Source organism: Brassica napus, chromosome A7, assembly GCF_020379485.1.
Source record: "Brassica napus cultivar Da-Ae chromosome A7, Da-Ae, whole genome shotgun sequence".
In the NCBI taxonomy this organism is placed as follows: domain Eukaryota; kingdom Viridiplantae; phylum Streptophyta; class Magnoliopsida; order Brassicales; family Brassicaceae; genus Brassica; species Brassica napus.
The window spans coordinates 1,721,770-1,792,685 of NC_063440.1; the positions used below are offsets into that span (position 1 = coordinate 1,721,770).

At 33.7% G+C, this 70,916-nt stretch overlaps 9 protein-coding genes, 3 long non-coding RNA genes and 2 pseudogenes across 15 annotated transcripts in view; 7 read left to right on the forward strand and 7 right to left on the reverse strand.

Moving 5' to 3' along the window:
- Positions 1-1,473: 1,473 nt before the first annotated feature.
- On the forward strand, positions 1,474-4,961 carry LOC106356164 (proline-rich receptor-like protein kinase PERK4). The gene is made up of 8 exons (XM_048737355.1): positions 1,474-2,704; positions 2,771-3,325; positions 3,414-3,500; positions 3,608-3,678; positions 3,765-3,841; positions 3,943-4,087; positions 4,194-4,355; positions 4,436-4,961. Exons 1-8 carry the CDS (start codon positions 2,212-2,214, stop codon positions 4,676-4,678), a joined length of 1,833 nt encoding a protein of 610 aa, XP_048593312.1. The 5' UTR covers positions 1,474-2,211; the 3' UTR covers positions 4,679-4,961.
- Positions 4,962-8,804: 3,843 nt separating this feature from the next.
- Positions 8,805-10,055, reverse strand: LOC106354989 (annotated as a pseudogene).
- A 276-nt stretch (positions 10,056-10,331) lies between these two features.
- Positions 10,332-10,904, forward strand: LOC106356165. Its single transcript, XR_001271995.3, has 2 exons — positions 10,332-10,428; positions 10,542-10,904. It is a non-coding gene; the product is annotated as an uncharacterized LOC106356165 (long non-coding RNA).
- A 9,047-nt stretch (positions 10,905-19,951) lies between these two features.
- On the reverse strand, positions 19,952-23,137 carry LOC125576738. Its single transcript, XM_048737359.1, has 2 exons — positions 21,232-23,137; positions 19,952-20,959 (listed from the first exon to the last, which is right to left on the reverse strand). The coding sequence occupies exons 1-2, from the start codon at positions 23,026-23,028 to the stop codon at positions 20,159-20,161; spliced, it is 2,598 nt and encodes an 865-aa protein (XP_048593316.1). The 5' UTR covers positions 23,029-23,137; the 3' UTR covers positions 19,952-20,158.
- A 4,929-nt stretch (positions 23,138-28,066) lies between these two features.
- Positions 28,067-29,203, reverse strand: LOC125576716. The gene has a single exon (XM_048737332.1). It carries the CDS (start codon positions 29,201-29,203, stop codon positions 28,067-28,069), a length of 1,137 nt encoding a protein of 378 aa, XP_048593289.1.
- Positions 29,204-35,032: 5,829 nt separating this feature from the next.
- Positions 35,033-38,292, forward strand: LOC125576722. Its single transcript, XR_007315156.1, has 3 exons — positions 35,033-36,904; positions 37,323-37,944; positions 38,028-38,292. It is a non-coding gene; the product is annotated as an uncharacterized LOC125576722 (long non-coding RNA).
- A 6,114-nt stretch (positions 38,293-44,406) lies between these two features.
- On the forward strand, positions 44,407-47,295 carry LOC125576727. Of its 2 annotated transcripts, XR_007315158.1 has the most exons (3): positions 45,935-46,180; positions 46,261-46,701; positions 46,980-47,295. It is a non-coding gene; the product is annotated as an uncharacterized LOC125576727 (long non-coding RNA). The 2 variants fall into 2 exon arrangements; XR_007315157.1 differs by having other exon boundaries at positions 44,407-46,180; positions 46,261-47,295.
- Positions 47,296-47,687: 392 nt separating this feature from the next.
- On the forward strand, positions 47,688-50,637 carry LOC106357717 (annotated as a pseudogene).
- Positions 50,638-51,156: 519 nt separating this feature from the next.
- Positions 51,157-53,182, reverse strand: LOC106356166 (elongator complex protein 5). 2 transcript variants are annotated; one of them, XM_013795975.3, is made up of 9 exons: positions 52,928-53,182; positions 52,757-52,849; positions 52,538-52,689; positions 52,423-52,469; positions 52,282-52,351; positions 51,966-52,192; positions 51,782-51,877; positions 51,620-51,695; positions 51,157-51,524 (listed from the first exon to the last, which is right to left on the reverse strand). In XM_013795975.3, the coding sequence occupies exons 1-9, from the start codon at positions 53,092-53,094 to the stop codon at positions 51,325-51,327; spliced, it is 1,128 nt and encodes a 375-aa protein (XP_013651429.2). In that variant the 5' UTR covers positions 53,095-53,182; the 3' UTR covers positions 51,157-51,324. The 2 variants fall into 2 exon arrangements, with proteins under 2 accessions (XP_013651429.2, XP_013651430.2); XM_013795976.3 differs by having other exon boundaries at positions 52,934-53,152.
- A 156-nt stretch (positions 53,183-53,338) lies between these two features.
- Positions 53,339-54,434, forward strand: LOC106357718 (60S ribosomal protein L6, mitochondrial-like). 2 transcript variants are annotated; one of them, XM_013797406.3, is made up of 2 exons: positions 53,339-53,507; positions 53,902-54,434. In XM_013797406.3, exon 2 carries the CDS (start codon positions 53,953-53,955, stop codon positions 54,259-54,261), a length of 309 nt encoding a protein of 102 aa, XP_013652860.1. In that variant the 5' UTR covers positions 53,339-53,507; positions 53,902-53,952; the 3' UTR covers positions 54,262-54,434. The 2 variants fall into 2 exon arrangements, with proteins under 2 accessions (XP_013652860.1, XP_013652861.1); XM_013797407.3 differs by having other exon boundaries at positions 53,906-54,434.
- LOC106357719 (ADP-ribosylation factor-like protein 2) lies at positions 54,398-55,865 on the reverse strand. The gene is made up of 5 exons (XM_048737348.1): positions 55,630-55,865; positions 55,427-55,537; positions 55,187-55,349; positions 54,996-55,076; positions 54,398-54,736 (listed from the first exon to the last, which is right to left on the reverse strand). Exons 1-5 carry the CDS (start codon positions 55,692-55,694, stop codon positions 54,599-54,601), a joined length of 558 nt encoding a protein of 185 aa, XP_048593305.1. The 5' UTR covers positions 55,695-55,865; the 3' UTR covers positions 54,398-54,598.
- Positions 55,866-63,914: 8,049 nt separating this feature from the next.
- LOC106354991 (uncharacterized mitochondrial protein AtMg00810-like) lies at positions 63,915-64,827 on the reverse strand. Its single transcript, XM_048737333.1, has 3 exons — positions 64,371-64,827; positions 64,203-64,324; positions 63,915-64,088 (listed from the first exon to the last, which is right to left on the reverse strand). Exons 1-3 carry the CDS (start codon positions 64,825-64,827, stop codon positions 63,915-63,917), a joined length of 753 nt encoding a protein of 250 aa, XP_048593290.1.
- A 5,004-nt stretch (positions 64,828-69,831) lies between these two features.
- LOC106356167 (GATA transcription factor 20-like) overlaps positions 69,832-70,916 on the forward strand; it is a 1,665-nt gene continuing 580 nt past the window's right edge. Inside the window, exon 1 of the mRNA XM_013795977.3 lies at positions 69,832-70,648. Within this exon, the coding sequence (XP_013651431.2) occupies positions 70,313-70,648 (336 nt within the window). The 5' untranslated portion in view covers positions 69,832-70,312. The remainder of the gene's footprint in view (positions 70,649-70,916) is intronic.
- Positions 70,871-70,916, reverse strand: part of LOC106356168 (late embryogenesis abundant protein At3g53040-like) — a 6,957-nt gene continuing 6,911 nt past the window's right edge. Inside the window, exon 4 of the mRNA XM_048737349.1 lies at positions 70,871-70,916. This exon is cut by the window's right edge and continues 358 nt beyond it. The gene's annotated coding sequence lies outside the window, so the exon portion shown is untranslated.

Consider the following 70,916-nt stretch of genomic DNA (forward strand, 5'->3'; position numbering starts at 1 on the left):
TCTGAAACGAGTTCGGATATTTGTACCAAAAATAATCTAATTACTCGATTCAGTCTGGATCTTTAGAATACAATTAGTTATACGGAGACACAACTAAAATATATAACACTAATCATGAAAACGAATATCAATATATAAAAACATAAAAATCAATACCTGCACAGGCGTCCGGATTAAACTCTAGTGAATATTATAAATAATTATACTTGATAAAATTTCAAATATTATGGTGGTTCTTATCGCATATGGTTCTTGGATATGGTGGTTGATGCTCGTGTGGTGGTTTTCATGAGGTCATGCGTGTAAGGCGATGGGGTGTGTGCTGTAGTGGAAACTCATTGGATGTAGTTTTGGGTCGTTGATGTGTTGGAGACGGTGGATCTGCTTTATTTCGAAGTTTTTCCAACATCTTCTCTTCCATCGTTGATCTTCTCTACTTCAACCTCCGCTTTCGCTAACATGGAGTAAGTTTTCTTTTTTTTTCTTTTTTTAAGGAGGGTCGGCCGAGCGAGCCAACCCTATGGGGGTTTCCAGAAATAATGTCGGCCATACGCAGTGGCGGAGCCAGAAATTTTTTATACCGGGGTCATAATTTTTTTTTTTCAAAAACATAATTTATAAACCATTAAAAACTACAAATTATAACTTTAATTTTTAATGTATTGTAATTATTTTAGTAGGATTATATATTTTGTGGGGTCAAATTATATATTTTAATGGGGTCAATAATTTTTTTCTTAAACAAAAACAAATATATTTAAAAAAATAGTGGGGTCAGCTGACCCCACTTCTCCTTCACTACCTCCGCCCCTGGCCATACGTCTTGATTGTGCCATACAGCACTCACCCTTTTAATCTTAGGCTGAGCGTGGTATAAATAGCCATCCGACGCTTTTTTAACATGGAGTAAGTTTGATCCTTTCTTCTTCTGTTTTGGTAGATTTCGTCGGTTTTCTTTTCTCAAATCTAATAATGGTAGTTTATTGGAGACTTTCTGTGCCGATACAGCAATTTCTTCATGCAACAGTCGCTTCTTTCCATTAGGGCTTGAGAAGATGGTATGTATCTGTTTGGTTAGTGTGGTGTTCTTCTTTTGAGATCTTCTTGTAGTGAAGATCTTTTTTCTGAAGATGACGGAGACGCGAGTTTTTTCTCCCTGTTAAGTTTTGGGTTTCTTTTGTGTGTTTAATCTGATTTTGGGTTACTAAATTTTTTGTTTTGGTTGTTGGGGTTTAGGTACGAGCTCAATTTTGTACTTTTATAAGGGTGATTATAAAATCCGAAAAATACAAAAAGTTATTAATAGCAAACAAAATTTCAAAGAAAAAGAATTTTAAATGTTACAGTTAATAAATATTTTATAGTATTGATCAAAAGCCACTTCATCATTGTCAATCACACACATGTATATATATATATATATATATATATATATATATATATCTATAAACATAAATAATTTCGAACTTGGGAAAGAAGCCACAAATTTTTATGTTTTAGATAGAAAATTCATTTAGTTTTGGAATTTGTTTTTAATAGTAAAGACTATTGTACATTTGATCAATTAGTTTAAAGTTGAAAGCAAAAAAAAGTTTAGTGTTTTAAAAATATTTTGAGCAAGAGCAAATGTAAGGGTTTCTCTATTTTCGGTAACTAAAATCACACACCAACTTTCTTAAAAAAATGCTTCTTTCTCGAGAGTTGTCAAAAAACCAAATGAAAAGATACGATGTGGATTAGATGGAACGGACCAGAACTAAATTGAGATCCTCTACGAACACGAAAAGTAAAAATAGTGCATGAGGTTACGTGGAATTAATATCACGGAGCCAAAATGAGAAAAAAAGACCAAAGCAACTAACTAACTAACTAACACAAAAACTGTCATTAAGACGGAGACTGAGAGAGAAGAGGCATGCTTGTCGGGATGAAGACAGAGCAAATCTCCATTTTTCTTACCAAAAACTCTCTATGTCTTTCTCTCTCCCCTTTCTATCTTCCTTTTAGGTACTAATGTCTTGCTAATTTTGTATTAAATCTCTCAAGTTTAGCATTCTTTTGTTTGTTGTTAGTTGTTAGATAACGAACATAATAAGACAGAAAACATGTCCAAATTTTCTCAATGTTTTGGTGTTTGTTTTTTTGAGACAATTCTAGTGATTAACGGAAAGAAGGCAGAGAGTTTTGATTTCTGAGGTTTCCTCTTCTCTGATGGCTTCTTCCCCTGAATCATCTCCTCCTCCGTCAAATTCAAGTTCAACCTCCTCCACTCCACCGTCTCCTCCTTCTCCTACTCAAGGAGACTCATCATCTCCACCTCCTGATTCCAGCTCGCCACCAGCTCCACAAGCTCCTTCTCCTCCCAGTTCTAGCAATAACTCTCCTCCTTCTCCGGCATCACAAGGCGGTGGAGGAAATGGCGGCGGAAATCAGTCTCCACCGTCACGTGGCTCCCCTCCTTCTAGGGGTGGAGATAATAGTGGCAGCAGATCGTCACAGTCTGGAAACAATGGGGGATCTCGCTCGGATAATTCTCCTTCTGGCGGAAGTGGTGGAGGAGGCGGAGGAGGAGGAAATAATACGAATACGGCGATCATAATAGGTGTACTAGTTGGAGCTGGACTACTGATGATCGTGCTTATTATTGTGTGTCTTAGACGCAAAAAGAAGAGAAAAGATTCCTTCTACCCTGAATCCATGAAAGGTAAAACCATTTATATATCTATATATATATATTTGTGCTTGTATTAAAAGTTTCGTATTGTCTCAGGAAATCAATATCAATACTATGGAAACAACAACAACAACAACAACAACAATTCTTCACAGAATTACCCAAATTGGCATCTAAATTCACAAGGCCAAAACCAACAACCTCCTAATAGTTGGGGAGGCGGTGGACCATCACTGCCTCCTCCTCAGCAGATGCCTACAAGTGGAGATGCTTCCTCCTTGTACTCGGGACCAGCACGCCCGGTTTTACCTCCTCCTCCGCCTACTCTAGCCCTTGGATTCAACAAAAGCACTTTTACTTACCAAGAGCTCGCAGCTGCAACAGGAGGTTTTGCGGATTCTAACCTTTTGGGACAGGGAGGTTTCGGCTATGTCCATAAAGGGGTGTTATCTAGTGGTAAAGAAGTCGCAGTTAAGAGCTTAAAATCGGGTAGCGGACAAGGAGAAAGAGAGTTTCAAGCTGAGGTTGATATCATTAGTCGTGTGCATCATCGATATCTTGTTTCTTTGGTTGGCTATTGCATAGCTGATGCACAAAGAATGTTGGTTTATGAATTTGTTCCTAATAATACTTTGGAGTATCATCTTCATGGTAAGACACTTTAGGTTACAACACAATGTTTTCTCTAGCGTCTATAGATTCAAGAAAGTTGTAAATTTTGTTGTTCTTGTTGTTGCAGGGAAGAATCTTCCAGTAATGGATTTCTCCACCAGGATGCGCATCGCCTTAGGTGCTGGGAAAGGACTTGCTTACCTTCATGAAGACTGTAAATTTCAACATTTCACCAAAAACCATTTTCTTAACCAATGTTAGAAAAAAGAGAAAGCTCTGTTTCTAACTAGTAATTTTTTTATGGCTGATATATTGCCGCAGGTCATCCTCGGATCATTCACCGTGACATCAAGTCTGCAAACATTCTCTTGGACTTTAACTTTGATGCAATGGTGATAAACTAGTGGCTGCATTCCTCTTTGATTTATGTATATACAAACATTGCTAAAGCTAATGACTTTATGCATTTGTCTTTTAGGTGGCTGATTTCGGATTAGCTAAGTTAACTTCTGATAACTATACTCATGTATCTACTCGTGTGATGGGAACTTTCGGGTAAGTTTACTTTTACTAGATAAAATCTTACTCGTCACTTAACAAACATAACCATTGTAGTGTGACCAATTTGCTTCTTTTTTTTGCACAAACATGTGTAGATATCTAGCTCCAGAGTATGCTTCAAGCGGTAAATTAACAGAGAAATCAGATGTTTTCTCGTACGGTGTCATGTTACTGGAACTAATCACTGGAAAACGACCGGTTGATAGTAGCGGCACCATGGATGACACTTTAGTGGATTGGGTATTTTTTTCATTTCCACTCTTTTTACTTATAAACAGTTAATTGTGTAAGATTTTTTTGCCTTTTTATTGTGGTTGGTAATGATTGCACTTAATCTAAAATATAGGCTCGTCCTATCATGGCTCGTGCACTAGAAGATGGAAACTTTAATGAGCTTGCCGATGCAAGGCTTGAAGGCAACTACAACCCTCAAGAAATGGCTCGAATGGTTACTTGTGCTGCTGCTAGTATTCGCCATTCTGGACGTAAACGCCCAAAGATGAGCCAGGTGAATCAAAATAACAACCCAACAAATCTAATTTTTCGTATAGTAACATAATAGTATAATGTTTTGTTATGTTTATTCAGATTGTAAGAGCATTAGAAGGAGAAATGTCACTAGATGCTCTAAATGAAAGTGTGAAGCCTGGAAATAGCAAAGTTTACGGGACATCAGGAACAAGCACGGATTATAGTCAGACATCATACAATGCAGACATGAAGAAATTCAGACATGTAGCTTTGTCGAGCCAAGAGTTCCAAAGCAGTGAAGCTGAAGGATCATGTAGCACTGATTCCCGAGAGACTAAAAGTCCGGCTGCTCCTAAATGAAATCTCTCATGAAGCCACCAGAGATGAATCGACTTCCTCATGGTAAGATTAACGAAAGAAAGGATTCTTGAGGGATTTTGAGGTTTAAAAAATAAAGCCATGTAAGCTAAACAGCAATGTCATTGTTACGTTTAGATTGTTCTTCACGTATAAGCAAACCCATGACACTTATGAAATTAGGCTATGACACTATGGGATTTCTAAAACTTTATTCTAAGACTCAGTTACTCCAATAATCTCACTCATGTTTGTCCTTTAGCTAAATAGATCTCATTTTATCTCAGCTAAATAGATCTCCATCATAGACTATTAGACTGTGTATTTGCCAAAACATCAAATTCTTCAAGATATGTTTTATCATGCCACTTGAACAAGTTTTTTTTTTAAGTTTTCAACACAATCGTTAAAGCTTCACATTGTCACTTCCTAGGTATCACATGACCTAAATCCATTGATATTTTGCATTATGAAACACATCTTCAAACTAAAATTTCAGAAATGAATTTCGACCTTTTCAAGCTGAAAAATAAATCAAGATTAAATAATTCAAGCTTGCAGAAAATATACCAAAACGAGTTTGCATAAACTGGCTAACCAGAGATTCAATCACTTCTTTCACCAAACGAAGAGCCTCATTTTTATTTTGGGTAATTTTAAAAGGGTTAATTTGCTACCTAACTAAAATGGGAAAAACAATGAAGAGAATGAACTGATTTTGACATAATATAGAAACTTAAAATTATGTACGACTTGAGCCGGTTATACACTTCTTGCGTACAAGTACTCTGGTAAATGAGGTACAAAGGTGATGACGTCCACTACTTCAGATGTGGACAATATTTACGGAGGCCTATTCCCTATTGACACAATGGAAGCATCCATCCACATGCATACTTACTGCATAAAGTTTCACTGTGTGCAGTAAATATGTGGATAAAAAATAAAACACTTTTACAATAAATGGTATAATCTCAGAGTATTTTATTCCATATAGTCGAAATAGTATAGGACTTCAATTCCACTCTCAAACCCTAAATAATAAACCTTACCCAACCTTTAACTACTAACCTTAAACCCTAGCAACTAGACCCTAAATCCAAATATAAATATAAATTATAATATATATTTTTTAAATAAAATCAAAATCTGAAATTTATAATACTTTATAATATTTTGTTTTTCATGTACATTACATAATATGGACCCTTAATAAAACAATATAGAAAATAGTCCATTCTATTTACATTAGTTGAGCATCATATCTAAAATAGTACGAGAAGAAATCAAAGCTTTTGTTGATGCAGAAAACATCCTTCAACTAGACACAATCCCTTTGTCAAATTGAACGAAATGAATTTTATATTCCAAGCAATCATACAAAATGGCAGAGAAGAGAAAAATTTAAATGCATGACATATTGTTCTATTTTAAACAAATAATGTAGACAAAAATAAAGAATACAAAACTATATTTGAAAGTATAGTAACCTTATATAAATAACTGTACTAAAAACACATACTATGCTATAGTTTTTTTTTCATTGAGTCAATATGAATCTGTAAAGTTGATGACAAAAAAAAAACTATAATTTCTTTTTTTCACGGAATATAGTAGAACTAGATAATGACATGTACCCAATGCAATTCAAACATAATATTAATACTATTATGTTTGGCCTGCGCAGAGTTAATGGATTAATTGGTAGGATAACCATAATAGAGGGAAAAAACCAAGATAATAACCATACTTTGGAAACCGTGAACATTTGAGAAAGACTTAGACCCATTTTCTTTGATGCGCGTGGGTTTGCTTATTTTATATCCAAATACTATTCTATTTTTCGGGTACATGTAGGGGGAGGGAGAGAGAGAGAGAGAGAGAGAGAGAGAGAGAGAGAGAGAGAGAGAGAGAGAGAGAGAGAGAGAGAGAGAGAGAGAGAGAGAGAGAGAGAGAGAGAGAGAGAGAGAGGTATGGAGAGTAAGCATGGGCGTTCAGGTCGGGTTCGGGTCGGTTATTTCCAGGTCCGAGTCATGCAGGTTCTAGACATTTGGACCCAATAAGAAACATAATATTATTATGTTTGGCCTGCGCAGAGTTAATGGATTAATTGGTAGGATAACCATAATGGAGGAAAAACACCAAGATAATAACCATACTTTGGAAACCGTGAACATTTGAGAAAGACTTAGACCCATTCTCTTTGATGCGCGTGGGTATGCTTATTTTATATCCAAATACTATTTTATTTTTCGGGTACATGTGTGTGGGGGAGAGAGAGAGAGAGAGAGAGAGAGAGAGAGAGAGAGAGAGAGAGAGAGAGAGAGAGAGAGAGAGAGAGAGAGAGAGAGAGAGAGAGAGAGAGAGAGAGAGAGAGAGAGAGAGAGAGAGAGAGAGAGAGAGGGAGACTAAGAATGGGCGTTTAGTTCGGGTCGGTTATTTCCAGGTCCGAGTCATGCAAGTTCTAGACATTTGGACCCAATAAGAAACTATATTTGAAAGTATAGTAACCTTACATAAATAACTGTACTAAAAACATATACTATACTATAACTTATTTTCACGGAATATAGTAGAACAAGATAATGATATGTGTCCTATGCAATTCAAACATAATATTAATATTATTATGTTGGGCCTGCACAGAATTTTATTATGGGTTAATTGGTAGGATAATCATACTTGGGGGAAAACTATGAAAATAACCATACTTTGAAATCTTTGAACATTTGAGATAGACTTACACCCATTTTTCTTTGATGCGCGTGGGTTTTCTTATTTTATGCCCAAGTACTATTATATTTTTTGTGTAAATATAGGATATAGAGAGTGAGGGAGGGAGGGATGGAGGGAGGGAAGGAAGGAAGGAATGAAGGAGAGGAAGGGGGAGTAGGCATGGGCTTTTGGGTCGGGGTTGGGTTCGGGTTCGGATCGGTTTTTTCCAGGTCCGGGTCATTCGGGTCCTAAACATTTAGACCCAATAGGTATTGTAAAATTTTGGTTCAGACTCGGGTCGGTTCTTTTCGAGTACGGGCTGATTTGGATCAATAACTAAATATCTGTAAAATACATGTAATTTTTGGGTCCATATTGGATCTTTATCGGGTTCGGGTATCTAGGATCTGAAAAAGACACAAAATAATCAGTTTTGAAAATTTTAACATTTTAAAAATAGTAAATCTGTAGCTATAATTTTTCATATTTTGATTGGTTGTTTATAATCCTATGCTTATAATCTAAATGACTTATAGCCCTAACTTTTATATAGTTAAAAAATGATGTTTATCATATTTTTGGTGTTTTAATATATTATATTAACATTTTTAATTATTTATACCTTCAACTTATACATAGTATATGTTATTTGTGAATATTATCATTAGCATATACCCTAAAATATTAAAATTGAGGAGTAAAATTTATTTACTTATAAATTTTGACAGTCTTGCATTTTCTAAATTAAATTACCTTTTTTAATATTGGTTATAACTTTTGTTAATTTATTAATAATAGTTATATATTCAGTTAACTTATATATATAATCTTTTTACTTTTGTTAGATTTCCTTATTTGATATTGATTTCTGTTTTATTTGAAATAAACAATTTTTTGGAAATATTGACATTTTTGAAAATATTAAATTAAAATAATTATTTTGTCATTTTATGATTAGTTGTTTTATTATTGAATATTTTCAATAGCATATAACCTAAACTTTAAAATCACATGTTTTAAATTTATATTGTTTTAATTGTTTCAATATCTTACAATTTTAAGTTAATTATTATATTTGTAAGATATTTTATGTTAATTTTCGAAAATGTATTTTATATTAAGTTAAATATATATAATTCTTTGACTTTTGTAAGTTTACCATATTTAAATTTATTTATATTTATTTTGAAATAACGATATATGATAATATTGACATTTTTAGAAATAGCAAACTAAAATGTTGATTTGTCATAATGTGATTGGTGGTTATAAATCCTATGTGGACGCTCTTAATGGCTATAAGCCATCAAGAGCAAATAGTTTTTACATGTAAACAAATTTCAAATATAAAAACTCTATAAAGTTTACAATATACATGAAAAAACAACTATATATAAAATTTAGTTTCTTGAAATCATATAATAAATCCATTAATGTCCAGGAAGTCGGGAATATCAAACTTCAAGAAATTGCTGAAATAGATTTCTGTTTCATCTTCAGTGCTACAACTGCTACTGTTGATGTAAGTCGTGGCACTGGAGTTTAATGTAGCCAGGCTCGAGGATGGCGTGTTCAGGACCGAATCAGCGAAGTTGAAGCTATGATCGATCTAAATAAGAATGGTCTAATACAAAATTAGAGCTTGAATAGTAGTTGCACGACTGAATATCACAATCTTGGACCGACGTATTCGAGTTTGAAGCAAACGTATGTTCTCCGTGGTGATCCATATCGTTAATGTGAGCTTTGTTGGGGAATGGTGGCAAGCAATATTGTAGTTCGTGATGGTTGGTCTGGTATTGATTTACTCTGGTTTCTTAACATCATGATGATAAGACGTTTTTTATCACGGGTTTTGGAGTCATGGTCCATCACAAAGTTTTGGTTTTGGTTTTGAGAGAAGAGAGAGAGGCAGCTAGCTCGAGTATTTCCGGATTAACCAATGGTTGCTGTTGTTGATGCTAACGATGATCATCCATCATGAGTCTTGACATGTTCACATGATGTGAAGAAGAATTGTATAGAGAGGATGCTAAGATGGATGAGATGTCGAGGAGATCGAGTCGCGGACTGTAAGCTAGTGGATCAATCCCCATTCTAAGTTTCTTATTTTATATATTAAGTAAATTTCCATTTTTAGATGTTTTACTTTTTGTTATTTTAACTTCTTTAACATTAAATTTCCTATTTTTTTGTAATTCAAAATGATATTGTACCTATTTTTATTTTTGTTTAAAACATATTTTACATTTATTATAGAGCAATTCTCTCAGATAGTCCCTTTAAGTTTTTGTAACCAAAATAACCCTAAAATGATCAAAACAACTCCTATTTATTTTTTATTTTAAAAAATTTGAAACTTCACCCTCAAAAACCACTCCTTAACTTCTAGATTAGTTAATCCTTGGGTATAAATGTATATTTGCCATTTTTTTTACAGCAAAAGGCTAAGAAACTAAGAAGATCCCTCGTCCGAGAGCCACCTCGGGGGAACTATATTTACCATTTAATAAAAAAAATTTGGTCATTTTATTTTTGAAGACTATTTTTGTGAAAATAAACTAAAAAATGCTATCTTAAAAAATATTATGATTTTACTTTTTATTTTCAATTTTGGAACAACAATTAATTTTAGAATGTAAACAGCATGAAGATCTATATCCATATACATTAAATTATTATGATTACATACTAAAACAGTGTGATTTACATGTATCATCATTAATTAAAGTATATAATTAAATAGACATAAATCTTCATTTTGATTATGTTCTTTATAGATTATATGTTGATATAATTGACATTTTGACCAGTATTAAAAAAAGAGAGATTATATTCTTAAATAAGAGATTTTCTTGATAATGTTAAAAATCATTAAAGTCAATGAATAAAAAAATAAATTAAATTCTGAATTTTGAAGAGACTATAAATACCAGGTCTATTGGTTTGTTAAGTATCAGAAGTCTATTGGTTATAACCACAGTTAAGAATGGCATCAAAGATCACATTCTTATTGCTCTTTGCTCTCGTTGTCGCTTGTAAGTCTCTCTAGTCTCTCAAGCAAGCCTTTTTCTAAGCGTATTTTGATTAAAAATTTAATTAGAAAATATTAGTTTCTGATTTTTTTTTTGGAATCCATGTGGTTAATTAGGTGCAACGATGATGAGTGTTCCGACAGTGGAAGCTACTTATTGTTTAGATTCTAAAGATTGCCCAGATGTACGATGCAAGATTGGGGAGATAGAACGATGCAGACAGAATCACTGCACATGTGTACCTCAATTCATGGTCAGCCATGCAGGGTGACACAAGATCGATGCAACAATCGTTATCTAATAAGTGTGTGAATGGCTTCTGTACTTGTAATATTTAATGCCTATTATCATAAACATATGCATATTTCTTGTTGTACTATCCTGGGAATATTTTCTTATTGTTATTAATAACATGTATTCAGAAAGAGTTATGTGTATGTTTAAGAATATAGATTGAATAAATTTTTATTTTATATGAAGGATTTCTCAGACATTTCTTATATATTAATTGAGAATCATTTAAAAAGTTGTAACCTTTATTTTGTACTAATTACAAAACAGACTTGATGATGAGTCACTTAATTAGGATGTTGTCAATTCGGCTTACATGACAACAAAAAAATTAATTGAAAATTTTGTAGCTCCAAAATCCAATTGCTAATAAATATTATATTAACCCAACATATAAGAAGCGTGTATTATTTCCTTAAATAAAAGCTATTGTATTACCTAATATAATTAAAATATATATGGCAATTACTGAATATGAATAATAAACATTTGATAAAAAATTTTGTATTCTTCCTCATATTTGCTTAATTTTATATTATTAAAATAAATTAAACAATCACATTAACTATATAATAAAAAAGATTTTTCTTATATGTTATATTTTGAATTTTTTAAACGACTTTAAATTACAAAAAATGTTAAATTTTCCTTTGAAAATTTTGTGATCAAAGGCTTAATTTTTTTGGTTATAACAAGATACAATGATCATAAAATCGTTTTAATATGGCGAATTTTCTTTGAAGCACATATGGTGAATTTTCACTCAATCATCTTCTCTTTGGGTAAGCTGGGTAACTCATTATCTACTCAAGTATAACTCTTTCTGGGATGTGCGAGATGATTCTAAAGGTTCCTGGATATGGAGGAAACTACTCAAGTTAAGGGATGAGGTGTATGGTTTTCTCAGAATTGATATTAGAGATGGGCAGACATGCAACTTTTGGTTTAACAATTGGACGGAGAAGGGACGTTTGATCGATATCACAGGAGCAACTGGCACCACTTATCTTGGGGTTCTGCGACATGCTAGAGTATGTGATGCAGTAAATTTGGAAGGTTGGACTATTAGAGGGCAGAGATGTCGATGGTTTCAGGAGCTGTATCGCAACATCTTCGCGATTACACCTCCCAAACCTGAGAATTGTGCTGATATAGTAATATGGAAGCATGCAGATGATGAATATCTACCTACATTCTCAGCATAAAAAACTTGGGATCAAGTGCGGGTCAAAAGGGATAAAGTTGCATGGAGCAGAGTGGTTTGGCTACCTCAAGGTGTTCCAAGATATGCCTTCATCACTTGGTTAGCTATAAGGAACAGGCTGTCTACATGGGATAGAATGAGACAATGTGGCATAGTACAGGGCTGTGTCTTCTGTGGAGAAAGAGACGAGACTAGACACCATCTTTATTTTGCCTGTCCATACTCATATACAGGTTGGGAAGTGCTTGCACGCCGGCTTGTTGGAAATGGAATTAACCCAGATTGGTAGTGGACCATCACTCGACTGCAGCGTATGAGAGATAAGGAGTTAGATACTATCCTTGCAAGGCTGCTATTTCAGAGTATGGTATACCATGTGTGGAGAGAGAGGAATGCTAGACGCCATCAGCAGCCTGCGATGAGCAATGATCAGATGAGAAGAAGGATTAACAAAGCCATGAGAAATAGGATTGTCTCCCTTCGATACAAACCGGATCACAAGTGCAGAGGTTTACTTGTGCGCTGGTTCAAAGCCATTATAGATCAGATCTTTCTTTTATTTATTACTAGGGTAGGACCCGCCCTACGGACGGGCATGCAAATGGACGTTAATTTTATTATAAGCAAATTAAACAATAATATAAACATATCTAAATTTTAATGGAAATTTTAGTTTATTTTATTATAAATTTCAATATTTTAAGTATAAATTTTACTATTTTTTGTTTTTTAAATTGTACATTTGTTACTATATTTAAACAATCATCAAATTATAAATATTTTACTTTGTTCACAACATTTGCTTTTCTTGGATTTAATGGATTCTAAATACATTTCTTCTCAAATTATATAATTTAATAAATCGAAATTGAAAATCCAATTTTTATCTTTTTAAGAAAAATAGGCAAGTAGCATAAAAAATTGATATTAGTTGTTATTGTATTATTATCTTTGAGAAAAATATATTCATGTTGTTTTGATATGTTTCTTCAAACCCACATTAACAAAAATTTGAAAATAATAAATTCTGTAATTTGTTTTTTCTACTACCAAAGTTTAGGCTAACCAAAAAGATAACAAACAACCATAAATATATGATGTATTGTTACTTATAAATATTATTTATGGAGCATTTGCTGTATTGTTCATATATATGGTTCAATATTCAAATGTTAAAAATGTGATTTTTATCATAAATTTTAAAAATTTACATTGATGTATCATGTTTTCTTTTTCCATTTGTTGAGATGGCAGCAAAAAAATGTCTAAACTTATAATAGTACTTATTTTATCATGATTAATGATGTAATTAAGCTTTGACTTATCCAAAAAATCATTTTCGTATTATATTATTCTTACTATTTTCTCTTACAATTTTTACTATTTATTATATTATCATTGTTATAAATCATTTAGTTAGCTTACCACCAATATATAATTATTTAATATTGTCATCAATATTTTTATTTTTGACCTTTTTTAAAATGTTAGTTAATTGTACTTTTTCACACATTTTTCTTCCAGTTCACAATATATAACACATTTTTGATCTGCAGAAATTTACCAGCTAAAGAATTATTTGTTGCAGCTAGAAACAAAGACCAATCTTGATGTCTTCAAAATGACACCAAGAGAAAAAGTACAATGCGAGACCTCATTATTTTAAGAAAGAAATATATCAAATATGTGACACAACTTCTGAAAATATGTGTATATATATGTTATCTTATTCATCAGATCACTGAAGCTACACTACTAATTTTTTAAAAGAGCTGGAAAAAAAAACTGAAAAAGTGGCTTAAGGAGAAAGAAACAGAAGAATCTGAGACTTAATGTATCTCAATGAACACACTTGTCTGAGGATGCAAACCTGCATCTTTCAGTGACATTGACTCTTTGTCTCTTCTGTACACTGTTCTTGGAAAGTTTGTGATTAAGCTATACTCTTCTGTTTCAAGCACTCCAAATGAATCAACGCAGTCATACGGTGTATTGCTTTCAAACCTCCTCCCTTTTCTTTCTCCATTCGGGAACCTTACCAAAACCTACATTGTCACGGCAAATAAACAGTCCACGTGTACCATAAATACCCAACAAAAGCAAAACAGAGAAAGTAATGAATGGCAAAGAAAAGGAGGAGAACTTACTTGTGCAACATCAGCTTCCCTCTCTAACCGCTCTTCCTCTTCCTGTCTCTGGCTCTCCCGTGCCTAATCAACACAAAAAAAAAAAGATTCCCAAATTTGGACATTAGACTAATCACAACAGATCTTGTAAACACCAGGAACGCAAACTCACTTGATCGGCTTCAAGAGCAGCCCTGTAAGCAGCATCTTGTTCCTCTCTCAGATGCAAATTGGTTCTTCTTTCGCCCGGTCACCACCATGACGTATTTTCTCATAAACCATCAAACATCTCATAATCAACAAAGAGGAAGAAGATCCAAGAAAAAAAAATTCATGAACAAACAGTAAGAGGCTCTTTGATTCAGAAAAATGTCGATGAACAAAAAGTAAGGGACTCGCAGGAAATGAAGAAAACAAATTGTTGAACAAACAGTAAGGGGCTCGCCGAATAAAAAAAAATGTCGACAAACAAAGAATCAGCCATAACACGATCAGTTAGTATGAGATGCAAGATATATAAGATGAGATACAGGGAGAAACACTCACACATATTTATACCCAACAACAACCGCCTTTCAGATCAAAACGAAGCATTGAAGACGAAATAGTGGGGGGAGTGAACTAATGGATCGTTTCAGTCGATGAGAAGAAGTGGAATCGGCATCTGGTCAGCGTAGCACGTACAGGGAAGAAGACACTTGTTTTTCTCTGGAGTCAAATTAGGGTTACTTAGGACTTCTCTTCTAACGGGCCAGACACAGCCCAAAAGACAACACATAAACAAACGTAACCAGCGAGAAAATGATGCGCAGCGTTAAATAAATCAGGACACGTGTCGCTCTATCGTCGAACGACTTAGTGACGTGGCGCTCTCACAGGAGAGAGAACCTTACTTTATAATAGATAGATAGATAGATAGATAGATAGATAGATAGATAGATAGATAGATAGATAGATAGATAGATAGATAGATAGATAGATAGATAGATAGATAGATAGATAGATAGATAGATAGATAGATAGATAGATAGATAGATAGATAGATAGATAGATAGATAGATAGATAGATAGATAGATAGATAGATAGATAGATAGATAGATAGATAGATAGATAGATAGATAGATAGATAGATAGATAGATAGATAGATAGATAGATAGATAGATAGATAGATAGATAGATAGATAGATAGATAGATAGATAGATAGATAGATAGATAGATAGATAGATAGATAGATAGATAGATAGATAGATAGATAGATAGATAGATAGATAGATAGATAGATAGATAGATAGATAGATAGATAGATAGATAGATAGATAGATAGATAGATAGATAGATAGATAGATAGATAGATAGATAGATAGATAGATAGATAGATAGATAGATAGATAGATAGATAGATAGATAGATAGATAGATAGATAGATAGATAGATAGATAGATAGATAGATAGATAGATAGATAGATAGATAGATAGATAGATAGATAGATAGATAGATAGATAGATAGATAGATAGATAGATAGATAGATAGATAGATAGATAGATAGATAGATAGATAGATAGATAGATAGATAGATAGATAGATAGATAGATAGATAGATAGATAGATAGATAGATAGATAGATAGATAGATAGATAGATAGATAGATAGATAGATAGATAGATAGATAGATAGATAGATAGATAGATAGATTAGATAGATAGATAGATAGATAGATAGATAGATAGATAGATAGATAGATAGATAGATAGATAGATAGATAGATAGATAGATAGATAGATAGATAGATAGATAGATAGATAGATAGATAGATAGATAGATAGAACCATCCTGATGGTTCGAGGCCAAAATCAGGATGGTCCTCATAAAGCGACGAGAGTACAAGCCCCACCCCAATATCCGCAAAACGCGACTATTGTAAGATCAGGCGCAGCTTGGTCCCCCCTCGGAACGATGGCAGGGCTGGGATGGATGCTCCTCTCACCCTCTTCTCAGCGGCTGTTCCACAAACGGGTGGCTGGGGTAAACTCGGCCCTCATGGCAGAGGGATTAGCTTTACTGGAGGCCTTTAAATCAGGGACAAGTGAGCAGCTGAAGACGGTGGTGTTTGAGTCAGACTCTGCCCATTTGATCAGATTCTTGAAGACCGGCGTTTGCATACCAGAGCTCTATGGAGTGACTGCAGATATCTTATCCTATGCATCTGTTTTCGATTCTGTTGTATTTTCTTGGATTTCTCGGGAGAGAAACACCCAAGCTGATAGTTTAGCAAAGTTCGCTTTGAATGTATCTGACAATATGGTGGTTGATGAAGCTTTTATGGCTTCCAACTAACCAATTTCCTTTTATTCAATATGAGTTTCAAAAAAAAAAAGATGGTTCGAGGCCATTTTATAGATCAGATCTTTCTTTTATTTATTATACCATAGCATAGAGAGCACTTAGCTCATTTTTTGGTACCTTGTACATAACTTTTTTTTACTGATGGATCAATAAATTTTAAATTTCATAAAAAAAAATCGTATTAACATGAATTTTTATATAATAGATATTCATATTAAATAATATATATATATATATATTAATATTGTTTAAATTCAAATATGTACCATTTAAAATACATAAATATGTTAATTTTTAAATTTGCATTGAAAGAGTATTGAGACTTAATATTTTAATTTTGAAATTTGCATTGAAAAAATATCACATCAAAATTTTTGGGATTAATGGTTTAAATTTTTTGTTACATCAAATATAAAATGTTAATAAAACCATATGAGTAGGAAATCTCAATAATAAATATTTATATTAAATATACTATATATTTATGTTAATATCATTGAAATATAAGTATATACCATATAAAATAAATAAAATGATTATTTTGATTTATTTACCATAAATATATTGTAAATAAATAAGATGTATTAATTCATGTGATTACTCTAATCTCCTATATTTTAATTGAGAAACAATTCAGCATGTGTAAGATTTTATTAATATTGTTCAAAACTCTTACAAGAGATTGATACAACGAAAATTTATTTAGAAGCTATTGAATTTATCCAGCGTGAACATGGATGGATTGCACGATAAATTTGCTTTCCTAACTCTAACCCTCTTTCTGTTCGTCACAACACCGATAAAGAATATTTTGAAGTGTCGATTGATAATCTTAAATGGTAACTTTTTTAAGTTCAGCCCATTGTTTTCCTTAAATGGGCCTAAAACAGTTTTTAATTATTAATTAAATACGCCACGTACATAGTAAAACGTGTTTTGGTTTAAAAACACAAAATCAATATGAACCATCATTATTTTCATTTAAAATTTTGTCACAATAAGAATATAGGTTTGGGCAAAAAATCTGAATCCAAAAAACCGAAGCAAAACCGATCCAAAAAATAGTATTGGCTACTGAACTTTAACCAAAATTGGTTAGATATCCGAATGGAATTAAAAATTTTGGTATTTAGAGAACCGGAACCGAAATCGATCCGAAACCAAAATATTTATGATATCTGAATATATCTGAAATAGATTTATATACTTAAATATATTAATTATTTTTAAATTTAATATCTAAAAGAATATACAAAATATATAAAATGTTTTTTAATGTCTCCAAAATACTTAAAATATATACAAATAGTTACAAGTATATGTTTAAAATAGCTAAAAGATACATAAAATACTTAAAATTCTTAAAATATCTATTGATTTCCTATCCAAATAAGTTAAACCAATTTTTATGTTAAGTTTATGTATTTGGCATAAACTTGAATGTTATATAATAATAAATTGGGATTAATCAGAACTAATATAATGATGTGTCATAATACAATTGGTGGTTTTAAATCCTACGTGGACGTTACCGATGGCTTATAGCCTCAACTTTTATATAGTATAGACTAGGAGTTAACCCGTGCTTTGATTTTCAAATTTTAACTATATATAGTTATTCTTTTGGACGTTGTATATTACAATAGATGTTTAATGTAATATCTATATTTCTTATATTGTATATTTTCTTATTATTTATTTCACTATATATTTTCAGATAGATGTTTAATTTAGTTTTTTTCATTTTTTTATATTGTATATTTACTTACTGTTTATCTTTTCTTATTTTGTATATTTACTTATTCTAATTTTTTTGCTTTTATGTCAATGATAATATTATGATATATATTTAATGTAATATTTTTATTTATTATATATTATATTTACTTATTATTTATTATGTATTATATTTTATATTTACTTATTATAATTTGTAATATTTTTATTTCTTATATTGTATATTGTATATTTACTTATAGTTATTTCTTCATATATTGTATATATATTTATTTATGAAAATATCTCGTATATACTAAAGCACAAGTCGCTTGGCCAATCAGATATTGCCATGCAGAATGTTTTTAGAAAAAAATCAAATGAGATGTGCAAAAGATTTTAAAAACAATAAAAACAATTGAATTTTTATCCGACACTTGGCAAAGTATTATTAAAAAAAGATTCTCCTATTTTTCTGTAATGTACATCTTCAACTACCTATATTCCTATATTTTCTAAAAAACTCAAGTTAACTTATATTTTTTGAAACTATTTTATTATCTATTATATAAATTAATTTATTTTCTTCTATATTGTGTATCTCTGACATAAGCATCGTATCTTCAAAGATGAAACTCTAAATTTTGACATTTGACGATCAATAATTCAAGGTTAGTGTTTCTCTAAATTGTACCCAGGGCAAAGCTTTACATAAAACAAACAATCATTGCATTACTTCATCGTGTCTACAGCACATCATTTTTATTTTATTGAAAAAAGTCTACGACACATCAACAAAAAGAAAAATTAAGTGTTTCATTGTTATCGATCTTAGTTTTGCTGCAACAATAATATAAGTTCATGTTTTTATGAAGGATTATTTTCACCCATGTGAATCCATAATCAATATTATTATTACCTTTTCTATGCTTATTAATATGAATTTAGATTACAATTTTTCTGTGTTTTAAAAAAAAAGATTCAATTTTACTACGAGTTTTTGTCAATTATATTTTAAAAGATTCTTTTATATTTGCTATAAATTAATTTAACAATAAAAAGAGAGAAACATGGATATTATTCTTAATTATTCTTAACTTACCACCATCATCGCACGATCAACTATGAAGTTACTTTACAAATTTTTTTTTTTTTTGTCAACGGTTATTATATTAAATCAAATTGTGAAAGGTTGATACAAATAATCAATAAGCCAAATCGGAGGCATATTAAAAACAACAGAACTCTCAAACTCCTCCAGAACATGTTTAGCTATACAATCAGCAGCTTGATTCTTCTCTATATTGACCTGCCCCAACGAGCACAATGGCAACAATCCAATCCAATGTCTGATATCAAATGTTAGATTTCCCAGTTCCATGCTATCTTCAGTTTCGTTAACAATCTGAACCAGCTCCATGTTATCGCCTTCAAACCAAACATTCCTCCATCCTCTTAACCATATCTGTTGAAGTACATATAAAAAACAGGATGCTTCTCCCTCCAAGGACGAACGGATGCCTTTAACTTTAGCTCCACCAGCCAGTACAAATTTGCCTTGATGATCACGTATTATCCAACCCATTCCAGAAAACAATTCTCCATTTTTATAACTGCAATCAAAATTACACTTAAGCCATCCCTCTGGAGGGGGTTCCTGATAGAACCAAAATAAGGATCACTCTTTCGGTAAGGTTGATATGAACTCAGATCCGAGAGGATTGAGAACTGATGGTATGAACGGTGACACTAAGGGTTGCGGAATAGCCCAAAGATACTACCAGACTTCGATCGTTGCCGGATGTGACGCACCGGTCCAACAAAAGAAGGATCGAAACTTGGAGATAACCTCACCAAGAAACTAAGAAATGTTCTAACAAAGAACAAAGAGAGTAAAAACTCAAAAGAATGAAAGCAAAACCAAATTATCTTATTCAGATCTGATGGTTACATTATATAGAAGTTCTAGTCAAAAGACTTAAAGAAAAATGTGGGAAATCTAAACATAGAAAATGATAAAATTGACCAGATCTGGTCAAGGCACGAAATCACACTTTGACTAGTGAAAAACCCTTCAAATTCCGTCCAGGTTCATTGCTTCCTGAAGCATGTCCTGCGGACTGGGCCAGTACACAAGCAGGACAGTCCAAAGTAGCCAGTTTTGAAGTGTCACGGCCTATCTTGAGTTCCACTCGTCCGAATCCAAATCTGTCTCGACCGTTGCTCTTAAAATGCCAATCAGTACGGGAAATACGAGCTCCAGTTCGGTGAATTCGATCGTCTGGACATGGGTATTGATGAAGCCTCAAACTGGACATCCGGGCGGTACATGTGGTACTGTCCAGAAATGTATAGCAATGACCTAACTCAGGATCCGTGCGTCCGAATGCGATTCCGTCTCGACTGTTCTTCATCAAATGGAAAACAGGACGGTGAAGACAAAGTCCAGTATAGTGAAATCGATCATCTGGCCATGGTTCCAGCCAAAGCTCACATCCGGATGCATTTGGGACAGTCCGGTCAGTCTGGCCAGTATGGTGAAAATCATGAACCTCGGTTGAAAACTTCAGAACGTCCTGAACTTCATGCTGGTTCGGCTCCATGTACTGATCCGTGGACCGCGGTCTATCATTCCCTCTTTCTTCAAAAGGATTTGTCCTCAAATCCAATGTACCTATATCAAAAAGAGATAAATCAGATACAAAGGAATTAAAATTCAAGGGAAATTCAGTAAATGAATAGAATGGACAGAAACTTCCTTGGAGTTTTGAAGTCATTTTTATCAAGGAATTCCAAGTACTTTGGCGTCCATTGGTGCTTGCTCTCCTTAGAAACTGATCATGCTTATCCTGTTTATTCAAAGCAAAGTGCTTTTGGTTTAGACAGGAGAATGACCGAGGAAACACCTTTGGTTCATGGAGGATCGGTTTTGGCTCAGGTTGATTCTTTCTGGGGCATGAATCTCCTTAGAAATCTGGTACTCGCGGATAGATGGACTGAAGAACCTCCGGTTTGGAAAATTCATAACTTCTTCATCCGTGAAGCTTTTCATGCGTTTCCAAGCCTCAGTGAATCCTTGATGAGTTGGCTTTCTTGTAAAATTGGATTCAAGACAAAATACCTTCGGAATGTTGAGATATACTTCTTGGACTGAACCTCTGTCGCTGGCACCAAGGTAGCCGGTTTGAACAACAAAGCTTCTCCAAATCTGAGGTTGTTGGGCACGGCCAATGCTTTCATTCAGAGGCTGAACCTGTCTTTCCTGGATACTCAAAACAAACACTAAAAGACCAGGATCAAATGTGCAAGATAAATATTTGTTCAAATCACAAATCAAGATATCTTTTTCAAGAACAAATTGCACATTTTTCAGCCTTTCAAGGTGCTCATCAAAGTAAATATTACAGACAAGAATTTTATCAAGATATGCAACAACAGTATTCATTTTCAAAATGAGCATATCCTTCCCAACATCTGAACACACAAGCTTAAGTTCAGTTTGAGAATCATTTATCAAAAGTTCAAGGCATTTCTCAAAGAATGTGTTGTAAACCAAAATATCATCAGAACTCAAGACAACACCATTATCACGAAATGATCTCAGAAAATGCCAAGTATTATCAGTTTCAAAACTCAAGAGATCAGGCTGCAAAACAGAACCACAAAATTCAAGATCACGAAAATCATTTTCAGTTTCAAGTGATTTCTGTTCCAGCAACTTCTGAATCAAAATTTCGTCCAAGGCATAAGAGGATGCAAACAATTCATCAGTGATCAGTACATGTCTAGAAGAACTCAGATCAAAGCTATTTCCTTTGCAAACAAACGAATCAAGAGATTTTTCAGCACAAAAATCAGTTTGTTGCAAATCAAGATCAAATGGCCTTCCAAGAAGATGAAAACCTTTGTTATGTTCCAAGAACTGATCAAAGCTCAAAATAATTCCATAAGTGATGCCATTGACATTTTGAAAACGTGATTGATCAAGACATTTATCAGGTTCAAAGATTTTTAAAGAATTAATCAGGTTATCAAAAACAGATTTTGAAACAAAAAAATCTTTCATCTTGTCAAGACCAAAACGAATTACATCATCAGTACTGACTTTCACAAACATGTCAGGCAGAGAATTAAGAGAAGAAGGTTCCTCACAGTGCTCTTGAAGATCCGGAGGTAAAGGGGCAGGAGTTGTGCCGGGATCAAAGCATAGATAATTCTCCATAGCAATGGATGTGATGCTTGTTGCTTCTTCATCAAAGACTGGACCAGGTTCGTCCTCCTCATCAAAGATAGGACCTAGATCATCATCCAAACATATCCTAGTGTCAAGACATGGGCACTGATGTGGAAAATCCAGTGGCTCTTCCTCAAAAACCTGTGGAGACAAAACAAGACTACTCGGAAGCTCCGGTTGCAAAACAGTTAGTTCTACAATAGCTTGTTCATTATCAAGATTAAACTCAGTTTCAAGAGAAGGAAGATCACAATCTTTTTCACAAAACATCAAGCTTTCAATTAGCTCTTCATCAGATTCATCAAAAATGGGTAGAGAATCTGAAAAATCTTTAAGTTCTTCAAAATGGTTTTCAGATTCACCTTGGGCTTTCTTACTGATGAACAAGGATGGCTCAGCTACTGGGGCACGTGTAGATGTGCTCTTCTTTTGGCTCTTGCTGAAGTCCTTAAGGGCTTTGTCCACTCCCTTCACAAGGTTATCACAAATTTGTTGGACATCAATTTGAAAGGGTTGCCTTTTTGGATCACCCACATCTCTGGTTGTTTTTCTCCTTACAGCTGGCTGTTCCTGCACACTAACAAACTCATCAAAATAATTCAAAGGATATTTAAAAGGAGTTTGAGAGTTAGAATTTCGTTGAGGCTTCTCCTTGTTACTTTTCCTTTGCAAACCAAACATCATAAACCTGGAAAATCTCAACACAAAAGTTAGTAGATAAAAACCTCACACTCTCAAGTGCTTGATCCTCACCCACACAAGTGTTTCTCTCAGATTTACGTGATCACACACAAGTTTTTACTCAATGTTCTAAGAGAACAAATCAAAGAATCCCAATGGGCAAATCCAAGCAAACAAGGGAATTTTCTCAAGATAGAAAGATAAGAGATTTTTGATTTTTGAAATCCGTTTTAACCACCTCAAAGGCTGGATTTCTCCTCAGCCAGCAGGTTTTCTCTTCCACCACCAATTCACAAAACAAACTTTGAACTTTTTTTTTTTTTTTTGAATCAAATCGTAAATCTTTTTTTTTTATATATATGGATGGTAATGAGAGGCCCGGATTTAAGAAAGGTAGAAGAAGAAGTGTTTGAAGAAGATGAGAAGATGGAATGATAATAGAGTTACCGAGAGAGTGGCTCTGATACCACTTGATAGAACCAAAATAAGGATCACTCTTTCGGTAAGGTTGATATGAACTCAGATCCGAGAGGATTGAGAACTGATGGTATGAACGGTGACACTAAGGGTTGCGGAATAGCCCAAAGATACTACCAGACTTCGATCGTTGCCGGATGTGACGCACCGGTCCAACAAAAGAAGGATCGAAACTTGGAGATAACCTCACCAAGAAACTAAGAAATGTTCTAACAAAGAACAAAGAGAGTAAAAACTCAAAAGAATGAAAGCAAAACCAAATTATCTTATTCAGATCTGATGGTTACATTATATAGAAGTTCTAGTCAAAAGACTTAAAGAAAAATGTGGGAAATCTAAACATAGAAAATGATAAAATTGACCAGATCTGGTCAAGGCACGAAATCACACTTTGACTAGTGAAAAACCCTTCAAATTCCGTCCAGGTTCATTGCTTCCTGAAGCATGTCCTGCGGACTGGGCCAGTACACAAGCAGGACAGTCCAAAGTAGCCAGTTTTGAAGTGTCATGGCCTATCTTGAGTTCCACTCGTCCGAATCCAAATCTGTCTCGACCGTTGCTCTTAAAATGCCAATCAGTACGGGAAATACGAGCTCCAGTTCGGTGAATTCGATCGTCTGGACATGGGTATTGATGAAGCCTCAAACTGGACATCCGGGCGGTACATGTGGTACTGTCCAGAAATGTATAGCAATGACCTAACTCAGGATCCGTGCGTCCGAATGCGATTCCGTCTCGACTGTTCTTCATCAAATGGAAAACAGGACGGTGAAGACAAAGTCCAGTATAGTGAAATCGATCATCTGGCCATGGTTCCAGCCAAAGCTCACATCCGGATGCATTTGGGACAGTCCGGTCAGTCTGGCCAGTATGGTGAAAATCATGAACCTCGGTTGAAAACTTCAGAACGTCCTGAACTTCATGCTGGTTCGGCTCCATGTACTGATCCGTGGACCGCGGTCTATCAGTTCCCATCTACTATCTCTGTGTCCCTCCACCCTTCTATTCTCTGGCGTTTTAACACACTGAACCCATTCATCATTTGCTTCTTTTGCCCTTCTAGCGTCTTCAGAAGGATGTACATTCCTATGTCTGAACAAGAATTCATTCCGTGACTTCCAAACATACCACAGAGTCCAGAAAGATTGATACTGATGCAGCTTGTCGTCTTTCAAATCACTCGTAAGTTGCAAATGCATTGTTATGTTCGCTTCCAAATTATCAGTGAACCGGTTAGCTAAAGGATTATTAGCACATCTCCAAATTGCTGACGCATGAGGACAAAGGAACAAAGCATGATTAATATCTTCCTCGTCATAACAACACCTCTGACATGTTGGATCCAGTCTCACACCTCTAGTACACAAAGCAACATAAGAGGGAACAGCACCCGAGATAACATTCCATAGGAATTGCTTTATCTTTGGAAGGATCTGAAGATTCCACACCTCGTTTTTCAGAGTAGTTGAACCTTGCGGTCGCTCAATTGCCTCCTCTTCTCTTAAATCATGAAAAGCCGCCCAATAACCTGACTTTACGGTATACTTCATGTCTTTAGTATAGGGCCATATCAGTTTATCCTTAGTAGCATATTTAGACAGATTGATTCCCCTAATCAGCTCCACATCCTCCTGGCTGAAAAGGCTTTCCAAAAGGGGAATATTCCACGATCTCGAACTCTGAATGATAAGATCCGAAACTTTCAAGTTCTCTGGACCAGTAATGTTACCAATCTTCCGCGGTGGTAGAGTAGGTAACCAATTATCAAACCAGACACTAGTATCTTTTCCATCAGCTATCAACACCCTTGTACCTTTGCAAAGTAACTTTTTACCAGCTTGAATTGACTTCCAGCCGTATGATGCATTAGTTCTATTCGACGTCTGTAAGAACGACGACGAATAGTAATACCTACCCTTGTAGATTTTACTTAGCAAAGAGTCCGGTTTCTGATAAATCCTCCACGCTTGCTTAGCTAACAAAGCTATATTGAAAGAGTACAAGTCCCTAAAACCCATACCTCCTTCTTTCTTAGGTAAGCACATCCTCTTCCAAGCCACCCACGGTATTTTCCTTTTTTCGCCATTGTGACCCCACCAAAATTCTGTTAGCAATGAATTAATCTCATCACACGTAGTTTTAGGGAGAAGGAAGCAGCTCATAGGATACACTGGTTTTGCCTGAAGAACTGACTTTATTAATGTTTCCTTTCCAGCCGGAGATAAGAATTTATTATACCAGGGTTGTATTTGAGCTTTAACCTGATTGACCACCCCTTCAAACTCTGAAACTTTACTGCGTCCCATTTGTTCTGGAAGACCCAGATATTTACGACCACCCCCGATCGTATGAATATTTAAGATATTTTTAATACGATCACGAACAGAATGATCAATTTTCATTCCAAAAACCACTGAAGACTTCTCCAAGTTAACCTTCTGACCTGATACCTGTTCGTATCGTTGAAGAATCATAGCCATACACTGAGCATCTCTTACAGTTGCCTTGCAGAAGAATAAAGAATCATCCGCAAACAAAAGGTGGCTTACCGTTGGGCAATTCCTGGCTAGTTTCATTCCATTGAAACAGTTCATCTGTTGGGCTGTTACCAACATTTGACTTAGTACCTCCGCACAAAGTAGAAACATATATGGAGATAACGCATCCCCTTGTCTAATCCCACGGGAAGGTCGAAACTGACCGTAAGGGACACCGTTAATAACAACTGAGTATGACACTGATTGAACACATGTCATGATAAGTTGAATCCACCTTGTATCAAAACCCAGTGCCTCCATAGTTGATTCCAGGAATCCCCACTCAACTTTATCGTAGGCTTTACTAATGTCTGTCTTAATTCCCATGTATTGCTCTGAGCAGTCCTTCTTGGTTCTTAAAGCATGCATCAACTCATGCGCCACAAGAATGTTGTCGGATATCTGACGGTTTGGGACAAAAGCTGCTTGAGAATCTGAGATAATAGTTTCTAGGCAACCTTGAAGTCTCAAACATAGGACTTTGGATATCAATTTATAAGCCACTGAACACAGACTGATTGGTCTAAAATCGCTCATGTGATTGGCATCCACAAACTTGGGGATCAAGCAAATATTCGTGTGATTTATATCAGGCTCAAGATCACCTGTCTGAAAGAACCTGTGCACCATCTCACAGACATCTCCACTTATAACATTCCAAAATTGCTGATAAAAGGAGGCTGTAAAGCCATCAGGACCAGGAGCTCTATCAGGTCCAATAAGTGACAAGGCGTTTTTAATCTCAGCATCAGTAACATCTCGGAGAAGCTCTCTATTCATCTCCTCAGTAACCTTTTTGTTGATGTTAGGAAGCACCTCTGACAAAGGGACTGTGTCAGAGCAAGTGAACATCTCAATAAAGTATTCCTCAGCAATTTTCGCAATAGTTTCATCCTGGGTATGAAGAACACCATTCTTATCGTACATATCCTTGAGCTTGTTTTGACTTTTCTTCATCTTAGTCAAGCCGTGATAGAACCGAGTATTCTGGTCTCCTAGATTTAACCATCTGTTTCTACTCTTTAAACACCAATATTCTTCCTCATCCCTGAACGCTTTATTCAACTGCACTCTTAACTCTTGAATATATTCCATTGAGATTGAACTATCACGAAGTGCTTGATCAATACGTCCACGAATCTCCATAATTCTCAGCGCAGAATTAGTCTCATTGTTACGCTTCCATTGAATAATCGATCTTCTACAGTGAGCAAGCTTCTTTGACCAACCCCCAATTGAGCCAAAACTATTCCAAGCTTCGGAAATTGTTTCCACAAAATCCCTATCATGAAACAATCTCTTGTCATATTTGAACCACCCTTTCTTAGACCTCTTCTGATAATCAATAGAAATTATCATTGGCCGATGGTTTGATTCCGCCAGCTCCAAGTATTCAGTGTCAGACACAGGATAGTTTTGTTGCCATGCCGAATTAACCAGAACTCTGTCCAGACAGCATTCAATAATCTCTGTTCTTCTTCGCCCAACCCAACTAAACTGATTTCCCTTAAACCGCAAATCTTCCATAGCACAAATCTGTAACATTGTATTGAAGTTATAGGAACTGTTTAGGGTACGTACACGGCCCCCTTTCTTCTCCTCTGGCTTCGTGATTTCGTTAAAATCACCACACATCATCCACGCACCAGTTCTATTAACCGCAACCCTCTGTAAACGTTCCCAAAGATGATGTCTATGCTGAGGATTAGGATGACCATATATACACGACAAGTAAAACTGAAAAGCTTTATATTTCACATGAAGATCAACCATACGTACATCACTTGAAATACAGGAAACAGATACATAATTTTTCCAGAAAACAGCCAAACCACCACTAAGACCTTCAGGAGGAACCAGAACCATCTGATCAAAGCCCAAATACACCCCTATGTCACGGACATAATCATTGTGCTGCTTTGTTTCTATTAGGAACAACAAGTCTAGGAGATACAGCCGCTGCATCTCCTTTAGACGTCGAACTGTCAGGCGTTGCCCCATGCCTCGACAGTTCCACACCCCGACTCTCATGGGACCTTTGGTGGAACCGGGCCCACCGCGCCTCTGTCAATAGATGGAACCAACTCCTGATCTGATTCTTCACCATAGTCCCTCTGAATCTTGTTGAGAGCATCAGCCGCAGAGTTAGCACCATAATCCTCCACATCAAACTTGTCAACAATCACCACACCAGCCCGCATTTTCTTGCTCCCACAGGCAGTTAAGACTCCATGCTTACGATTGTATACTAGTGCCTTTGATCTCTTACGTTTTCCCACCTGTGGCCTGCTAGTTTCACCAGTCTCGACGGTAGTTCCATACTGAGAAAGACTTCTATCACCCCTCCATTTTTCTTCCCCATCAACTGCCCCTTGATCACTATCGTCAATGAGATCCTCATCATACTCGCCCGTTACCATCTCACCTTCCAACAGCAAATTACCACTAAACTTATTCCTTCTTCCCCTACGCTCTACCGTAGGATCGTTTCTCCCAGAGTATTCCTCCAGTGCCACACCATCTTGTTGAGGAGACCCCCCCGGCGGAGCCTGATCTGCCACATTGGCAGCATGTTCCATGTTAACGTTGCCATCCAGTACCGGTTCAGCCTCACCATCATCCATACCTCCACCTTCATTGTCCTCATCATCTGGCTCACTATCATTTTGAAGATCCTCACCATGCGGAATACACTCCCCTGAATCATGAGTTATCATTCCACACGTTTCACAGAAGCCCCTTAACCTTTCATACCGGAACTTTAAAAGCGTATTCACGCCAAGAGAGAACTGGAAATTCTTCTGGAAACGTAATGGCTGAGCAAGATTCCAATTCAGTTGAACCCTAACGTATTCAACCGCTGCATTAGCCTCCGGGTTAAAATCAACCAGCATGGCCTCGCCCATGATATCACCAATGTTTCTGATGACACCCTCAGTGAGATACTCCATAGGTATGCCCCTTATCTGGACCCAAAACGGAATCTGCATCAGATCATTATCATCCATTTCAGGCATCCACCGCTTAATAACCACCATACGATCATTGAACGCCCAGGGACCCCGATTGAGAACCGACTGCAACAACTCCTCAGACGGGAATACAAACTGGAACTTCCTCCTCTCCACCAAACGGCCCGAGATGATCCCAGAAAGACCCCACATTTTAGGCAGGGATGTCATGAGAGCACGAATGTTCTGCTTACGTTGAATTGTTGGGCGTCCCACCAGTGAAAATTGATTGACCTTCTTGCTTCATTGCAAACCGTCGCCGGCAGAGGCACCGGTTCATCCTCTATCCCCAAAGTGAGATCCTGAATCGCTCTTCGCAAATTATTCGCCATTATCACCAAATAGATATCAAAATGGTAAGAATATAGAATATGATTGGAGTTTTTATGAACAAAGGAGTGAAGAACCCCATAAACATATATAGGGCACCGGGATGGACATAACTCCACTTTAACGGTTACATCGTAATGGTAGAAAGATTCCACTACGGAGATGACACACTTAGTGGTTGGAACCGTCGGAAACTGCCCCACGACCAAGATGAATTGAGGGAAAACCGCTAGGAGAAGAGCGGTTATGATAACAACCGGTTGAAGAAACCATAACTGTAAAATCGCTTTTAGAATCGCACTCATCGCACTCATCGCTCTTTTAGAATAATGTTAGTTTGTATATTATTCTGTTTATCTTTTTTGCCATCGTTTCATCTCTCTCTCTCTTCTCTCTCTCTCTCTCTCTCTCTCTCTCGAGAGAGAGAGCTAGAGAGATCGAGGAGAGAGAGAGAGAGAGAGAGAGAGAGAGCGAGAGAGATAGAGAGGAGCTCTCGAGAGAGAGCTCTCCAGAAAGAGCGAAACTCTCTCTCTCTCTCTCTCTCTCTCTCTCTCTCTCTCTCTCTCTCTCTCTCTCTCTCTCTCTCTCTCTCTCTCTCTCTCTCTCTCTCTCTCTCTCTCTCTCTCTCTCTCTCTCTCTCTCTCTCTCTCTCTCTCTCTCTCTCTTTCTCTCTCTTCACCATCGCCAATTTCGAAATACTCTGATGCAAGTTTATGTTTTGTTTTCTATCAATTTTCTTAGAATATTTTTTCTCTTCTTCTCTAATACATAATTCTTTCTCTCTTTCTGCAGAACTTGGGTTGAAGATGCCATTGGAGTCTACTCCTATTTCCCAGCTCAATTCATCTAAAAATAATGGAAAATCAGAGTGAGGTCTCTCGGATTTGGGACTACTATCCCAAACTCGGGATGAAAGCTTCCTTGTGGATAAAAAGGTACATACGCTTTGATGAAAAGATACGCACTTTGAATTTCAAAAACTGATACACGTTTATAACTACCTTTTTTGCATGATTCACACATTGAAGATGTCAGTTGAATTTCCTCAGCTTAGTTCTTCAAAAAACGAATAAAAACGAAAGCATTGTCAACAACAATTGAGGTAATAAGAAGTTTTTAGGACTCTGTTATATAAATGATTTTTAAGATAGATGACTACTTTCTCTTTCTTTCTTTTTTCCTTTGACAAAAAAAGGCGATTGCTTAATAACAAATCATTTTTTTTCTGCGGCTTATTCTCAGGAAGACAAAATACTCAACGAACGTGAGTATTTTTCTTTCAGTTAGCTATGAAATTTTTTCAATGTTTTTGAGTTTCATTTTCTTCAAAGAAAAGTTTTGGTTATTATGTCTATTGTAGGGTAAAAGAAAGGCTAGGTCATCTTCTTACCACTGAAAAAGATGAAAATGACATCTATATATATATATATATATATCTATCTATATATATAAAGAAATGTTCGCCTCTCTCCCGTGAAGCCACGTCATCAATTCGTACGTTCTGGGAGTGACACGTGTCCCATTTTATATTTAGGGCCAAAATAAATAAATGCAGTTAAGGGTAATTGAACCCAGCACCTCTAGCACTGGTAATTTCTCTTAGAACCACTAGGCTAAAGTCACTTTTTATAAATATGTGGCTGCGAAAATACTTATTATCGTGTCAGCTGGAAGCTCATGCTTCTTCTGCTTGTGGCCAGGGCCGACACTGAACTGATGTCAAGATGAAGATCGTGAAGTTAAAAACTTTGCTCCAAACAGTTTTGCAAAGTTTCCAACCTTTATAACTTGATGCATTTAATATATATCAAAATACATTTGTTGTACACGCTTTTATTAGTTTTGCTTTCAAAAGAAGGTATTTACAGTTATAAATGTTTTGTGCCAGTGAAGTAATGGTTGAAAAATCTCTATACATATGTCATTTTAAAATAACACTCAAGTTCTATATATAGTCAATACATATGTCCATGTTATATTCTAGACTAAATATTTTCTCTTTTAAAAATATTGAAAACAATTTTTTTAGTCTACAAGCAAATGTTGTAGAGCAAGTATGCATTATACAAAATAATATATATTTAAAATCCATACACAAAAACATAAAAGTTGTTATAGGCCTCTTTCTGACACATGCACACTCCACTATTAATAAAAATTAAAAAAAAAACAGTATTGTCATCAAACTTTATCACAAATCCACATTTGTACATCTATAATTATGAGTTGGACAATTAGTTAATTTGATACAATACCAAAGCAAGAATAATCGAAAACAACTATACCACCGCATACTAATAAGTAAGACATAACAGATAACCAAATTCTTGAATCTTAAAGCAAATTTCAACTCGAGCATTTAGTGAATATCAAATTAACTAATATCCCGCCCGTAGGGCGGACCGACCCTAGTATATATATATATATAAATATGTTCGCCTCCCTCCTGTGATGCCACGTCATCAAGTCATGCGTTATGGGAGTGACACGTGTCCTATTTTATATTTGGGCCAAAATAAAACAAAAGGCTGTCAGGGGTAATTGAACCCAGCCCCTCAAGCACTAGTAATTTCTCTTAAAACCACTAGGCTAAAGTCACTTTTTATAAATATGTGGCCGCGAAAATACTTATTATCGTGTCGGCTGGAAGCCCATGCTTCTTCTGCTTGTGGCCAGGACCGGCAATGAACTGACGTCGAGATGAAGATCGTGAAGTTAAAAACTTTGCTCCAAACAGTTTTGCAATGTTTCCATCCTTTATAACTTGATGCATATAATATATATCAAAATACATTTGTTGTACACGCTTTTATTAGTTTTGCTTTTAAAAGAAGGTATTTATAATTATAAATGTTTTGTGCCAGTGAAGTAATGGTTGAAAAACCTCTATACATATGTCATTTTAAAATAACACTCAACTTCTATATATAGTCAATACATATGTCCATATTATATTCTAAACTAAATATTTTCTCTTTTAAAAATATAGAAAATAGTTTTTTTAGTTTACAAGCAAATGTTGTAGAGCAAGTATGCATTATACAAAATAATATATATTTAAAATCTATACGCAAAAACATAAAAGTTGATATATGCCTCTTTCTGACACATGCACACTCCACTATGAATAAGAATTAAAAAAAAACAGTATTGTCATCAAACTTTATCACAAATCCACATTTGTACATCTATAATTATGAGTTTGACAATTAGTTAATTTGATACAATACCAAAGCAATAATAATCTTAAAACAACTATACCACCTCATACTAATAAGTAACACATAACAGATAACCAAATTCTTGAATCTTAAAACAAATTTCAACTCGAGCATTTAGTGAATATCAAATTAACTAATATCCTGCCCGTAGGGCGGGCCGACCCTAGTTGGTAACTAAATTAATGTCAATTTTTAATAAAACTATTATAGTTAATCATAATAACTGTTATGCAAATTATCACTTTGTCATTTTATATGTTAGTTCTGTTAACCGATTTACATTTTTTTCAAAAATAAAAACCATTAATCAATTTACATTCATGTTACATTCTGTTATATAGTGCTAAGACACATGAGATTTTCTTTAAAAAAAAATTTGTTATTAGATTTGCAGATTTATCTGCAGATGAAGATAGTAGCACTCAAAGGGAAAATATTTGTTTTAAGACGATTTGGATAAGTCTTTTAGTTTCTTCAGTTATGTGTATTATTTTGTTGCTAAATTCAATTATTTTGTTTTTGTCAATATATAATTCCAAAATAACACTTAACTATAATTGATTTAGTACATGTAACTCTTAAGCATTGAGTCTTGACTACATATGTAAATGTAATTGTTTTTTTCTTCTAATAAAAAACATTTTATTTTATTTTGTAACATATATAGAAAGGAATTAGCCACCCACGCTATTGCGCGGGCAAATAACTAGTTTTTAAATAATAAAATGTAAGCAATATATTTTTCAGATAGATGTTTAATGTAATTTTTCTATTTCTTATATTGTATATTTACTTATTCTATTTTTGTTTTGCATTTATATCAAATGGTAATATTATTTATATATGTTTAATGTCTTATTTATATTTGTTATATTGTATATTTAGTTATTAATTATTTTACTGTACATTTTTCAGATGTTTAATGTATTTTTATATTTCTTATATTGTATATTTACTTATTATTATTATTATTTTTTTTTTATTCTAATATTATAATATTATAATAGATGATTAATGTAATATTTTTATTTTTTATACTATATACTTACTTATTATTTGTTTTACTATACAATTTGCAGATAGATGTCTAATTTAGTTTTTCTAGTTTTGATAGTATATTTACTTATTGGGTATTTTTCATTATATTATATATTTATTTATTCTAATATTATGATTAATGTTTAATATAATATTTATATTCCTTATATTGTATATTTACTAATTATTTATTTTATTATACATTTTTTCAGAGAAATGTTTAATATAATTTTTTTTATTTCTTAATGGTATTTTACCTATTTTTTATATTTTTCTTATATTGTATATTTACTTATTCTAATTTTCTTGCTTTTTAATCAAATGATTATATTATGATAAATGTTTAATGTAATATTTCTATTTTTTATATTGTATGCTTATTTTTCTTATATTTTATATTTACTTATAAAAATATTTGGAAATAATAAAAATGTAAACTCTACATTTTTCAGATAGATGTTTAATGTAGTTTTTCTATTTCTTATATTGTATATTTACTTATCTAATTATTTTGTTTTTATATCAAATTGTAATATTGTAATATATGTTTAATGTAATATTTCTATTTCTTATATTATATTTTTACTTATTATTTATTTTATTATATATTTTTTTGATAGATGTCTAATGTATTGTTTTGTATTTTTATATTGTATATTTACTTATTATTTAATTTTCTTATATTTTATATTTACTTATTCTAACATTATAATATATTTTTAATGTAATATTTTTATATTGTATATTTACTTATTATTTATTTAAATATACATCTTTGAGATATATGTTTAATTTAGTTTTCCAATTTTTATATTGTATATTTACTTACAGTTTATCTTTTCTTATATTTTATATTTACTTATTCTAATATTATAATAGATTTTTAATGTAATATATTTTTGTATTTTATATTTACTTATTATTTATTTAACTATACATCTTTTAGATATATGTTTAATTTAGTTTTTCATTTCTTATATTTTATATTTACTTACAGTTTATCTTTTCTTATTTTGTATATTTAAACATTCTAAATTTCTTGTTTTTATATCAATGGTAATATTACGATATGTATTTAGTGTAATAATTTTATTTCTTATACACTATATGTACTTATTTATTTTTTCTTATATTTTATATTTAATTATTCTAATATTTTGATAAATGTATAATAAAATATTTCTATTTTTATAATGTGCATTTAGTTATTATTTATTTACTATACATTTTCAGATAGATATTTAATTTAGTTTTTTAATTTCTAAAATATATATTTACTTATTCTAATTTTCTTGCTTTTATATCAAATGATAATATAACGATATATGCCTTTTGTATTTCTTATATTTTATATTTACTTATTCTAATATTATAATAGATGTTTAATGTAATATTTTTATATTATATATTTACTTATTGTTTATTTAACTATACATTTTCAAATATATGTTTAATTCAGTTTTTTATTTTTATATTGTATGTTTACTTACTGTTTATCTTTTTTATTTTTTATTTATTTATTTTAAATTTCTTACTACGTACGGGCACAAAAATTAATATGCATATCTTATGATACTCTAATATATACAATAATATTGGTCGAAGATCCAATGAGGTAACTAATCAGATCCTCAAAAAAGTTTCCTACCTGATATACTGTTGTTATAATCTGATCCAGTAAAATGATGTGGATTCTCTAGTCTAGTGTTGTGTGAGAAGAATTCACTCACTTGTACGCACATCGTTTTATCTTTTTGTTTTTGTTTTTATTGGCTCTTCATATTTTGCATAATACTTGTGTTTATGGTCCACTAATCACGTGTTCACTCTATTTCTATACATAAGCATCACCAAAACATGCAAAACTTCTAAAAATTAGAACTTTTTGTTTGAAGAATATGCCTTTCTAAAGATAAGCCATAAAACTAATTTTAAATAGCTAATTCTTTATATAGAGAGAATGTACTTATTTTTACCTCATTTGCAAATATTATACTATGGTTTCTCTGTCTTTTTGAAGAATTAAACTCTGAAAAAAAACAGAATACTCAAGTTACATCTTCTATCTGAATCATGTTAAACAAGTCAAATGATATTAATTTGAACAGAATAGAAAAAGAATATGAATAGAATAGTCAAAGACGTATACTGATTTTTGTTTATATACAGAAAAGTTGAGAAAATTGAATATGAAACGATGGAGAAAAAGAGAAAAAAAAAACAGTTATGGAAAATTATATAGTAGAAGATGAAACAGGTTGAAGTCATATCATGATTTGAGAAGTTATATATGACGTGAAACAGATTCGTAGATCAGAAGTTATGTAGGAAAAAAAATATTTGAAGTGGTGAAAACTAATTTTGAACGTGGGATGAGATCCTTTGAGAAAATATAGGAGTTTAGATATATTTGAAGTTGCAAATTTTGGAAAGGGGAAATTTTACTTTTACACTTTGTTGAATACCACTTTTCAATTTTACCATTAGTCTAAGGATATTTTCAGAAATACCACTTTCATTAATGAGCAAAAGGCAATAATACCCTTACCTTATCTTCTTCTCCACCATCGGTTTCTCTCCTTCTCCTCGAGTCACCATCGTCTCTCTCTCACCGTCGTCTCTCTCTCTCACCATCGATTTCCGGCGTCTCTCTCACCATCTAGTTTCGGCGTCTCTCTCACCGTCTAGTTCCGTCGACTTTCTCTTACCGTCGACTTCTGGCGATGAAATCGATTCAAAATCTACAAGATGTCAACTCCTATACGTGATTCACAACTTGTATTTCTCTAATTTTTGTATTTTTGTTTGATTCGATTTTGTGCTTTCTCTTATCGAACAATCAAACAAAGTTCTCTTAGATATCACATTTAAAGATGTCGATCTAAGAGAAACATATTCGATAGTGAAACATTGAGAATGAAAACATTGAGTATTTGAAAACTTAAATCTGGTTTTGAAGTCATATTAAGATTGATCTGAATGGTTCCGGCTAAGAAAGAGATTTTCCGATAGTGAAAACTGCATATTAAAGAAGAGATAATTTCCGTTAGTGAAAACTGAATATTAAGGAATTATAACCCCCTATAAATCTGGGTTTCATGAGATTATTGATAAATACAAGTCAATGATTTATAAAGAATTATAACCCCTTATAAATCTGGGTTTCTGCCAGGAAACCTCTTCTGCAGATCCGTTATGTCTACGTAGGGACTCAACAAGGGCTCCGACAATTACTGAAGTGTTGGAGGTGGAGAAGAAAAATAATGTGAGTTTTTGCTAAAGTTTATAAATTTATTCGTACTGTATTGTTTAGAAAGATGTTTATAAACATACTCCTTGAAAAAGGGTTACAAGCATGCGCCTTGGTAAAAAATGTGAAGTGTTTAGAGATTTAAGAATATTTTTCATTTTGTACTTTTTCTGTAACACGTTGCTTGCATCATTCACACACTAGCCCTTAACATTCACATTAGATTATTGAGAATGGTTGATATGTTTCTTCTTGGCTTGTGTTTTGTGTGTGAACTTGCATGTTTCACTTGTCTTAACACCTTGCTTGTGTCATGCCCTCATTAGCTCCCGCCATTCACATGAGATTACTAAGTTAACTATATTGTTTCATAATGGTTTATAAATAAGAGATTTACATAGACTTATAAAATATTGTTTTATCCTTGTTAAAGGGTGTGGTTACTACAATGTTTGGATTCTCTGAGGAATTCAAACATTTGGTGAACCCAACACATCCTGATGATAAGGACTTTGACAGTGTTGTACAACTAGTTCAACAAGGATACAAAGTGAAGAAAAGCGATTGGGAAGAAGGATTTGTGGATGTTTTCTTACAACAGAAGACGTTGGTCGACAAAGCAGGACAGAAAACAAAGATGTACAGCATAACCTCTAAGGTCATTGTGTTTTTGATGTTTTATAAGACTTTATCAAATTTGAAATCGCTAAGTTATTTTAATATTATAAGCATTTATAAATCTCTTATTTTTGTTTGAAATAGGAGCAAACACAAGATGAAGAAGAACAACAAGTGGAAGCTGGTGCTGAATTCGGCGACGGTGATAAAGAAAGAGAAACATCAAAAATCAATGAAGTAAGCTAATATATAAACCCTTATAAATTTGGACTATCATTTTAAAAAAATTATAAGCCATCCTAAATTTGTTATTGTTTTTTTTTCTCTTGGAAATAGGGGCAGACACTTGAGGAAGGAGAAGAAGGACAAATGGAAGCTGATACAGAAGTTGAGGAGCCCGTGCAAGTTGAAAGGCAGAATGAAGAAGAGGAAATAAGGTAAATAACTCTTTTTATAATGGTTTATAAATGTTATTTTCTGATTGTGTTATCAAAATTGAATGATGAATATGTTTATATAGCCATCATAATACTGTTTAGGAACAAAAGCATAAGAAGAATAAAGAGAAAAGAAAAGATGAAGCGTATGAGAAAGCTAAGGAGAAATTTCAAGATGAAGATGGTTCCAAACTCGATAAGTTAATCCAAATGCTTTATGATTTGAATAAACGAGAAGAAGTAATCGAGAATGTCTTACGATTGGTAAGCAAATAACTTTACCAAGCACTTATAAATATTTTCACATGTTATTTTCTTTACCTATTATGACATGATTTCTTGAAGGCACCTGATGGTTATGAGAGTCCATGCAACTATGATGATACAAAAGGTGCACCAAATGATGAAAATGAAAAAGAAGAAAATTCTGGTGGTAAAAGAAATGCAACAGATGATGAAAATGATGAAGAAGAAATTTCTGATACACAACAACTGACGTTAGTGAATATTCTTGGGGAAAATGAGAATACAGAGAAAATCACTCTAGACGAAGACACTGAAAAAAGTGAAGAAAAAAAATGCATGAAACAAAAGTTACAGTTACAATTCTAAAAAAAGAGAATATAAATGTTTATAAATTTTTTGATATTAAGCTTAACTAATCTTATCTTTTGTAGATGACGTCATCTACTCCAACATTCACTACTCTAAACTTTGATATAAGAGTATAAAATTTAATATATTTTATAAGGCTTTGTAAATTTTAATGTATAAAGCTTAAAATTACAGTTTCTAAATAATTTGTTTACAGATTACATCGCCTATAAATAATTTTTCGCAAGAGATGATTAAAAAATTTATAAGCATTATCTATGGATTCATAAACAACAATGTATTAAAATTTATTAAAAATCACTTATAAACCTTCGTAAAACTCAGATATACTAGTTTATAAAGTATTATATAAACTCAGAGATGAAATTTAAACACAAAAAAATGATATGTAAAGGCTGATAAATAACTTATAACCCCTTATATATCTTATAATAAGATTTTAGAAAGCATTATGAAAATTAATGATAAAAAGTTTAAAAAGTAAAATCGGTGATATAAATACATGCTACTGTTACCATTGACACAAGTGCTTGGTTCCATGCCTTTACTCGTTGAACTAGTCTAGTCCTTCAATCTCTCTGAAGGTGAAACTGCTAGACCAAGTTCAGTGTTTTATGTTTTACCAAGCAAAATTCCCTCATGTATCTTACGTTTTGTGGGACACACATTACAGAAACAATATTGGTAACCTTAGAAACTCATGTTTTGTCATCAACCGCTTTGTCATCTTCCATAGCGTTTCTTTTTCTTGTAAAATGATGATTAATATTTCATAAATAATGTGTGTTTTTCTAGATAAGTTATCAATTGGTTAATTTTATGAAATAATCAGGAAATGTCTGTTCTTCTTCCTAGAATCATCCTCTTGATGGCTCATGTGATGAAGATCAAGATATGTTTTGTTTTCATGTTAAAAGGAAGCATGTGAAGAACATTGGGCATATAGTATAACAGGGTTGCAACAGAGAGTCTAACAGATAAGTTATTTGGGACTTTTATCTTCATTACGGATAAGATCTTATTGTAACAAAACAGAACAAATCCACATGTTGTTTCCTTTCCAAGCCATCCAAAACACAACAAAACAGCAGGGACGCTCACTTCACTTCTCTGTGGTTTCTTATACTATGATGGAAAACCAACAATCTCAACTTAAATGCAATAGCTAATTCTTTCCAGAGGTTTCCACACTTGTCTCTAGTCCTGCCTCACGTACCTATGATTACAAAAGTGGATATCTCTTTGGTAATATTAAGAAGCAAAAAGTAATTCAAAAATCAGTAATAATAGTTAACAAACTATTTCAAAGTCTATAAATCTATTTATAAAAGTCTATAAAGCCAGTTACAAAAAGTTTATAAGAGTTTATAAAATCTTTTATAAATATACAAATGATTTTATAAGAGTTCATAAATCATTTTATAAGGTTAATTAATAAGAACTTATAAAGAGATTATAAACCTTTTATAAAGGTTTATAAATATTTGTAAAAGTTTATATAGGTTTCTAAAATGTTAATTAACGGTCTATAACAAAGATTTATAAAAAATAATTATAAAGATATAATTTATAAAAGTTTATAAAGATTTATAAAAAAAATTATTCATAGTTTATAAACCATTTATAAAGGGTTATAAAAAAAATATAAAGGCTTTATAAGAATTTATAAAAGGTATATAAACGGTTTAGAGGCATTTCTAGAGCTGTTAGAAAAATATATATTCTGCTAGAAAAATATCAGAAGGGTTATAAATCGGTGTATAACACTTATAGAATTAAAATTAGTTAATAAAAATAATATATTATCTTAAACCCCAAAAATCACCTTATAAACCATAAATCAGTTTATAAGACCTTATAAATCAATTTATAAAATTTTATAAGTACATATAAACTGATATGTCTTTTGTAAGAATTTAGAAGGTTTTGTGTATCATTTATAAACTCCTATAAACAAATGTGCCCATTAATAGAAGTTTATAATTATTTAATTATTTGTAAATTGGTTAAGAACAAATAATTTATAGAAACTATAAAAGAATATATTTTAAAATTAGTTTATAATTTTTTTAAAAAAATTCATAATTGGTATATCAGCTATTTATTTATAAGAATTTATAAATAATCATTATAAGAGTTTTTTTATATATCATTTATAAAAGTCTTTATTTCATTTATAAAATTATTTAAACAAATTATAAGGTTTATAAGGGTGTATAAGTCATTTATAAGTGTTATAAATGGTTTATAAATAATTGGACATGTGTATGCATCAATCTTGTACCCTGAATTGATGATTAGCAATTGCTTTATGTGGTTTTGTAGAACAATAGTTGATTATGCGAAATCATAAATGAGTCATTTTGATAGTAAATCCCAATTATTAATTTTAAGTATTCATAAATGGTTTATAAATTAATTTCTAAGGGTTTATAAATTAACTTATAAGGGATTTATAAACTGATTTATCAGAGTTTATAAACTGGTTTTTGATTATAAAGGTTTATAAGTTAATTTATAAGAGTTTATGAACTGGTTTGAACAATAGTTGATTATGCGAAATCATAAATGAGTCATTTTGATAGTAAATCCCTATTATTAATTTTAAGTATTCATAAGTGGTTTATAAATTAATTTCTAAGGTTTTATAAATTAACTTATAAGGGATTATAAACTGATTTATCAGAGTTTATAAACCGGTTTTTGATTATAAAGGTTTATAACTTAATTTATAAGAGTTTATGAACTGGTTTGTAAGGATTTCTAAGTTAATTTATTATAAATAATAATAAGTTGATTTATAGAATAGAGTTTTATAAGGGCTTATAAAATATTTATACAGGCTTATAATAAGTTGTCTTTGTTCAACATCACACAGCTCTCCCTTCACAAATATTCAAACTCCATAGACAAATAAATATTTAGCAGGATCATGTTTACTTTTGGTGAAATTTTTTGACCTTCTGCCATTCATCTGTGATCTCCGCCAAAATCACCTGTACACTATCAACTTTGCAAACAACTATAATCTCTTGTATATTATCTAGTATCTCCCATCCACGTTCAACTGCAAGATCACCTCTAACTATCATAACTCCTAAAGTATTTGAACACTTCATCTCCAAAGAAGAGGTTCATGTACATATCTTGCATTACTCTAAGAAATGATCTACTGCTGCGTCTTTTTATGGAAAACAGTTGTTTCCAATTTTGATGAGGGTTCATGTTCTGCAGGAAAACAAAGCATATCTCAATTAGATACTCTCTAGTGTCAGGAAGTCAAAAAATCTACAAACCAGACGGATACACGTGTCCATTCCAAGATTAGGCTCTGAGGCATCAGCATCTGAAGTCAATATTCCACACTCCAAAGCAATAGCCCTGGCAGTTTGGACGTTGTCACCAGTAACCATACGAACCTGAACATCAACAAACATCATGCAGCGTTATTAGCAGGCTAAGAAAGATAATTTGTGCAATGGGCCTTTTTGGTAAAATCGAACAAAAGAAGCACTTTGACACCAGCATTCTGAATCCACATTTGAAAATAGTTTGATAAGAAACACTACAAAAATACTGCAGCCCATGATATGTTGGTTATTGTTCTGAAATTAAACAAATACGATGTATACATTTGACTAATGTTAAGATAAAAGTAAAAATGAACATAAATAAACAAAACTAATCCTCACCTTTATGCCTACTATAGATCGTAAAATATGGTCGTTCTCTGGGAGAACCCAGTCTGAGAATTCTTAGCCTGTTGGGACCTTTTCAAGCTCATAGATTCTGAAGGCCAGTGCCACACATCGTAAGGTTCTTCCAGCCATCTCTTCGATACCATTTTTGAAATATTGTGCCTGGAAATATCAAAGTAATTCATTGGCAAAGTGTCATGAAAACCTAAGGTTGAGTTGCAGAATCATACAGAACAATAAGATCTGGTGGCTATAGTCACCGACGAGCCGATCAGGATCGGGATCGTGGGATTGGATTACGTCGCGTTATGGATTTTCACGGAGGACGAGTTGCCGAAGTACAAGGTGACGGTGGAGGAGGGGATGAGGCTGGTGAAGGAGTACAGTCCCATTCCGAGAATACATAACACTATGTTCCTCATAAATAAAAATTTATAAGGTTTTATAAATCTGAGATTTGAAAACTTCATGAAAAAAACTTCGTCTCCTTCCCAGAAACCGATCAATTTTGAGAAACCAAGCAAAAATTACAGAAAAGAGACGAAAATCACTATCTATTATCCTCTGACCTTTGTTACGTTCGTTAAGATAGATTGTTCTATTCGTTGAGCTTGTAGTCTTCGCCAAATCTCGTCGAACGTCAACATCTCCTGAATAATCAAATCTCACCGGGGAAATCGCCGAAGTCGTCGAATCTCTCACCGGATTCGTCGAATTTCTCGCCGGAATCGTCGAATCTCTCGCCGGAATCGTTGAATCTCTCACTGGATTCGTCTAATCTCTCGCCGGAATCGTCGAATCTCTCACCGTAATCGTCGAGTCTCTCGCCGGAATCGTCGATCAATTTGGGGATTTTGAATTTGAAATTTTTTTGTTAGAAAAGACATATGTTTATGTTTGATTAAATAAAGGTATAATGGTTCTTTAGCCATTAAAATTTTAATGGTAAAGTTGAAAAGTGTAAAGTTGAAAAGTGATATTAGGAAAGTGGTATTAGTGGCAATTCCCCTTTTGGAAATTACGTGATTATTTTTCTAGCTTTTTTAGTTTTTTCTGTAAAACAATAACCACTAGGTGTTTTGCCCGCGATGCGGGCTTAAACTTTTTCATAAATTTTTGAAAAATTCTTTGTACACTATCTTTATTATACTAAAATAAATATTAAAATAACTCAATATTATATTTTCAATCATATAATTAAAAAAATTATTTGATTAATATTTAATTATATAATTTATGTTTTAAATTTTTTACTAAAATACTTGTTCAGATAACAATACAATATATATATAAATTATCTTTTTTAATTATATTTTTAGATTTTGGATAATTCAATATTCAATTTTTAAGTATATAATTAAGAATTTTATTTGATTAATATTTATTTTTATAATTTATTTTTTTAACTTTATACTGAAAGATTTTTCAGATAACTAGGGCTGGGCAAATAAACCGAACCCGAAAACCCAAACTGAATCCGATCCGATAAAAATGAATCCGAACCGATCCGAATCCGACGTAAATACCGAATGGATCTTGTTTTGTGATATTTTGGGTTATGGGTATTATCCGAACCGAACCCGAATCTAAATGAATATCCGATAAAATCCGAAACATTCAATACTTCGAAAAGATCTTGTACCAAATATGATCTTAATTTCTAATATGTATCCAAAATACACTATGAAATATTGAACATCTAAAATACTTATCTATTACATGAAGGTTGGTGGTTCTATTGCATGAAGGTTGGTGGCACTATTACATGAAGGTTGATGGTTGAAGATGACCGTTGAATTTTAAAGTATTTATATTTTGATTTTGTTTTTGTTAAACAATGTTTCTCATTTCATGAGAACCTTGTTTTCATTTTATGCTTTTGTTTATTTGGTTTTCTTTTTATCAATAAATATGTTTACTTTTCGTTTGATTTTGAATGATCACGTTTGATGTTCCTTATTTTTGAATCGATTTTACTTAAGTTTTGGTTACAAAATAGGTATAAATCAGATATTTTAAAATTGAAAAACCGATTTTACTCATGTTTTGGTTATAAAATAGGTAAAATTCAGGTATTTTTAAACCGAAAAACCAATTGGGACCCGAACCCGAAAGTATATTGGATTGTACCGGTTCTTTGAAGATTTACTAACCCCGATCCGAACCCGATAAAACCCGAACCGGTTCCGAACCGAACTTTCATATAATCCGAATAAGGCTGATTTTGATAAACCCGAAAAACTGAAACCCGATTGAATAAAACCAAAACCCGTTTGGGACCCCGAATGTCCAGGCCTAAAGATAACAATACAATATATACATAAATTATCTGTGTTTAAATTATATTTTCAGATTTTGGATAATTCTTAGTATTATTAATTTTAATCAATTATCTAATCAAATAAATTAAAATTTCGTTTTTATTTTTTAATTTATTGATACAATTTATTCATTAAGGATATAAACGATATTAATCACTATAACTTTTAACGTAAGAGGTCGATTTTAAAAATTTACTTTGGAGATGATAATATAGATAGATAGATGTGTCGGGTAAGTGACTTTTCCTTTAGTATAAAGGATTTATAAGCAACAGCCTGTTTGTTGGGGCCCACAATAATCCCAATTAAACAGACGCGTCAAAACAGCGCATTTAAGCCGTCCATTACGAGGTCTAAAAAACACTCCTCTCTTTTAGAGAGAGGATTTTCTCTCTACTTTCCTTGTTCCCAAATTTAATCTTTCACAAGGAGTAGAGATAAGAGAGTTTTTCCAGATGGGTTTTTGTTTCCGGTGACGCACCTTCTCCTTCGGTGGTCGGCCGGCTCTGTCTCCGGCGTCGCATCGTTTCTCTCGATGGTCGTCCGGCTTTGTCTCCGGCGTCGTTGCCTTCTTCTCCGGCGATGGCGGCTGGCTTTCTTGGTTTGTAAAGGGTTGGGACGGCGGATGATATCTCGATTGTTCTCCGCCGGTGGGTGTTTCCAGGGCCGTACTGTCTTCTTCGACGGTGGTCGCCAGCTTTTGTATCCAAAGATGATCGTGACTCCGTTCGATTGGATGAGATTTCGACAAGGGTCGATTTGATTCTCTCCATGGAGTTTTAACAAAGAACGCGTGATGGGTGCTTTGGGATCTTCTAGGATGAGATCTCGTTGTCTTGTTTGAAGCACTACGTGGAAAGGTGATCTAGAAATGGAGGAAGCTGTGGTGTGGCTTCTGGTCCAGTGCGTAGACGGTGAAACGCCGTTCAGATTCGGCGGCGGCGGTTTCTCGAAGTGGTGATGACGTGGCGGTGTCGAAAGACGCGTGTTTCTTCATTGTGAGGGTTTCAACACACGTCTATCCAGTTCATATTTCGACACGTGGGTACGGATAGCGTTTAGTGGGCTTCTTTGTTAGCGGGCTTTGGGTTTTAGCCCATGTATCTTTAAAAGTCGCCTTATGTGTTTGGGCTTCATTGTTTTTTTGTAATGGTGGGTTTGTTCTATGGGCTTTGGCGTTAATAAAACTAATTAGATGGAAAAAAAAAAAAAAGCCGTCCATTACTAAACCGCCTCGCTTTAAAAATGACCCGAAAGGCACGCAATGATCCACGAGGCTGCTTCGATACCGTTGATGCGTTATCTAATTATTTAATCATGACCGTCCATTATTCTAACCTTTTAATATAAATAGGAAACGGTGTTGAACCTAGGGTTATCTCAACAGCCGCTTCCATCCTTGCGCTTCTCAAAACTTTTTTTTTCATCGCTTCCTTTAGATCTCGCTTCTATGGCGGCGAATCTTTTATTTATAGCTTCTGTTTGTAATAGCGAGTCCTCCGATCTACACAACGGTGTTGATTTTCCATCGATTTAATCGCTTCTATGTCTTTCATCGGTAGATCTGATGCAGATCTCATGAAATCTATACTTCCTCTAAGGGTAAATCTTATCTCATGTCACCGTTTGTTTTTTACTTGATTTTGGTTTCTGATCACGTTTCTTTTTTACTCTGGTGTTAGATCTGCCGGTGGGATCATCGCGTGAGGGGTGTCTATTATGCAAATCGGTTGCGTTGAAGCGCGTTGAGGCTGAATCGAATTCGTTTATGGACGTGAAGCTGTGTTCTTGTGTGGGTTAAGTTAAAATTAGGATGTAGAAGATGTTGAATTGCATCTTTTGTCATCCGACCTTTGCCATGTCAGGTGCGCTTGCATGGCAGGTCAAAAACAGATCTTAATAAAACAATATGTTTTGTGGTTGGGAGGGGAGTTCGCACGGGTGTTTTTTTTTTATCCCGGGTTCTCCTCTTCCTGTGTGCGTGTCTTGCTCTCTGCGAAATTTCACACTATTTATTATTATGCACCGTAACTCAACAGATAGCCATGAAACACTTATATCTCATTCGACCTGGAGCTGTAACACTTTGCGCCATTCATGCCCCACCCAACAAGCATGCGCTCGTAAGTATGTTATTTTTGATAATTTAGTCACTCAGAATTATATCCAATCACACCCATGCATATTAACAATCATACGTACATTAATCATTACTTCCGTCATGAATTTTACAAATTCGTTGCCCAAATTTATTGGGCCAACTAGTTACTTTTCATTCTATTATTTGTTTCTCTTTTTGAGTGAATTGACAAACCCTACTGATCTAAAAGCTTTCTATGCTGTAGACAGTATTTTTTTATTTATATTTCTAAGTTTATAAGTATCTGTTTGATTTATATAGTTAGAGAACATCACAAGATTATGTATCTCGAAATTTGATGGCTGAAGGGTGAGAATGGGATATCATATTAGCTTGTGGAGCAATACATTGGAAGCTATAGCGTGGAGCAGTGTGAATACAACAGCTCTTTGTAGACTCATCCTATAAAGCTTATTGTAAATGAAGGTATTAAAACGCTGTGTGTACACATTGATTAATTTCCTTAACTTATATCCAAGTGTATCCATTATTACACTCCATGTTTTCATTTTGTTTTGATGTGAATATATTTTTGCCGATAATTCACTAATAAAATTGATATTATTGTTTCTCAAAAGTTGAAGTTTCTGTTTCTCCCATGGTAGTTTTATCTTTTCAAATTTTTGTTCTGTCCGCAAGTGAAAGGTTACTTGATCGTGTTGCTAAGTATATGAACAGTCTGTTTGTCTTGCCATGAGCACATTTTGAGTTTCCAAGATTCGATAATAGATCTGTAAGCTCAAAACGGGAGAGCGCTCTTCTTCTTTTGAAGTTGAGAGGTTGGTGGTTCGAGTCCACCCAGATTTGCTCTAATTTGCTTTTTATAGTAATTTCTATGAAATGTTCCAATTCTTGTCATGTCCCTGATGGCCTGATCTACTTATTAAATCGATCGATCATTAATCTCATTTTTGGTAGCAACAGTGCAGCGTATTTGATGGACAAGGTGTTCACGTTTCTTCCAGTTTATGGACGTGAAGCTGTGTTCTTGTGTGGGTTAAGTTAAAATTAGGATGTAGAAGATGTTGAATTGCATCTTTTGTCATCCGACCTTTGCCATGTCAGGTGCGCTTGCATGGCAGGTCAAAAACAGATCTTAATAAAACAATATGTTTTGTGGTTGGGAGGGGAGTTCGCACGGGTGTTTTTTTTTTATCCCGGGTTCTCCTCTTCCTGTGTGCGTGTCTTGCTCTCTGCGAAATTTCACACTATTTATTATTATGCACCGTAACTCAACAGATAGCCATGAAACACTTATATCTCATTCGACCTGGAGCTGTAACACTTTGCGCCATTCATGCCCCACCCAACAAGCATGCGCTCGTAAGTATGTTATTTTTGATAATTTAGTCACTCAGAATTATATCCAATCACACCCATGCATATTAACAATCATACGTACATTAATCATTACTTCCGTCATGAATTTTACAAATTCGTTGCCCAAATTTATTGGGCCAACTAGTTACTTTTCATTCTATTATTTGTTTCTCTTTTTTGAGTGAATTGACAAACCCTACTGATCTAAAAGCTTTCTATGCTGTAGACAGTATTTTTTTATTTATATTTCTAAGTTTATAAGTATCTGTTTGATTTATATAGTTAGAGAACATCACAAGATTATGTATCTCGAAATTTGATGGCTGAAGGGTGAGAATGGGATATCATATTAGCTTGTGGAGCAATACATTGGAAGCTATAGCGTGGAGCAGTGTGAATACAACAGCTCTTTGTAGACTCATCCTATAAAGCTTATTGTAAATGAAGGTATTAAAACGCTGTGTGTACACATTGATTAATTTCCTTAACTTATATCCAAGTGTATCCATTATTACACTCCATGTTTTCATTTTGTTTTGATGTGAATATATTTTTGCCGATAATTCACTAATAAAATTGATATTATTGTTTCTCAAAAGTTGAAGTTTCTGTTTCTCCCATGGTAGTTTTATCTTTTCAAATTTTTGTTCTGTCCGCAAGTGAAAGGTTACTTGATCGTGTTGCTAAGTATATGAACAGTCTGTTTGTCTTGCCATGAGCACATTTTGAGTTTCCAAGATTCGATAATAGATCTGTAAGCTCAAAACGGGAGAGCGCTCTTCTTCTTTTGAAGTTGAGAGGTTGGTGGTTCGAGTCCACCCAGATTTGCTCTAATTTGCTTTTTATAGTAATTTCTATGAAATGTTCCAATTCTTGTCATGTCCCTGATGGCCTGATCTACTTATTAAATCGATCGATCATTAATCTCATTTTTGGTAGCAACAGTGCAGCGTATTTGATGGACAAGGTGTTCACGTTTCTTCCAATTTATCGCTTCTTAGTATTCTGTCTCTTCCCGACGAAATATTTGGATTGTTAAACAGGACGTGGCCTGGAGTTTTGGTACAAGAGGACGTGGCCTAGAGTTCTGGTATTTAAGTTATACCTACTGCTTCACTACAACACGAAATGAGTCAAGAGTCTCATCGACTTATCTTACCTTTTATCAGGACGAGTTGCATTCATTATTGGGGATGGTTTCTGTTATAAAAGAATGAACCATAATAACGTACTCCGGCAGTGTTTAAAACATTGGCCTCAAGCCCTTAATATTTTTTTAAAGAGATTTATGTAGACATAGCCTCTAAAATCTTTACTCAGTAGCTTAGAGTCTTTACTCAGTAGCTTACAGTTTAAATTTACTCAAGGCTTTAATCAGTAGCTTACAGCTTCCAAAATCTCTCCCTGCCTTTTATCTTGTTTTCTTTTATACGCAGATACACAGATACGTTGGTATATATCTAATTCTCACATGTAGATACACAGATATGTTGTAGTTGGCTTTATACACCAAGCGATGGAAAAAAGTTGCTTAGAAGAGAAGCCAATTTGCCGAGCCGAACGAGCTCCAGATCAGAAACTGATCTTGAATCACAAGCTGAAGACTTCCATTCACCAAAGGGCTAGAAAGGTGAGAGTGTTGTCGTATTAATCTCAAATCCCCTCGGTGAGTAATTCATTGCCATTGGTTGTTTCATTGTGCTAATTGTATCATAGATCACAAACCAAGAAACCGCATCCACACTGATGAAGAGGCTCTATTATCAAGAGTGTGGTCTGTAAAAAACGGAAGCAGAAGCTCTGATGCAGAGATAGAATACAAAAGAGGGCGAAGATTAAAAGATGACAGATACAGGAGAGCCTGATCAAGAACAACAACAAAGCCAGCTTCTATCTTTGTTTTTAAGGTCTTCTAATTATTTTTTTTTTTTTTTTTTTTTTTTAAGGTCTTCTAAGTTGGCAAAAAGTATTTAGTATAATTTCCGGTGATGCTAACTCTTGAGATAAGTATCTAGTTTTGAGACTAATATCATCAATATATCATTAGATGGTTTCTAGCAGAATGTGTGTCATACATAATTGGACCAATGAAGTACATACAACATTTCAAGACACGAGTTGAGCATGTGCAATCAAAGAATACGACAACTACAGTATAAGAGACTTAAATCTGTGTTTGCTTACATGGATGCAAACACAGACGGTCCAGAAGAGCTTAAGAAGAGTTTCAACACATTGGGAGAGAAACTTTCTGCTGAAGAAGAAGCTGAAACCGCGGTTAAACTGTTTGGGTGTCGGATTTTGAGGAGTTTGCTCAGTTAATCAAAGGGAATGATGAGTTTACAGAGGAACAGATCAACAGCAAGATGATGGAATGTATATCGCTGAAGGAGAAGATTGCATTGCTCCAAGAAGGTTGAAGACGATGCTGGAACGAGTGATGATTGCATTGTCATGATCAAAGCTTTTGTTCTTAACGCTGACGGAGTTTTAAGCTTTGATGAGTTCGCTCATATGATGATGCGTTTAAGAATCAGCCCACCATCCACTGTTGTTGTGGCTTTATTTGTGTAAATAAACACGACTGTTATTCCATGTACCTGAATCATGCTCCATTGTCAAAGCATCTATAAGAGGGAAAAGAAAAAAAAAACAGAACACGAACTGCTCTGTTCTGAAATTGAATTTCAGTTTTAGAGTTCTTAGCTAATGGGGATGTTGAACAGTCCTTTGAAATTGCCTAGAGCCCTTTGTTGGGTGTTTAAATTTTTTTGACTTATCCATATCACACTGGAGAACATTAGTCTCTTGTTTCCGCATCACAGACCAAAGGACATCTGTTACCATCTTATAGTTAATGCCTAGCTCTGCAAACTCTCTTTATATGCAAGTCGATGAGACTTGGTGAATTGAAGAGAGTTACAATAACTTTCCGCTCTGGAGAAGTATATCATTGACCGGTTCAAACTTTCTTTCTCGACAACTAATAAAAAAATGTGAACTCAAAACAATTTTAAAAACCAGATTCATTTTCCAAACTAAATTATTAAACCCTTACCATTGCAACTGAAATTATTTGATTTAGTACAAGATCATTTTTATTCAATTCAGATGCATCTAAACTAAAACTTGTGTTGATAATTCAACAATAACACAATAAAATGTTACACATCTGCTATCTAGTGTACAAAGTTGGATAAATCTAACAATCAAGATCCCAGGATTAAAACCCAAAGTACTTTGCCAAAACCAAAACTGTCCCACTCTCTGGTTCTTACAGGAGCAACTAAATGTCCAAATCATCATCAGGGTCCTCATCAGAATCTGGATGCTCATCGTCTGAATCTCTGAAATATATAATCTCTCCACCCTTACCAGAGGAAACCACATCGGCCTGCAACTCTCCTGAAGACAATGGCGTTGCCTCAGTCTTGCCATCCGCAAGCGTTCTCCGCCCATCATAGATCTCTGTCGATTTTCCATGATCTGTAGAACATAATCACATCAAAAATGTTTTTTATCCACAAGATCTCAGACATTAATGAGCTTAAAATTATCTTGGCTGCGATGTACAAACTCACCTTGGTGCTCAAAAGGAAGGACAACTTTTTCTTTCTCAACACGTTCTTTCTCAGACAACTGTAGATTGAAATGAACCTGAACCAAAAGAACCACTAATCTGAGGCCACACATCTTAACAGCAAAGAGATAAGAAGAAACTAAGAAAGAACAAGATAACTTGCCTTAGGTATAAGGCTTTTGGTGGCTGCAATAATAGTTTCCACGGAGGAAATGGGTGAAAAGTTTATGCCCGTTTGATCAACATGATACTCTTCAGACTGTAAGGCAAAGCGTTACAAGGGTTGTTAACTCAAATATGATACTCTCAAATAGGGTATAGAGAATGGAGCAAGAGAGAACACTCACCATTACTCTGACGCGTCCCTTTCTAAGCTTAAACCGGATATGGAACCGTCCTTTACCAAAATCCTGATGAACCAAAAAGAGGTTTTCCAAGGCATTCCTTTTCCCATCCGAAGATGGACAAAAAGGTTCTAAGTTGGCTTTCATGGTGGATATATATTCAAGCGCATTGGTAACCTTCTCTTGGTGAAGGTCAGTGTTCAACGACCAAAACAAACTGGAAACTTGTGCTACACCAAACAAAATTCAACTTAAGAAGGAAATAAAGCTAACAAAATGGTGAGTGCTCAGGTTCAGGTAGCAAAGAATGTAAATATACCGTGGCTTCGAAGATCTGTTAAAAGACCAGAAACTAATGGCATGGATGAATGTCTTAGCAGCTCATTCACCTGATTCAACCAAATATATACATATCATCATTAATCTCATATCTAAAACTCCAAAGAGAGGATTTGCTTACCGAATCAATGGCAACAGAGAAACGTGTCTTCCCATCTCCAACCATCTCTACAGCAAAAGGAATCAACTTTAATCTCAAATTGAAACAAAATGATGCAAAGAAGTAATAGAACTACCTCTTCCAGCTTCAATGATTGAAGAGAAAAGCCTCTTCAAGTCACTAACACACTTGTGTAACTTAATTAAACTTGAACCTTCAGTAATAACACCAGGGGAAGGCTGATCAATCCAGCCTAGTGGATCGGTGTAACAATCCAAAACACGAATCCTTCAAAATCCAAAAAACCAATCAGTACACTCTTAGAGTATCTAAAAGAAAATCAAATCAAACTCACCATTTAGAGGATGAAGAGACAAAAATTCCTTTTTGCTTCAAGAACTGCAAATAGAAGGAAGGGCTCCGAGAGAATGTGACCAGCACGAGGCCTCTGCACAGCAACGAAGATTTCATGAAAAAACGACAGTGAAGCAAAAAGAGATTGAATTTTAGTGTTTCGAGGATGTACTCGGACTTGGATTTTCCGGCCAGGATTGATGAAGATAGATTCGCGAGGAGATAGCAGGAGACGTCGAGGGCGAAAGGGGAAGCTACAGTTTCCTCTATGGTGAGAGCTGGCGCGAGCTCGCCTTCTTCGCCTCCGTCTCTTAGCTTTCTGAAAATCGAATCCGCCATTGCTGAGAAAAAGAAAAGCTTGGAACTTCAAAAGGTGATGAGAAGGGCGGCGAGGGAGCAAGATTACAACTTAAAAGGCTTTTTGGGCTTTATGACTTAGCCCAAATGGGCTTCATAAGTATTCGATGTCAAGCAAACAGCGTGTCGTCTCGTTCTTAACGGCTAAAAACGTTAACCGTTTTATCCGTCTTTTAGGATTTATAAAATAGCCCAATGGGCTTCTTCTTAAGCACTCAATGTCAAACAAAACAGCGTGTCGTTTCTTCACGCCTAAAAAACATCAACCATTTTATCTGCTTCTCAACAAAATAAAAAGAAGGTTTTAAGGCCGGAGGAGTTGGGGAGTGATCTGGATCCGCCGGCGAACAAGTAGCACCGTCGCAATATCCTCCTTTCATTTCGCCGGAATCAAGGTACATATTGTTCTTCTATATGGATCCCTCGCTATTTTCTTCTCCTTGCAATGAACCATTTGCAAATCTTTTGTGCTTCTTTCTCATTTTGATTTCGATATCGATTAGATTGGGGGAGAAGTAGATGTGTTGTTTTGAATTGGGTTAATTGGATTTGTTTTGCATTTGTACTCTTCTCGTAATATTGCACGGAAAGTGTTCGACGTATTTACTTGTTAACTCATCACTTCCTTAGACATGTTTAGTCATTGAGAACTAGAGAGACGAAGGCTGCTGCCTTTCTGTGTCTATGAGATTTGATCTAAGCACCCTTTTGTTTTCTAATTGTAAAACCCTTTTTTCTTAAAAAAAAACTTGGCGATTCAGACAAGTTAAAACATTTTCTCTACTTTAGACAGGTACTTCTTGTGGCAAGCATTCTTTGTAGGAAAAAAAAAACGGGAAGATGGAAGCAAAGTTCTTTCGGTTCTTGAAGATTGTTGGAGTTGGATACAAAGCCAGAGCTGAGGAAGCAGGGCGTTTCTTATACCTCAAACTGGGTTACAGTCACGAAGTTGAACTCGCGGTTCCTCCGGCTGTTCGTGTCTTCTGTTTCAAGAACAATGTGGTTTGCTGCACTGGAATCGACAAGGACAGGGTGCATCAGTTTGCTGCGACAGTTAGGAGTTGCAAACCTCCTGAAGTTTATAAGGGCAAAGGCATAATGTACATCGACGAAGTCGTCAAGAAGAAGGTTGGAAAGAAGTCGAAATGATCTTTCCTTTCCTTTTTCTATGCTTCTTACCATTCTCCTTTACGGAGAACTTTGGTGATAGATTTGGGATTTGCTTATCAGTAATAAGTTGTACTTGGATGTATGAAACATCATTTTGTTGTTAAGTCACTTTGAATCAAACAAGATTAGAAGATTTTGTCTTCAAACGTAAATGTATGTTTGTAGAATCATTTGGTACAATTAAAACCGAAAGACAAGCTAATATGGGGAGACATGAAGTCTCTTGAGTAGAATCAAGACAGTGGTAATAAATAGACAGGTTCTATATGTGGTGTGTCTGGAAAAGTGAATCTTCGGTACTTGAGGAGCACAAAAATTAATCAAGCATGTAAATTCTGGAGGCAATGTCTTGAACCAACCAATCGAATCCTTCCAACAATCCTTCACCTGTGTATGCGCTGCAACCCACGATTTTCCAGTGCCTGCTCTTATCCATGGACTCTAAGTTTAGCACCTGCACAAGCAAGAAGATGAAACTCTGTTTAGCACAAAGTACAACACAAACAAATCTCACTTCACCCACTAATCCTCATTGAAACTAAGTAAAGTACCTCTTTAGATTCAAGGCTCATATGACTGAGATTGATTTTTTTCATTTATTCTTTTGTTTTTTACACAAATCAAAAATAGAAGCACTTGATGTAAAAAACTTTTTTCTCTGAATAAATTTTACATTCATTAGAAAAAAGACATAAGAGTTTCAAAACACTTACTTTGCCAATCTCTTCAGGTGTAAGAGCACCTTGAATATCCTGCTTGTTTGCTAGTATCAACAAAGATGACCCAGCAAGCCTCTGCCCATTAAAACCACCAAAAGTCAGTATCCAAAACTCATTCAACCATTTGTATATAGATCATCATCATCACAAACAGCAACCAAGCATCACATTGCAAAGTTTGATACCTCTTCCTTCAAGAGATTGTCAAGCTCCATCTTGCAATCATCAAGCCTCCTGAGATCAGAGCTATCCACAACCCAAACCAACCCATCAGTCTGCTCAAAGTAGTTCCTCCAGTAAGATCTTATAGTCTTTTGCCCACCCACATCCCATATATTCAGCGTATACCTACAAACACATTGCCCATAACATGTTTGATGATCTATTCCTCAACCAAGAACATGAAAACTACAAGCAGTTGTTACTTTTGGTAAATAATGGTTTTGATGTTGAATCCAAGAGTTGGACTGATCACGCTTGTGTCTTCTCCGTTCATCTTCAGAACTATCGTCGTCTTCCCAGAGTTATCGAGTCCACTACAAACACACACAGCACCAGATCATCAAACTAGAGAAATGTTTATATATAGATCAGCGGAAGAGTTTACAAGATTGTGAATGTGACATACACCATGAGAATACGCATCTCCTTCTCCTTCTTCTTGATTTTCCGAATGATGCTTAACAGTCCCATTTTCTGTTAACTCGAATCACACAACAGAGCTTGAAAGACTCTCAACCAGTCACGCCGAGGCTATCGTCGACGTTTTTCTTCCACCGGCGACCTCCGACGGAGAAGAAAATTTGCAACGAACTGTATGGGCCCTTCTTCTTATAAAATAAGGCCCATTAATAATAAGAATAGGCCTTATTCTACACGAGGAGTAAAACTGGACGGTAAGTTATCTAGAAAGTCAACCGGTCAAACTCCATGATAAAGAAAACGTATTTAAACGAAAAAAGGAAAAGATAACCGAACCCAATCGGATCTTGAACCTTTTGAGGGATCTTTTGCTTTGTTTTGTTGTTGTTGGTTATTTGGCTGACATTCTCTTTGTTTTTCCTTCATTTTTGTTGTTTCAATGTTGGATAAGGTATCATACAGGACGGAACGATTACTTTTAAAAATCGGTGTTGGTGAACGTATTAGATCATTAAATTAAACGCTTATATATTTTTGGATGCATGTATAACGAAGAAGACTGAAAGGAAGTTAAAAAACTACTGAGAAATTTGATTCAGACAATCGTCTGTCTATCAATTTTTTTTTGATTAATAATGTAGATTGTTTGTTTCAAATTTTTATATATTTATTTATTAGTTTCAAACCCGATTTTTTATTTTGATCTATAATGAGTTTTTTTAACTGAATAGAATTCCTCCTAAATGTTTTTAACCTTGATAGAAAGCCTAACAATTTCGTTTATGTTGATCACTTTCAGCTGAATTACATCCAAAACAAATCTTGAATGGAAGCCAATGAAACATGTCACTCGGGGCCGGAGAAAACTATGTTTTATGGGATCAATAATAATAGAAATTTTTCGTAAAAAAAAACAAAAATAATTCATGTAAGTCTACTAGTAACATCGGTTGCTAGTGTATTTACAGACTTGGGTTCACAAGTCCACAACTGTGTTTTAATATTTTTAAGATTTTTAGAAACAAAAAGCAGAAATTTTAATTTTGACTTCTAGGCCAATATCCGTTTTGGCTTTGATTAATGAATATCATTTTTATTGGTATACCAAGATATAAACCATCCTTAGAATTAACATATCTTTATATATATGTCAGCATTTGTTGTTGTTTTTTGTTAATCGCAAACGCAAATCGCAAAGGCAAATGATTTTTTCTATTTATTTGCACATATATATATATATATATAGTTTACGAAAAGGTGACAATCTACATGACTGAATATTTTTATATTTTTGCGTAGTAGTTACTTATTTGGCTATTTTAAAATTTGTAGTTCACTAAAAGAAACATACGGAAATCCCGAGAAAACCCAAGGAATTATCAGTTGGAAATGCATATGGGAAAGGCATCTGAAATTTCTGATGGAAAATATTTCCATGGGAAATCATCAAAAGAAACTAATCTCAGTAAATTTCTGACAAAGTTTCGAGGAAAAAATCTATGTGTTATTTACTGCTGTAATTTCTGATAGATTTTTGACGAAACATTTAATTTGTCATGATGGATTCTCAATGGATTTTATAATTTTTATAGAGCTGTTTGATAAGTTCCAAATTCCCGAGGATTTTTTTTGTTATATCGGGAATCTGTCGAAAATTACCCAAATTTATCTACAAATACTTTTTTCCTCCCTATTCATTCACTTGTCAAAACAAAGCACAAAAATCATGTTTTCTCCTATTTTTTTTTTTTTTTTGTAAGGATAAATCTTATATGGATTTGAATAAAAACTTACTTACAGATGAATATGCACAAGGTATTAGCGAATTCATTGCATTAACTCAACGGTAACCAGAAGAAACAACAACCGGTAAGTTGAAATTAGAAATGTTCATGCTCTACTTGTAAGAATAATAAACATATTAAGAATGCAGAAGTTTGGAAGGATATGTTTTTTTTAAGTGGTTTGTGCCGGATTACAAGATTTGGTAACTTTATAGAAAATTATCAGATTATAGTAGTACTAACAAATTTCATACTTCAGATTGGTTAAATGAACCTAGCACGGATGTATATTTTGGTGTAAGTATTTTTGAGATAGAAAATGGTGCATTGAAGGAAAATTTCTCGTCAACTTTAGAAGAAGGAGATAGACGAGAAGAACCAATTTAGAAGTTATGAGGTTTTTTATGTGTTAGATGCAGCTACGCATTCATTGTACAAAAGATGTAGATATGGCCATTAACCTTTATCATATACAAGTAGATTCATGGTGATAAAGACATTATAATTTGGTTTAGGAATGCGTGGATGCAATTTTTGATTTTATGAGAGATATTCTACCCGGGAATAATCGTGCACATGGTTTATACTTCGAAGTTTAGAAACTGGTAACTGGTGTTAGTTTATTGTATCAAGTGATCAATGTATGCATTGATAATTGATTGATTTACATGAGAGCAGATGAGGCCAGAAGAGATGTAAATTTTATCAGCAACTTCGTATCATGAGACAAGCGAAAGAGTTCCAGTTCCATATAAATGAATGTGCTATTTTATGTTGACATCAAGGTTGAAAAGACTATATCAATTAAAACAAACTATATGACCAATGACATGGCATGCAGAGCATTCAACATATTGTTAGATTACACATCCTTTAGATGCTGAAGCTTAGATAAATTTCTAATCAAAATATCCATAATGTGTTTATGAGAGAAGAAATGTCTATCGCAGACTATGTATTGCTAGTTTCCGTGTGGAAAGCAAAAAAGGCAGTTTTCATTGTGGCCAGTAATTGTGACAACTTATAATATACCACCAGTTTTGTACATTCAACAAAAGTTTTTGTTCTTCTCCATTTTTTTTTCTATGCTATAGCATCTTAAGAGACAACTTGATGGTTTTTTTCAGATAGCCATTGGTATATGAGTTAGAATTACTATGGAAGCACGTTTTTCTTACATTCGATGTTTCGTGCGAAGAAACTTTTCATATGCGAACAGTATTTATGTGGACAATATATGATTTTCCATCATATGATATGTTATATGGATGGACATTGCATAGAAGGATATCATGTATTTATTTTCAAAATAGCACATATTATTTCCAATTTCTGATAATCATTTATGCAAATTTTTTCGTTGGAAATTCGTCAAAAATCGCCTGTCGAAAATTTATCAAGATGTCTCGACAAAAAAAATTATAAATGGTGGCCATACAAAAAAAATAAGCGAAAGAAGAGGAGGACCACAAAATTATGATTTTACCTTTACTTAATACGAATATAAAATGAATGAATAGAGACTCAAACTGGTTATTTACTTGTTTACAATGCAACATATATATATTATTAAAAGGGAAACATTCTGAAAAAAATCTACTTATGCAAGGTTGTTAAACCTATTTATTTTCAGCCTAACCTTTTATATGCAACCAAAATGCATAATTTATATTACCCTTCCACGGCATAATTTTCAGCACCCACCGGTTTATATCAACCAAAAATTAAGTATAAACAATTACTTTTATCAAAATTATGCGATTGATATTTCATACACACATTTTATCAAACGAGATAAAATGTTCCAATACAAAAGGGCCATATCTCCATATCATATATGTCTCATCCCCCTCTATTAAAGCATCAAGTTCTTTGCAGAGAGGCATCAATGTGATGTTTAATATTTTTTTTATCAAATATTTTTTCCATACACATGTTATTCAATGAGATCAAATGATTTTCAGCGGGGGCATGTATAAAGCAATCTTATATTTCATCTCGTCCATTAGAGCATCAAGTTCTTAACATCAAAACAATTTTAGAAAGATTTACGCCATGAGTCACTTTTGTAGTTTACAATTACACTATAGGTCACTTGTCACTACTCACACACTTTTTTTCTAACTAAATCTACTTTTCACTCACTAACTAAAAAGCTAATATTTTGATATCCATTATGCTAACTAAAATAAAATGGGTCCCAAAGAACTTTCTTCTTCGTCTTCTTCCTCCCAAATTTAATTTATTTTTGTTAAATCAAATCTGATTCTTCAAAAAATTTGTTTAAAAATCTTGGATTTAATTATTATTTCTACGATTTGATTTATCTTTTGAGATATGTAAAGTTGCATCTCTAATGGTGGTGTAATTGTGATATATACCACGACGACGGCAGAGATCCGTTCAAGCTTCAACCATGGCGTCTTTGTTTTCTCGTGTCGCCGTGCTTTGTTATTGCTCCGAAATAGCCAGAGAAACTCATGCAAGCTTGATATCCAACTCACTGTCGTCTTCCTCATGGTGTCACACCCATAACTCCGTCGCGTTCTCACTTGAAGTCAATCCTCCGCATCGTGTTCCAGTTTCTTCTTTCTAGGCGTGATTCATCATCGCCATGACCTCCGTTCCTCTCTGTCATGCCCTTCAACCATCATGAAAAGCTCGAGAAAGACAATGGCTACCTTTAGTGTTTTTGCACATCTGGTCCCTTAATTTTTATATTATTTGATTTTAACCTTAATGCTTTTTAGAGATGCAAATTAACCCCAATACTTGAATCACTTATTTTTCACATGAATCCCACCCACTCGTGTTTATGATAGACGATTTTAGTTTGTATTAGACTATATTGGCTGTTCAAATTTTCAAATGAATGATAAACTCTATTCGGTGTACAAATGAACCAGTGTACATAGGAGTTTTTGTGAAATGGTGTACATGTGGATAGTGAAACATGTGTACACGTTGACGATATAAGCCATTGAATCGTTTTTTTGTGAAATGTTGTACATGTTTCTCGTTGTACAAATGAACTAGTGTACATGTTAATAGTATAATATTTTTGGCTTTGATTAAAAAGCGATTTCACAATTTTTACTACAATTTTTATAGTGGAATGTTTTATCTATCCATTTAATAATTAAAGTGACATAATTAGTTGCAAAATAAATATCTGTTAATTTAACCCAATAAAAAAAATAATGTTACAGTTTTAGCATTTTAAATTAAGAAGTAGAGGTAAAAACAAATTTGTGGGAAAATATGATTTTAGCGGTTTGACGGAAAATTTGCATTGGGGTTTCAAAAAAAAAACACGCATCGGTATTTTAAAGGGTAAACATGATTTCATGGTATATTTTTTTATTAATATATGATGTACACATGTACATCTGTAATTGTTGTACAATGTGAAAATGTGTACACGTGTATTTACGTACACAAATATATTATCTAATTAGACTAATTAACATCTAACTTCTTGATTCTTTATCCCAGCTCCTCCTAATAAATGGCCCTTCATTTTTTATTTCTGCTCATATTAACTGATGTACATGTGTATCGATGTACATAAGAATGGAAACAAATTGTGTACATAGTATTATATACATCATATGTGTGGATACTGTATACATATTACATTTTATAATAATTAAATTTCCTTTTTAAATCGATAGTTTCGCTGACAAAAACTTCCCAAAATTTTGAAAACAAAAATTAAAACCATGACATTTTTTACCCTGGTGTACATGAGATTTTTTGTGAAATGATGGACATTGCAAATTGTAAATGTATCAAAAAAACTTATTAGGTGTACATGTGGATTCTTGCACATGTATTTAAAACTTATATGGGGCTTAGTTTAGATTGCACAATTAAAAGCTTTGGGGCTAATTGTAAAGAAACTTGAATAAATTAGCAGTTTGAGACAAATTTGAGAATTAACAAGAATGGAAAGACCAGAGGTGCAAATAATATAAATCTGCCATTGTTGCTAAAATCAAGCTTTGTCTTTGATCTGCGACTAAAGCCTTGACGATTCCGGCGACCATGACTCCGGTCCCGATCATGACGACCACAACAAGGATGAGATGACTGTTTCTTGAGGCGGATTGTAATGGAGCTCTCCGGCTACTCCGTCACGTTTTCTCTCTGATCTGTGACTGAAGCCACGACAATTCCGGTGGACACACTCCAGTCCCGACCACGTGGAGAAAGAGACGACTGCTCCGTCACTCAGATTTGAGAATTGAAGGTTGATGAAGATTACGGGGAGAAGGTGATAGTTGGTGAAGTGATGAGTAGAGGATTAAATAAAATAGTGGGTCCTACTGGTTTTATCCTAGTTATGTTGTAGTTAGAAAAGAAAGAAAGTAGTTAAAGAAAGTGTCTAAGTAGCATAAAATGACCTTGAATGTAACAAAAATTCAAAAAGTGACCTTGAATGTAAATCACTCACAATTTTATACATTCATTTTATATGTCAAAACAATTTTATACATTCATTTCTTTATCATCTTATTCGATTCATATTAAAAACTTAATTATAAGAATTAAGATTGTGTTTTTCGTTACATTTGTTGAATTACAAATACAAAACCAAACCCTGCAACAGAAATAATAAACACACAGTTTATACTTTAATATTGAGACTTTTTTGGAATCCTAAATATATGCATGTTTTTAGATTGTGTATTATACACGATTTTGAAAATTATTGATGTTGATATATTTTTATCTTAATAGCTTTACATAACTATCGTCAAATTTTATAAAAAATGTTATCTAAAGATTCTTTTAAGATCTCTTATTAGTAACAACCAAAATGTTTAAAAATTTATACCCTAATTTTCGATGGCCTATACCATCTCACCCCTAATATTATAAATAGACCTTCATTCTTTAAAATTTATAAGATATGTTAATTATTATGTATTATAGAAGAAATCATGGTTGATTCATAATAAAAAACTATAACAATAATAAAAATAATCAATACCATTAAAAGAAGATCATCACTGAAACCGAATTATACCTTTAATAAAATATTATTTTAAAGAGAGTTAAATAATCACTAATGGCAAAACAATCATTACGTTTTTGGACTTATATAAGTAAAGACTATATATTTAACTACAAATCAAATTGGACTTATGGGTTTAAAAAATATTATTTACTATGTCATTTTATACATAAAATTGATATATCAATTATGAGTGTTTAAGAATATTTTAAAAATTACCATAAAATTAAATTTAAAATTTAAAATCAAATTTAAAATCTGAAATAAAAATATAAACTTATAATAGATTATTAATAACGAAAATAAACTAATAATGTCATATCAAAGGTTTTTTACATTATCATTTTTATTTAGGTGACATAATAAATTTTTATCAAAATCTAAGGAATCACAAGTTTAAATAATATTAAAAAGGTTATGAAAAATTTAATCAAAAACTTTTAAAAATATTATTAGATATTTGGTGTTTTCATTGGATCACTGATATCAGATCGCGGGTTAATAGCGAATTTTTGGGTTTTACCGGGTTCTATCAAATTTTTAATTAAAGATTTTTTTCATTAAATCCAAACCAGGTTATATACAACGTACTGGGTCTACGGTTCGACAACGGATATGGGTCGGATATGAAAAAAATTCTTGAAACTAAAGTTATTATAGAACAACTTTTAAATTATTTGTTTTCTTATAAATGAAAAAACAAACCCGCGTTTTTTAAGCGCGGATCAAAATCTAGTATATTATTAAAAGATAATCATCCCCAAAAATATACTTAAAAAAGTTGTTGCACCTATTAGTAACTAATTATTATTTTTGGTACTACCTTATATTTTTCTAACTATATCATAATAAATGTTGTTATTTGTTTTTTTTTTTTTAATTTTTTGCCTTCTAATACACACCTAATCTTGATAAATCCGATATCCAATATCAAAGCAAATTAATTGAAATCAGTGAGTTATAATTTGTGCTCGGTTTGGTATAATTATTTTGAAATTAATATATATCTTTACCAACACGTTCTTATATCTTGCCTCATTTACAGACAGTGTCACATTATAATATCGAAAACATAAATCTATATACACTGTCATATAGCATATAATAAAAATTCATGTGTATCACATGTCACTGATATCCTATCAATCATTCTACTCTAAACCCTTATTCAAAGTCTAAAAATTTACTAACTTTGTAAAGGAACCATAATACATATTGTATTTTCATATATATTTTATAGAACTCAAAGATTAAGATATAAAGAACACTCTTCTTTATTAAGCTTTAGAAAACTCACTCAAAAACTAAAGCTCTTAATCACACAACTCATGACTAATGCAACCACATATAAAACTCTTTATATAGAACTATATAACTCCTAATCCTATTTGAAAAAAATATTTAGATATTTCCTTAATCCTTTAGATAACCATAAGTTGGTAGGATTAAGTTGACTTCCTCCTCAAGTCACTTCAAGCTTATCCTAACATTCTCCCCCTTAAGCTTGAACTCTTCTTCACTCACATCTTGAACTCTAATAAGACTTCTCATTTCGTTGAATTTGATTCTTCCGAGAGGCTTGGTTAGTATATCGGCCTTCTGTTCGGTCCCAGGAACATGTTCAACTTCAACTTGCTCGTTCTCGACACATTCTCATATGAAGTGGAACCTTCTATGACTATGCTTACTTCTACCATGAAACACATGATTATTTGTGAGAGTGATTGCAGATTTATTATCAAGTCGTATAGTCACCTTCTGGCAATCCTTTCCAACGACTTCAGCCAGGAGTTCTTGGAGCCAAATAGCCTGTTTAGCAGCCTTAGTTTCTGCCATAAATTCAGCCTCACAGGATGTAGAGCAACAATCTCTTGCTTCTGAGAACACCAAGTGATAGGGCTTTTATCAAGATAGAAAACGTGCCCAGCGTGCTCTTGCCATCATCATTATCAACATTGTGTGAGCTATCACTATAACCCACCAAATCCGCAATTCCTCCACCGGAAAACACAAGACCAAGATCACATGTTCCATGTAAATGCCTTAGGACTTGCTTCAGTGCCGCGCGGTGTGACTCTTTGGGCTCCTGCATATATCTACTAAGTACTCCCACACTGAATGATAGGTCAGGCCGCGTATGTAGTAAATAACGTAGACACCCAATTCCTCTCTTAAACTCGCCTTCATCAATATTTCGTTCATCGGGTGCTTTTGACAGATTCACATTCAATTCCATCGGCACATGTGATAGTTTGCAAGCGCTTAACCCGACCTCTTCAAGTATATTTCGTGCATACCTCGCCTGTGTCAGCATAATTCCTCCTTTATACTGATGTACTTCTATTCCCAGATAATAGGTTAACTGCCCGAGATCACTCATCTCGAACTTACTCTAGATGTCCTTCTTAAACTCGTATATCAGCTCAAGCGATGATCCTGTAACCAGCAGATCATCTACATACACCACGAGGTCCACGACAACAAGAAGACCTCCCTTATCTTCTCTTCTGTATAATGAAGGCTCCTTAGAACACTTGTGAAAACTCAAACCACGAAGAATACTGTTTAGTTTAGCATTCCATGCCCTAGGGGCTTGTTTCAAACCGTAAAGAGCTTTCCTCAGTTTATGAAATTTGTGTTCTTCTCCTGCGACGATGAAATCTTCTGGTTGAGCAACAAATACATCTTCTCTTAATTTTCCATGAAGAAACGCGGTTTTAACATCAAGATGATGTACTTCCCATGACTTAAAAGCTGCAAGCGCAATGATCAAGCGGATTGTCTCAACACGAGCTACCGGAGCGAATACTTCATCATAGTCAATGCTGTGTTTTTGAACATATTCTTTTTCTACTAACCGCGCTTTGTATTTGCTGATGCTACCGTCTGCGTTTCTTTTTATTTTGAATATCCACTTGAGACCAATAGGTTTTACGCTTGTGGGCAGCTCGACGAGGTCCCAAGTTTTATTCTTTTCGATTGACCCAAAACTTTATTTCTTTAGCTTCGTTGAAATCTCAAGGTTCGTCATTGATGATCATCAACAATCGTTCACCCTCTGCTTCTGTGACCAATACATAGTCATTAAGATACATAGGTTTTGTAGTGACTCTGTTCGATTGTCTTAGTTGGGGTTGTGCTTCATCTTCTAGTTCATGATAATCGCCACTATCTTCTTTTTGATCGTTACCATCGTTATGAAGTTGATCATCTCCGATATCTACATCATTCTAGGTGATAGCAGAAGAACTACCGCTATTGCTTGAACCTCTTAACGCAACTGTAAACTCTCCTTTCTGATCATGTCTTACATTCGTCACGGGATCACTCCAATTCCATTCTTTTTCTTCGAGGAAGAGAACGTCCCGACTAACCATGATCCGTTTGCTTACTGGATCCAATAAACGATATGCCTTGGAACCAGGTTCCGTTCCTAGGTGCACCAGTGCCCTTGGTCTATCATCAAGCTTATTTCTCCCTACAGCTTCTGTTCTCGCATAACACACGCATCCAAACACTTTTAAGTGTTTAAGGTTTGGCTTTCGACTTCTTAAGGCTTCGTAAGGAGTCATCCCTTCAAGTGACCTAGTCGCAACCCTATTGATCAGGTAAGTGGCGTGTCGAGTCGCTTCTCCCCACAGATAATTTGGTAGGCTCATGTGTTTTAGGAAGCTTCTCATCATCTCCAATAAAGTTCGGTTTCGTCGTTCCACCACCTCATTCTGCTGAGGAGAATAGGGTACAGTTAAGTGTCTTTTTATGACGTTTTTATCACAATAATCTTGGAACTCGTGAGATATGAATTCACCGCTCCTATCCGTCTTGAAAGTTTTGATCTCGGTTTCAGTTTCTTGTTCAGCAATCACCTTGAATCTTTTGAATTTTTCAAAAGCCTCACTCTTTTCTTTAATCAAGATTGTCCACATATAGCGTGAGTAGTCAGAGAACAAATACATATTTCTTATGTGATGGTGTGGAGGGTGTAATAGGTCTGCACAAGTCGTTCAAATGTGTAATAACATTGTTCAACTTTTTTAAAGGAAAAAACAAATTGCAACTAATTTTACTTCCAAAATTTAATGTAATTAATTTTACTTCCAAAATTCAAATATATTGTACATTTAGTACACATATGAGTTATACAGTACACCTTATTATTATTTTTTGCATAAAAGTTTATCATATTGTACATTTAGTACACATATGACTATATGAGTTATACAATACACCAAATCTTCTATTCAAGATTTTAACAATGCAACTTTAAAATATATAGCTTAGTTTCGTGTTGTCTAGTGAAAAAAAAACATAATAAAATTATGTATCAATTTTATTGGCAAAGCCAAACAATTAGAGTGTAGTGGGGTAATCATAGTTTAGGTTTCTTGTTCCATGAAACAAAGTGCATGTGTTAGAGAGAAGTAAGAGAGAGACATCTCTGATAATACCGCAGTCTTCTTGAACAAACAACTAGCTCACCAATCACAACTCTGATTTTATTCTCTTTGTTCGCTTAAAGCCTGCCTCTTTAGCTCTATTGAATCTTTGATATTCTTTGGATCTTTATTTGATCATATCATTTCCGACTAATTAAGTATATAATATGCCAGTCCACATTCTGAGGTACGCCACAAGAAAAGGAGAAATGGATGAAAATATTATGCGACAGTTTTGTTTTTGTTAAATCTAAGATATTACAGAGTTTATCTATTTATATGCACACATCTATTTCAGTAGAACAAATTATTCAGGAGTTCACCTTACGCTAAGCCATTTTGCTTTCAAGTTAAGTTTTTTCTAGGCTTCTTGTTGATATATACTATTATTCTTATCTTGGCAAAAACATCATCTGCTTTAGGAGAGGAACAAACGAAGTATATAACCCAAAATAGGGGAAAGAGAATAAAGAAAAAGAAGTAGCAATTGAGTGTTTGGTGTATCCAGTTGTTTTGTACCTTTCTGATTTTTGCTTTAAAAATATTTTGAGTTAGAGTTTGCTTCTTTGACTGATCAACTGAATCTCTCGCTCCCCAAGCCAAAGAAAGAACACAAGATGTTGCTTTTGATCATTGCCAAGAATTTCACTTCGCAATTCCCTTTATCTTTACACTTTTTTTTTCATTCGTAGCTTAAACAGTACTAGTTCTCCTTATTTCTAACATACAAAAGCTCATATGTAGTCTTTATATTAAAGAAGGCTCAGTATTTGGTTCTAGTTTCCAGTTCCGAGAGTAGAAAATGACACTTTTATAAAACGACAAACAAGTCTCGATATTGCTATTTTCAAGATGTGCAACTAGAGCATTTGAAAATGGTTCCATTTCTATTCTCTTAAAAAATGTAATTAATTTTTAATAAATATATAAATTGGGTCTTTGGATATTTTCTTGAGATAGCTTTGAATACATCAAATATACACATACTTATAAGAAATATGCAAATGCCTTCGAATAACTTAGACATTTCAGTACAAAGTTTCACACGATCTGAAATTATCTATGTACCAAAAACACAAAATTCAAGAGCGGATAGCCTAGCACGCAGTGTCAGGAAGTAACCGTCGTTTGTCGTTCACATGGATTAAGATCTTCCGGAGTGGTTCATAGAGTCAGTATGAGTCTGTAGTTGATGATAAAAAAAATAACTCGTCACTTCAGTGATTTTTATAAATTAAATAACTATTAGTATAATTATACATGGTATTTCACAGAAGATATAAACTGTATGCAAATGAATCACATATTTCGAGTTGGATTTGTGTAAGAAATATTGTAATAAACCATCAATCTTAAGATTTTAAAATGTCATTTTAGAATTAACTAAATTGGGTTACAATTCAATACTGTTTTCCACCTTTTGTTTTCTGACCAACTGTAAAATTCATATAAGTAGTATTAGCTATATTTGAGTTCAAATGGTTCTAATTAGTAAAATTAATTGAACATAATTGAATATAATAATTTATTTTCCAAAATATTGTCACAATTTTAGCTTTTTAGTGGATTAGTTGATTCTTATAAAAAAAATTTCAACTCAAATGGTGATCTCAAATATTACAGGAACGGTTAGTTCAACTAATTTTTGTTCAATATATAAAATAAAAATCGAAAATTCGTAATTCTACTAATTTTTATCCCTCTAAGAATACAACCATTTGAACTCTTCCATTTGGAAAAAAAATAAAAAAAGCTCTTCCATTTGAACTCTTTCATTGGTTTAGATGTCCGCGGAAAGATTGAGTCGGATGATTAAAAAGAGCAATGAGTGAAAGGAGCTTCGTAATCGGAGAGAGACCAATTCCTTAGAAGACCGTGACACTGTCATTCACGTGGGCCTCTTTTGACCAACTCTCCCGACACTATATCTACTGGTGGCATTAAATATTAAACTTGGAATTCTTTAACTTCATTCAAATTTCACTGTATCTTGCTTAAGAATGTTTAAACTTTTATAGTTTGCGTTTTGTCACTTTTATTTGAAACAAACATGAAAAGGAAACAACTCATTCAATAAATTATATACAAGTAAAACTTGTTTCCTAAAAAATAAAAATAAAAAATTTGTTTCCTAAGACCATCTCCAACCCATTCCTATTTTTATCTCTATATTTTTCCTTAAAATAGAAAAACTCTATTATAGAGGTGAAAATGTTCCAATGTATGCCTCTATTTATAGGAAAAAATATAGAGATATGCTATTTTCACCTCTAAATATAGAGATAAAAGTAAATTTCCTCTATATTTTCCTTTAAAATAGAGGAATTCTATTATAGAGTCATACATTAGAGTATTTTTTTTCCTCTATAATAGAGATCTATATTTTAGAGAAAATTATAGAGGTATGTATTGGAGATGCTCTAAGGTATTCAATAAAACTGAAATGACACAAATTTTTTAGATGCTCTAATTATTTTGATATTTTTTTTTTGAAGAAATAAAAGGTTAAACCCGGGTCTATTAAAGATACATACCTAATCTCCGGGTGGGAGGTGCAGCCCACGACATACCATCTCCCGGGTTTTCATATGGACGTATCCGCAGTTGTGGTAAGCAGAACAATGTGACTTAGTTTCCGTAGTAGGAGGATCGAACCAGGAATGTATTTGCATCCAAGGCCCGTCCACTACCACTGGATCACAAGGCCCGCTCAATTATTTTGATATTGATATAAAAGTTATTTGTTTGTGTTGAGGAAAAAAATCTTACATACTTGTTCAGGTTTCAGATGTTCATTCATAAGCATAAAATTCCAACATCGATTGTTGAAAAATAGTGAAATAAAATAAAAGAATAATTTATTCATTTTAATTGTTTTTTGAAAATATTTTTAATTGGTTTTGAGTTAGAAGTTGATGATAAACAAAAACTTAACAGTTTGTACCCCAAGAGTGTTAAACTGTGTTGCTGTAAATAAAAGGTAAGAGTGTTAAACAAAACATGTATCTAGTTTTGAATATAAGAACTGAAAAAGTGGTGCTCCCACTACTTAACCCGTAGTATATTGTTATTGCTGGAGAGCTTGAGATTAACTAGTAACCACTGTAGCATATTGGCCGCGTGGAAAACAGAGTTACGAATAATTTGTTCCGTACCCAAAAGGGCAAGAACTCGATTAAAAAAATACTGAGTTGATTAGCCCTTGAGAATATCCATTGTAGAAGTGTTGCTTTCTTTAGATAAAGTAACAAATATGTAATCTTCACTACAATAGATTCGATCATACCAATCCCTTTTGTCGTTAAGTTTCCAAAGGGTATCTATATATAGGTAGCCATGTCACAGTTTGTACCTTATACTTACTCACAAAGCAACCAGAAAAAAAAACACACACATCTCTAATTTTCTCGCACCCAAAACCTCTATTTCATGATGGGATACCAAACAAACCCTAATTTCTCCATGTTTTTTTCCTTGGAAAATAACGACCAAAACAATCAAGATTATAATTCTTATAACAGTCTCTCTTCATCAACTTCTGTTGATTGCACTCTTTCACTTGGAACACCGTCCACTCGTCTAGACGACCACCGCAGATATTCTTCCGTTAGTTCTAACATGTCCGGTGATTACTTCTATCACGGAGGAAGCGCTAAAACGACGTCGTACAAGAAGGGCGGCGGTGATCACAACTTACCTCGCCGTTGTGCTAGCTGCGACACAACTTCTACTCCTTTATGGAGAAACGGACCAAAAGGACCCAAGGTAATTTAATAATAAAAGTATCTAGATTGTGATAAAAGCAAAAGCGTCAATTTGGTTATTCAAAACTTTAAAACTGTTGCAAGCATTATATATTCTGTTTATCACATCATAAAAAGTATGGATGGTTTATAATTCTTTTTTTTTATGAATCTTTGTTGTTATTAAATATTTAAAAGGGCTAGGTTGTTTTCAGTTTATAGCTAAAATAATTTGTTTTTAGAATGATAAAGATGTAAGCTATCATTTAGTATTTTTGTCTCCAACTTAT

Coding starts and splice junctions, on each gene's coding strand:
- LOC106357719 (XM_048737348.1), bottom strand. CDS start 55,694: ATGGGACTGTTAAGCATCATTCGGAAAATCAAGAAGAAGGAGAAGGAG. Junction 55,538..55,629: donor GAGATGCGTATTCTCATGGT/GTATGTCACATT, acceptor GTGTGTTTGTAG/TGGACTCGATAACTCTGGGA. Junction 55,077..55,186: donor ACAATCTCTTGAAGGAAGAG/GTATCAAACTTT, acceptor TTTAATGGGCAG/AGGCTTGCTGGGTCATCTTT.
- LOC106356164 (XM_048737355.1), top strand. CDS start 2,212: ATGGCTTCTTCCCCTGAATCATCTCCTCCTCCGTCAAATTCAAGTTCA. Junction 3,842..3,942: donor CGTGTGATGGGAACTTTCGG/GTAAGTTTACTT, acceptor AAACATGTGTAG/ATATCTAGCTCCAGAGTATG. Junction 4,356..4,435: donor AACGCCCAAAGATGAGCCAG/GTGAATCAAAAT, acceptor ATGTTTATTCAG/ATTGTAAGAGCATTAGAAGG.
- LOC125576738 (XM_048737359.1), bottom strand. CDS start 23,028: ATGATGTTTGGTTTGCAAAGGAAAAGTAACAAGGAGAAGCCTCAACGA. Junction 20,960..21,231: donor TATATCTCAACATTCCGAAG/GTATTTTGTCTT, acceptor TTGAATAAACAG/GATAAGCATGATCAGTTTCT.
- LOC106356166 (XM_013795975.3), bottom strand. CDS start 53,094: ATGGCGGATTCGATTTTCAGAAAGCTAAGAGACGGAGGCGAAGAAGGC. Junction 52,850..52,927: donor GCCGGAAAATCCAAGTCCGA/GTACATCCTCGA, acceptor GTTGCTGTGCAG/AGGCCTCGTGCTGGTCACAT. Junction 51,696..51,781: donor CCAAAAGCCTTATACCTAAG/GCAAGTTATCTT, acceptor CTTTTGGTTCAG/GTTCATTTCAATCTACAGTT.
- LOC125576716 (XM_048737332.1), bottom strand. CDS start 29,203: ATGTGGGGTCTTTCTGGGATCATCTCGGGCCGTTTGGTGGAGAGGAGG.
- LOC106354991 (XM_048737333.1), bottom strand. CDS start 64,827: ATGAGTGATCTCGGGCAGTTAACCTATTATCTGGGAATAGAAGTACAT. Junction 64,325..64,370: donor TGATGGCAAGAGCACGCTGG/GCACGTTTTCTA, acceptor TGGTGTTCTCAG/AAGCAAGAGATTGTTGCTCT. Junction 64,089..64,202: donor TTGGAAAGGATTGCCAGAAG/GTGACTATACGA, acceptor GAATGTGTCGAG/AACGAGCAAGTTGAAGTTGA.
- LOC106357718 (XM_013797406.3), top strand. CDS start 53,953: ATGGAAGCAAAGTTCTTTCGGTTCTTGAAGATTGTTGGAGTTGGATAC.